The sequence below is a fragment of the Nipponia nippon genome, unplaced genomic scaffold (genome assembly GCF_047370975.1).
Source record: "Nipponia nippon isolate SJK-2023a ecotype South Korea unplaced genomic scaffold, ASM4737097v1 scaffold_4, whole genome shotgun sequence".
In the NCBI taxonomy this organism is placed as follows: domain Eukaryota; kingdom Metazoa; phylum Chordata; class Aves; order Pelecaniformes; family Threskiornithidae; genus Nipponia; species Nipponia nippon.
This window is the reverse complement of record NW_028262358.1, coordinates 101,332,804-101,404,892: the sequence shown is the minus strand read 5'-3', so window position 1 is coordinate 101,404,892 and position 72,089 is coordinate 101,332,804. Positions and strand designations below refer to the sequence as shown.

Sequence of the window (72,089 nt, the reverse complement as noted above, 5' to 3'; positions counted from 1 at the left end):
CCATAATCCATTCTGTTTGAAGGTATCCAGCTGCACCTACCATCAACATGCATATATAGCATGTGTTATGCCTTTCCCAGTATGGTGTATTTGAACTTAGGGAAATACAGATGAATTTTCTGAAATGGGAAAATCTGAATTAATTATTCATCAGACTAAAAACCCCATGTAATGTAATTTAAAACTTAAATGTAGTTTAAAATGTAGTTTAAAATGTAGTTTAAAAACTTAAATAGTGTACCTGAATTTTATTTTTCTTTTGCCAGTTAGGGACAATGTTTTCAAATCACATATGTTTTTTCCCCTAAAAGATTCTCTCTTTTTTTTTTTAATATATGTTATTAAGCTACACCTATATGACCTTTATCATATGTCCTCAGTCATTCGTGTCATAATTGTTCACATCTTTATTGATCAAAGGAGACCAGTGAAATTCTTAAAGAATTAGAAAGACACTATTTCTTCCATAAATAAGACATAAACTCTTAACACAAGAGATAAACTCATCTGGCAGCATTAGCTAGCACTAGAGTTAGTTAAGATCACTGACATAATATTTTTTTATTTTCCTTTTTCATCTGGTAGCTTTGGGTTTTCTTGCATCTATCTGATTTCATCAAGTTCTGAAATGTTGAGAGAAAAAAAGTTCTGAAAAGTTTGTTGTTTTGATTTTTTTTTTTTTAAATGAGTCTGCAAAAATGCTTTTGGCTTTTTAGTTTCATAGAAGGAAGCATCATGTGAACTTTTTTCTATGTTGCATAACTTTCAAGCTGCCACCTTTAAACAGTTTTTCGTAAGATCATGCTTTGCAGAATTTGAAGGTTTTGAAGGCTTCATAATAGACACCCACAGCTTTATTGGTACTTGATTTTGAAACTTCAGTAATTGTATACAATTCTCTTTTTGAAATTTTGAAGCTTTTATTGCCTAGGATATATATAGTGAAACTTTTTTTCTCGAGGAAGGACTGACAAGGTTATCAGAAATAGCTAGAATTTTTTATAGAAGTATTTGCTATGTTATCCTTAGTGCATTACTGTTCTTACAATTTTAAATATGAAATTAAAATAAAATTCATCCCAGATGGTTACCAAGGGACTCCTTAAATTGGACAGCATGTGAATGTCTCTTCTTGTCCCAGTCGTTAGTTGGAATGGCTTATAAAGGTGCAGCATTTGCATACAAAGTCATCATATAGGACAAATCTTAAGCTTGAATATTTCATATAAATTAATTTGCATCAGATAAAAGGGACCAGTATATCTCTGATAACAAAGTTCAGGAAGTTTCCTGACATTTTGAAAGCAGAACATCTCTATTTAAGCTGAAAAAAATGAATGACAAAGGACAATATGAGCACCAAAGGCTGAAAACTGAAGTGAACCTGGCTTCATCACTGTCTCTTCATATTTTGGCAAACTGTTATTTCCATCACACAAATTTCCTAATTAACTTTCTGTATTTTAATGATATATATATATATCATTAATAACTCATTAATAAATCATTAGTAAAGATCTATAACTTCATTTATTACATACATGTACTACTTCTGAAATTGGGCAACACGGGTGAGCATATACTTGAGTGTACAAATGCCACTTGGGCTTTTAAAGTAGGATTTAAGTGAAAGTTAGATGGCTTAGCCTAAGAAATAAATTCAGAAAGCTCATGCTTGATGGACTTCATCACACTGGAGATGATTGGATTCATATAATTCCCGCTCTTTGAACTGAGACTTACTTAGAGGCCTAATTATGGGCAGCTTGGTGCCTGGCTTCTTCCTAACTTCCAGCATCATTCAGAAAGAAGTCCTAAACTCTTGAATGTAACACAGCTGTCAGTCTGACCACACCTAATGCAGGTGGGTACCACTGTGCTCAGCACAAAGAAAGCTGACCAAAGAGGTTTCCATTCCAATAAAGAGGCAAAAGAGGCAGTGTTTTCTGCTAATGGCCTATTGGTGAGAGTACTTTATATGGGGGGGAAACCTGGCTCTATTACCTAAAATCCACAGTGGAGTCAAACCCAAGTCTGTCATTTACTAGGGGAATGTCTTCATCTTGAAGCTGTGCCATAGTGTAGATTAATTTAAAACTGATTGCCTGTGAGATGGTGCTGGAGGAGCCACTCTGTAATTTAATGACTAGGACATTCAGAGGCAGAAAGAAGAAAAGGAGAGGGGGCAGCCCAGGAATCTATTTATTTCCTACGTTCACAAATATTTACGTGCTTTAAACAATCCTTGTTTGTAATGATATACATACCCAGACCTGCAAGTAAGAAGAGCACTAAATTCCCATCTTCAGGTCAGAGTCCAAGGCACTGGCCTATTGAGTCATAGTCTGGTTTATAGTCCCTTGGTTCAATGCAGATTAAGTTTTAATCCACTCTATGGCAAAGCTTTAGTAAAAGCATTCACTATTTTCTTTGTTCAGATTTTCTAGGATAAAGAGAATTATGAATTTAAATCTCTCAGGTAATGGACAGCCTGGAATTCGTGTCTCACTTCTTTGAAAAATGATCTAGTCATTAATGATGCTATAATACAGATGGATACAGGGGGGGAAAAGGTTCTATTTTGGCAGATTTTTTTTTTTTTAAGATTACAAATCCAGAATGAACTGTTGAAATCCAGTTTCCCAGACTCTGTAAAACAGACTGCAGAATTTACTGATTTGATTCCTGCTGGCACAATATGCCGCGACATATCAAAAAGTAGATGTAGAAAGTCTGACTGCGGAAGACCACACCACCAATCTAGGCAAGACTGTTTCAGGTTAATTACCTTCACTGTTTAAACGGTGTGTTTGATAAGTCTGAATTTGTTTAGCTTCAGTTTCCAGCCATATATAATTTTACTGACAAATCAAGAAGCCTTTCAATGTCATTTTGTTCCCCACATGCATGCTTACAAATTGTGGTTGGTAGTCATTACCTTTCTGGTAAGTTAAATAAACTGATCTCCATGAGTCTTTTACTGCATGACATATTTTCAAATCTTCTCATGGTTCTTCACTAAATCCTGACCATTTTTCAACATTCGTCTTGAATTGTGCGTGTTAGAAATTATCAAGGTATGCCCATATTGTCCAAACCAATACAAATTATAAGGTAGTATAATCCCTTTATTCTCATTCACTGTGTGTTCCTTTTTCTTGTTCTGTAGACCAAACATCATGCTGTGAGTTAATATTTACTGAGTATTCACCATTACCACCAAATCTTCCAGGACTTAAAGATATAACTTGTGCTGTGTGTTTTGACTTTAAATGTCTGAATTAGTGATTGTCCAGCTCACTAAATGCACAATTTCAATGGGAATTATGTTTCTAACTTACCTTATTGCTTATTAAAATCTCACTTGGTGCTTATTGGCCCTTTTTTACCAAAACAACTTTGAAAATACAGTATATATTTCCACAGTAGAGTGAATACCATTTAATTTCCTTAGAAGAGATTTGAGGTGCATGTTGTAAGAAAAACAAAAAGGAGAAAATTATATTAAACATTTTAAAACCTGGTTTCTACATCTTCAATAAATTGAGGCTAGCAAGACTAATTCACAAGAGTGTTGTATCCAAATGTAATAGAAAATTCCTGGAACTCAGAAGTAGAAGCCGTTCACTCTTTTGTTTACTGTTCCTTGCAGATACTCACGCACTTTGCTGTCAACAGGTTATTATGACCTTATTGAGTTGTGAATGTCTGATAGAAGAGGACAACCTCATTCAGTGCTAGAAGAAGCATTTTGAAACACAGTGTCCATTAGAATCAATCATTCATAAAAAATTAATTGTACTAAAAATCTAAATACAAATCCAGAAAGCTTTTAATCATTAAGGCAGAGCAAAAACATCTATCCATGTGCTATTGACAAAGTAAACTTTTAAGTGCTTTTGATGGCATTTTGAAATATTGATAGTATTATTATAGATTGAGGTGGTATACTTGAGGAGCCTTACAGGAATAGACCAGTTTAATATCCTCAGGTTCTTTTGTTGCGGATAAGCTAATGGTATGAAAGAAAAAAAAGTTTGCATTCTTTTAATATGGGTAGATATTGTGCATAGAATGAACAAGTTGTACTGTCTCTGAGATAACCATCTAAAGGGACAAACATCTATATTCTGCACTCTTTCAACTTTCCAAGTTGGCTCTCAGTGGCATCCCAAAATACTGTATAGTGTTGTGCCTTTGAGAGTATAAGAACTTTTTGCATTCAGAAGTGCCAAAAGGCAGAAAGTTGTGAAAGGACCATCTCACCTTCTACCACTGAACTCAGAGTTAACAAAAAGCTGCTGCGCTCCGCAAACATTGCTGTCTCTTGTTGAGTATAAGTTGGCAAGAACAGCCACAGACTTGATATGAGGAATGAACTGGTGAAACTTTTATTCAGAAATTCTTTAAGGTTGAGACAGGGAGAGAAGAAAAGGAAGGAGTGGAGAGAGTGACTCATTTAGTGATGCTTTCTGCAGCCAGTTGATTAGAAACCTCCCCTAGGAAATGGGAAACAAGAGGTCAAGTGCCTGCCCTAAACTAAGTAGAGCATAGCTGAGCTTGGTCTTTTCTGCATATGTTATTACTACTAGCAACTGACTGTTTTGGAATGGATTTCTGAATTTTGGGAAAGATTCCCAGTCTTCATAATGTACCAGTCTGGAAAGGCAGCATTTTCTTGAAATTCATGAAGTTTAAGGGATGAAAAAACACTTCCAACTCTGTAACCTGTATTTCTGAGTTAGAAAGAAATCACTGTATTCTTCAGGAATGTATCCTCTGTCTCAGAGAATTCAATCCTTCTGTATCTGTTCAGTCAAATTAGCACCTTATCCAGTAAAAGAAAAGTCTGGTCTATGCTCATTTTAGGGAGAAAAGAAGTACTATTGCTTTTATTGCAATAGCTGACAGGAATAATTTTTATGAGAACCGATCAGAACTCTCGGGTGGGCTAAAGTCAAATGAAAGTAATAAGCATGCTCTTTAGGAATTTAAAATATGGAAATATTGTCTGAATACCTAGTTCTTGTCTAAAACATGTTAAAAACTTTACTGCTTATTATTTTTGTGCAATAATAATATTGAATGTTCTTTGCTATTAAAGTTTAAAAGACAGATTGTCAAAAACAATCAGCAACCCAGCAGCTCCTGGTTTGACACCAATATGAGAAGACAGATTGTCCAGAAAGTTCATTTCCATTTAAACATATAAATGAACCAGAGAGATATTCTTAAGTATTCAACTCTCAACATATCCCACTGAGAAAAATGGATCTGTTGAACGCATGCCCTTGAGAACCAAACTGCTTCATTTAGGTGCCTAAATGGGAACTGCATTCTTTTGACAGTTCTACAGGAATACACCTCACACACCAAAACATTGTCTTATTATAAAGGAAACACATTAATGGTAAGATTCTCATATCACTATGTTAACTTACTTCACTCATAATGACTTGGATCCTGCTTATATAAAACTAGGTGGTAAAATATGTAATAAAGAAAAAAATATGCTTTAGAATTTCCCAAAATGTTTTTTTCCATCTCTCTAGGGTGAATTTCCTCTACAGTGACCCAATCTGCTGGGCTCCGTGGTTGTATTCCTAAGGATATCTGCAATAGATTGAGTTATAAGCTCAGGGATACAAATTTCTTTCTTTCTTCTTAAGAGTGCACCTTTGAGATTACTAAATATGTATACGCAATTCCCTACTGAACCTCTGTGGATTTACTGGAAACTGTTTACCTCCTTGAATATACCTTTGTAGCTTCACAGATTTTTAGAGCAAAATGATCCTAGTGTAATGGGTCTAATATCACCCATAGAAACATTTCTCCATGTCATTACTGCCTTGGACACATTTATTTGGAGTTTGTTCCAGGCACGATCTCAGTAACCCAGAGCTGTGTTACACCTTTGTGACTTTAAAAGTATGAGTGGCCGTTCCTATACAGGAACAGGGGTATTATAGGCATATGATTGACAGCAAAACAGCCATAAAAGTTTTCTTGCTCTTGAGTGGAAGGAGCAGGAGAACCTCGAATAATTTTAAGGGTATGAACAGAAATGCTAGATTTCTGCTGTTTTCCCCATCTTCCATCTTGGAAATACTAGAAAAACTTCGTTGTCTCAGAGAAACCTTTTCATCTTCAATTACTCACTAAAATCTACTTTGAAGAATGGGATGTAGAATTTGTCTTGAGCATCTGCATTTAGATTGCCCCAGCTGGTGAGATAACTTGCACCAAGTGATATAAATGATTTCTACATGTCCATTTGCTTTGATTTTTCACATTACAGCCATCTTCCTATATCAGGAAGGCATTGCTAACTATCACTAATTGGATTTGGCTCTGGACTGAATGGGAAGACAGAGAAGTTGTGTCAGTAATTCTAGTTTATTCTGAGCACTTCTGGACTGAATTTGAAGTTCCCAGTGCAGTGTTCCATTCACCCAGATCACCTCTTGCTTAGCCTTTTCAAGCATAAATCTCTGTGGGTGAAAATACATATTTTAAAATCACAGAGAACTACTCAAACCTTTTTAGAAAATTAGACATGAACCATTATGACAAATAAAATCATTATGAAAGTGAGGTTGAGGATATACATTTTTCAAGGAACAGTAAAAAATTTAAAACGAGAAATAAGGTTGATTGGGAAATTCTCCATTTGTGCATGAATTTAAAATGATTCCATGCAGCCCAACACTTTTCAGAAAATCTTCCCATCTCTTTATCAGGTAAAGGAGAAAAGTAGTGGAGGAAATTTTCAAGATTAGACTGTATGTTTCACAGCTGCATAAGTATGAATGGAATCTTTCTGATATTTTCTTGCACTTACTTTTTTGGTGCTGCTAATATCAGATGTGTATAACATGAACAGTCATGTAAAATATAGACAACTGAATTAAAAATAATGAAATCTTAATGTAAAGTTTTTTGTGTTCCTTTCTTTGAGTTTTTGGGTTTTTTTTGTTTTTTGGGTTTTTTTTTAACATTTTCTATTTTATTGTTGTCACATCATTAAGATTTTACTTGGAACCTGGGGACTAGAAATCTGCAAAAAAGTTAACAAGAGTTATTTGTCTCTGGGAGCTGTCGCATAAGATAATACGTGAGAAGCATGCTGAATCAAAACATTTAGGACCACTCTTAATTGTTTTTAGAAATACCACTAATCCATTTTGCCTATGGAACTGCCTGCCAGTCTCTCTCATTCATACTGTTTGACTAGGTCCCTTCTCACAACCCCAAATGCAGCCCACAGTATTTGGATCCCTTGCCTCTCTTTCATATACTTGTCTACCTACAGAGATGCCTGATTTATTGCATTAAACATGTAGATATGCACATGGGGCTCACCTTTTAGAATAGAGAGTAGGTTTTATTCTTACTTTTTGTTCTCTGAAATTCCTATTTTTTTACAGCCTCATGACAAATTTGTAGCAGGCTCTGCAGAAACAGGGGCATAAAGCATCCAAAAGAAGCAGCTTTTAGAGAACAGTAGTCTGCAAAAAGATGGGTGAGCTAGCCTAGATAAAGCCATACCACTGGACTTTTAAACTGTGTCAAATTTAATTGATAAGAGGGTACAATGTGAAGTCAGTGGAGAGAAACAAGGAATGCCAAGGATGCCACAGGCAGTGGAGCACAGACTGTCCTGAGCTAACACTAACCAAAATGACAAATCGACACAGAGCAGCAGCACAGGCATGAGGATATACCACTCCAGGACACAAGCTGTCTCGCACAGAACCAGCTTGGGCTATCAGCCCATGGAGCAAAATTAAACTACAGCCTGGTTTATCCACCCACAGACAACTGAGAATTGGCTATAGTTTTTTTGGTAAATATAATCATGAAAAAAAAAAAGGGAAAAGCCTCGGGAAATGCATCCCGCAGGTTTCTTTCACAGCTGAGTGAAGCAGAGGCTGCCTTCTCTATGTTCTCCCCATTACAAGTGGAAAGCAAAAAATGGAAACCTGGATAAAGCTCTGAAATATTATAGCTCAGCAAATGACAGTTTCTTCCAGGTGTGAAAAATCAGCCCAAGTTTTCTAAGAGACTATTACAAATACTTATTGCATGATTATTGATAGTACTTCTTATCTACCAAAAGATCATTTTCCAAGTCTCATTGGAGTGACTGGGATTTTTCAGGTTGTCTTCAGTGAACTTTGGATCAGGTCTGTACACAAAGACCAGGAACATAGACTTTCACAGATGTACAAATGTGAAAAATACTTTTCAGTAATCTTCTTAGCCATCGTTTTCAAACCCCTGAAGTTCTTTCATTTTTACCCTGTCATTGGCCTCTGGCTTCTTTATCTCTCAGCTTTTCCTTAGGTTTCCAGAGCTTTGACTCCAATCTTTTGAGGATTTTCTGATGTGAAACACCTTTCTCATGGAACTTGAAATTCAGATTTATGTATGTTTCACAACATGAAACCATTCAGTCAGCATCTGTGTACTTGTTTGCACAAGTAATGACTTCATTTTTTAGTACTTTTCTACTGTCTTGGGGATAGACTACTTAGTTTTATATGCAAAAAATAATTCACTCATGTGTGACTCACATCTAAATATGCATCAGTTTAAAAGTAATCTCTTGCCCTCTTCCAGAAAAGAGAACACTTTTCACAGGTTAAACCTTTCTCAAAATCCTGGGTAGTTGATTTATTCTTAATAACAGCTAAATAAAATCACAGAACTTTTGTCATTCACTTTGGGTGACATTAATCCCTGTGCAAAGTCTCAGGACCAGAATACACTGAAATCGCACTAGTGCCAACCACACATGGACAAGTGTGCAGTCTTTCACTTTCTTAACCACGTATTCCTGTTCCTCAGAGCATATGGTGTTAAAACTACTTTATCTACCCACTTCCCTCCGCTACTCTATTGTCATGTGTCTGATCTCCTACCACACATTCTTAGCTAACACTATTTTGACTTCTTCCCTTTTGCAAACAAGAAAGAGCCGTGTTTGAGGTGGTTAAATGTGGTCTCATTAGTATTCTTCACTTACTACTCAGTGCTACATATTTTTCCTCTGATGCTGCCCCAGTGCCCCTGAAACAGTCCTGCTGAACTAGGAAAAGACAAACCCCAAGAGTACCAGTGTTCTTGAATGATCTTTTTAAAGGAGTAAGCTTTTCATCCCATCTTAACTGTTTTTTTTTGGCAACAGCAACCATTCCCTTTGCTTGTAAGTGGAAGTACTGCTGCGCTCTCTACCAATGTTATGATTTTCTTCTACTGATTTGGGTAGCCTTTATCTGACCTCCCTTCTCTTTTCCCTCTGGTGCCAATTACTTCAGGCATTTTTGGAATGGACTCTGCTGGAAAACATATGCCAACTAGGAAAACAATGATGCTTCCAACTACTTTCCCCACATGCTTCTAATGCAAGCAGGTATTTGTTCTACTCTAGTTCCTGGGCTGATCTGTGCTTGGCACTGTTAGCATTGCCATTAGCACCTGCTTGACCACATGACACATTCTGCTAGGTAATATCTGAGAGAACCTGAGCTAATTTAAATTGAAAACACCAGTTTCTTCTTCACTACTACTAGATTAAACACTGAATCATTGGCAAACCTGTGGCCTAATTCTATGCCATGGAACTCAGTGAAAGCTTTCTCATTGCAAGAAATAGATCAGGTCCAATAGCTATCCCTTACAGAGTTTATTTATATATGTATGTACTACATAAAGCATGTTTCTGTTATGTTTGCTTCCAAGGTCTTGCACAGCCATGATTTTTATTGAGGGATTTTTCTTTTATTGTCTGTTCATTTTCTGTTTCCTTTGTGGAACTATTATATCCACTTTCTGCTTGTTGTCTATTTAATTTTTGTTTGAGATTTATAGAAGTCCTCAAACTGAGATTTTTCCTTTAAATATTGTATTCCAAGTTCCTTCAGTATCTCTCTCAGCCATGGAAATGGACACAGAAAGCCGAAATACTTGCCAGTGTGTGACTGAATCCTTTCAGGAATATGATATTTGCTTAGTGTAATCTTTATTAAAGCAAGAGAGATGGAAACACGTGCATTAGGCAGGTCAAGCCAAGTTACAGCTAAACTGCCTCTGCCTGCTTTACTTCATGAATTAATTTCTCTCTCACATTCATGTGTTCCAAGAAATCCTTAGATTCCAGGCACTCATACTTTTTGTGCAGGGCTATCTAAGTATTTATCTGCAAAGATGAATGCTGAGAACTTTTGGGACAGACTTGAAAAGTATGCTTGCCCTCCCTGTTTGGTAGAGAAATTGATCTCTGCTGCTTGAGGTCTGTCAACTCTTCCCCTTCTCATCTAGTACATCTTTCCAATTTATGCTATATTTTGAAAATATTTCCTGACCTGCTGATCCTTTTCAGAAATAGCTTCAAAGCTTGGAACATTTAAGGGGAAATGTCTATCCTAGGTAGCTTTGGTGCTGACACTGCATTTGCCTTTTTTATACCCTTGTATATTGCTTTAATGTATCTTCTGTTGCACAAAATCTAGCACCTATGTTCAGAATGGGCAGAGTCTAGCTTTCAAATCCAAGCATGACTGAGAAAATGAAAGGTGGTGTTAGACAAGATGTTAGGGTGAATCATATCTTCTTTAATTCACACTTTTCCTTCACCTAGACATTTATCTCTTGGGATCCGTACTTGCGTCCACCCTGGATATCATAGCAAGGGAGAGGTTCTGCTGCTGCTGCCAGGCTTTTCATCACTCCTATGATTGTGCCAGGTCCCCTGCATATGTAGCCATAGGGGAGCTTTCAGCTTAGGCACAATACACTTATTTCATGATAAGAGTTAAAACTACATTGCACTTCAGCTCCTTACAGAATGATTCTTCTTCCATTATATTATCTGGTTAAAACATTGTGTGGAAGAAGGTTTACATATTAGAGTCTGAGGTACCAGAGCATGTAGTATATCTGGGTTCAGGACCTTCCTGCTATGGTTAGGGAGTGGGGTGTAAGGGCAATATCTAAGGACAATACCGTAACTATCCAACAATAAGCTCTGCTGTACACTGAGGCAGAGACTTCCCATCCCTCCTTCTGAAGTCTGAGTCACTGGTGACTGGGAAGGTAGTTTATATCATCTCCAGACTGAAGGTGGCCTTGAATTCTCGGTGAATGCTGTAACTGCAAGACTGTTATGCAGAAGATGGATATAACAATGTGATTCTTATCTTTTTAGGATACTCAGTGGGATTTATGTATATTTTGTTTAGATTATATGACAATGCAATGAAAACAGCATTGCAAAGGAACAGTGGTTGGGACACATATGTTTGTTTTCCCAGAAAAGGCACTTCTGAAAATGTGAGCATAACTATAAATTCTGGTTAGAGAATTTCTGGATTGTGAAAGAAGGTGCCTTGTGAATTTATTGTGTCCAGGTTAGGCAGTGCTGTAAAACAGGTAGACTGGATGATACTCTGGGCCGTATGAGGCTTTAGGTATCAGAATCCCCCTTTTGCTTCCAATTTCATAAACATAGATATAATCTCTGTTTTCTTACCAGCAATTTTTAACTCTAACTTGAATTTATATGTGAAGAGAGTAATATTAGGAAACTCTGGCAAATATAGGACCCCTTTGGTCCTTAATGTTGTCCTCTGGACATTTAAAATATCTTTCAGGGTATCTCAGACAAACTAGAATTGCACAGTGTTCAAGATATAGGAGAGCCATGGATTTATACAGTCATGTGACTATGTTCTTCTATATAATATTATCTGTACCTATTCTCTATAGTCTATGATTCTATCTGAGGGAATGGCAGGAAGATATGCCAGGGGACATTTAGGTTGGACATTAGGAAAATGTTCTTCACCCAAAGGGTAGTGGAGCACTGGAACACGCTCCCCCAGGAAGTAGTCATGGCGCCCAGCCTGACAACATTCGAGAAGCAATTGGACAACACTCTCAGACATATGGTATATTTTTGGCGTTGTCCTATGTAGGGACAGGAGTTGGACTTGATGATCCTTGTGGGTCCCTTCCAACTCAGGATATTCTATGATTCTATGATTCTTGTTTCAGAGCGTTAAATTCCTCTTAGATGCTCTTTGGTTTTGGGTAGTTCAAATTCTAAGTACGAATGCAGTGTGGAGAAGTGAAGAATGGTAGATTCTGGCAAAACCCTTCAAATCTTCTTTTTTGAAAACATTTAGTATTGTTTTAGGAATGTATTTTGAAATTAATTTATTTTTATGACAGTATCTTCTACTTTATTAAATGGTAATAGGGCTTTAACAAAAATGTATTGCCAAGCAACAATATTTATTCTACCATGAAAAAGTTTATCACACAAAACTCAACATGAAATGACAGGACTTAGTATACTGACGGTGTTAAATATTAAAAATATTTTATATTAAAAACATTATTTTTATTTATATTAAAATTGTTAAAAACATAAGAAATTTAATTGAAATAACAGAAGATTTTATTTGGAATCAAGAATATGATGGGATTTTTTTGTTCAGCAGATACCAGAGAATAATTTAGATCTCCAACTGGAGTGAGTGAAAGTTTTGTCACTTACTTCAGTTCCTGATTATTGATTATTATAAAACATGATATGTGGTCACTGTTACTGGAAAAAACACCTCAGAGAGAAACTCAAGTCAGGTAATCCCTTGTACATAACCACTGTCAAACAGGTGAAACCCGCTCATAGGAGAGACAGGACAGCACTTGGCTCAACATGACTTAAATTTTCCTAACACTGAAGTGAAACAGAAGATGTAGCAAGGCTGTTTCTACTCTAAATCTGTTTTGATGTTTGCCCACTGCTTGTCATCTTGCTACCCAGGTCAATGGTTGATCTGGATACTCATCTCTTCTTGACCGATTACTTTACAAAGGTACCCAGGAATGGATACCATTTACTGAATCCATTTATGGTTTCCAGGAATGGTTGCATCTATGCCCAAAAAGCAGATTGTAACAGTAACCTTCTAGGATAGGCTCTGCTACCAAATCCATGGGATTAGACAACTGCAGAGGATTTGAGGCAACCTACATTTCCTTCTCAACAATGTTTATACCTAAATAAAGTAAACTTATATGTGTAGAAGCTTGCTGGATATCCAACAAAGGCATTGGATGGCAGAATGCTACTAGAAAAAGTACGAGGAAAAGCTTTTTAACAAATAAATTATAAATGGAAATTTGAAGTTTGGGCTTAGCCAAAATCAGTTGTAAACTGATGCTGAATTCAGAAAACACTTTTGGCAGGGAAAAAAAGAAGAGAGAAAAAAAATTGTGAAAGTTGAAACATTTAATTTTGACATTTTAACAAGTGTGTTGAAATTAATATACCAACATTTAATTCTAATAAGAGGGTAAAGGACACAAAAATCAAATGGTTCATTTGGAATCTGATTAAAAGTTTTGTTCACCTCAAAGGAACAACAAAGAAGAAAAAAAGGCTTTATTTCTGCAACAAAAACTGAAGAATTAAAAGAGCAGGTTGACCCCAAACAATTTCAATTTTTTCCTTCAGGCACTGAGCTGAAAAACCAGTTATTCAGATCAGTTTATTTGCCAACGTTCTGAGAACTTTCTAGCTGCCTGTTTTCATGTGAGAACTGCAAGGTTGATTTTAACTTATAAAGCACTGAATGAGAGATTTTTCTCTCTTCTCATGCTGTCAGCTTGAGCCACATTCCTGTCATTATAGCAAAAGCTTGATCCCTCTCTTTGCAAAACATATGGGATGTAAAATAAAAGCCCCCCTTTTTTTTTTTTATTTAGGATGCTTTGTTCATCGGTGTCCTAAATCATCCATTTCTTGACCTTCAAGGCATGTTTCAAAGCTTGCCTGTTTGCATGAATGTTGGCATGGACACAAGGCAGATGAGGATTAGATTTGTATGATCAGGAAATATAAAAAGAAGCTTTAAGATTTATTTGACTGTAGTTCTTTTTATCAAATATATGTGCAAAAAAAGAAGCACTGTGTTATTATAATTTTTGACATAAACTACTGCCTTATACTTTCTTTTTAATTCTAACTGAGGTTTGCCTAGACTTTGAATCATTCTTTTCATTGAGGAATTTAGGCAAAAATCCGAGTAGGTAAAAGCAAATTCTAAAAGTATCTGAGAGTACTGTTCAAAAACTAATAATAAAACACGTATATTTTGAGCAGTTCTAAGAAGTGTTTTGCTCACGACACATGAGGTCTTGAACCTGCTCTCTATGGCAGAGAGGTGGACCTTCAAGAAGACCATCAAACTAAGATGACTAAACTTTGAAATAAGTGTTACATGACTCAATTCCAGAAGGACAATCAGAAAAAAAAACCCATCAGTGCAAATGGGACAGCCATTGGTGCAGTCACTGAGGACCAAGCTCTCTCTATCTGAGGACACCTGCCAACTAAAGAAAGACTGTCTGTAAAGATGTTGATCTTTCACCAAATAGAGCAGACCAAAAGGTAGATGGAACATAGGGTTGTTAAGTGGAATAACATATTCCTTTTTTTCATCCTTTATCTGTCTCAGAATCCAATGACAGAACAAACATTGCTCTTCAGTCTGTGGTGTTGTAAATTGCTGTATCTTTCTGTTACATGATCCCAGTCAACATTTTTGGCTGTAGATTTAGATGCACAAAAAAATTAGCCTTATTTCCAACAGTGTTGGGTAACCATAGTTTCTGTTGAGAGCTTGAGGTGACATATTTTGTGGCTGTAAAAAAAGGACAGAAGAGGACAAGGTATAAATGGAATGTATTGCTCACCTTTCACTGCCTAGGTGGGTACTTCAAAGTGTGAGATTATTGATGGTTGTCTTGTCAGGAACTTAAGGGGATCACATAATTTATTTACGTTCCAGTAACCAATTCTTAAACTCCCCTCAAAAATCTCTCTGTGAAACTACTGACTTTTCCTCCTTTCGTTTTTGAGGAAAATGAGTCATAGTTTTGAGAGAGTTTGATCAAGGTCACCTAGGTACTTTAAATAACGACTACAATTTAGATTTTCTTTCTTCCATCCTTATGTCAATATTTTGCTAAATGTATTGTAGACTATGCATTTTAAAGATAGGTGTTGTCTATGCTCTGATCATGTAGGCAAATGAAGTACATCTTAGGACAAATATATGCTCTCAATTAAACCTGGGTGAATTGGACTGATTTGAGTGGAACTGCAAGTTTACACTAATGTAAATGAAAGGCAAATTTGTCAGTTTTGCACAGAATGGAATTCCAAATTGTATATTATCAGTGACTAAGGACTTGGCCTGGTTCATATTTCTCAGTCTTACATCTGTAATGTTGCAGATGATGTCCAGAAAGTCATAATTAACCAAGTGCAATTTTATTAAACTAGTTATGAAAGCTAGGCATATGAACGTTTGTAATAAGGTGGGGCATGAGGAAGAATGTGGCATTGCTGCATTTTCAGTAATTCTATTTCTTTTATTGAGAGGACATAAGTTATGGGAAGAAGAACATTCAGGTCACATAGCAGGTATGCATAATCATAGAATCGAATCATAGAATCATAGAATGGTTTGGGTTGGAAGGGACCTTAAAGATCATCTAGTTCCAAACCCCCAGTTAGGAGCAGGGATACTTCCATTAGATCAGGTTACTCAGAGTCCCATCCAGCCTGGCCTTGAACACTTCCAGGGAGGGGGCATCCACAACTAACGAAATACAAGAAATAGAATACACAACAGATTACAAGCAGTGTTTGGCCAGGTATGTGGAGAGGTAGTTTGTGTAACTACATTCAGGATATTTTATTTGGACTTTTTTCTTTTCTAAATAGATTTAAATTTCCTCTGGAGATAATATTTCTTCTACTGATAACCACAGAAGTACATGCTTCAGACTATTTTGGTCATCATATTGTTTCTGGCTATAATTGTAACTGAGAGGGACAGAAAGAACACAATAAACAATAGACTTCCTTAACATAAAGTGTGTTGTGGTTTAACCCTAGCTGGCAACTAAGCACCACACAGCTGCTCTCTCACTTCCCATCCCCGGTGGGATGGGGGAGAGAATCGGAAGAGTAAAAGTGAGAAAACTCATGGGTTGAGATAAATACTTTAATACGTAAAGCAAAAGCTGCGCATGCAAGCAAAACAAAACAAGTAATTCATTCACTGTTTGCCATCAGCAGGCAGGTGTTCAGCCATCTCCAGGGAAGCAGGGCTCCACCACGCGTAACAGTTACTTGGGAAGACAAAACACCGTAACTCCAAACGTCCCTCCCTTCCTTCTTCTTCCCCCAGCTTTATATGCTAAGCATGACGTCATATGGTGTGGATATTATAGAATCGCTTCGGTTGGAAAAGACCTTTAAGATCATCAAGTCCAACCATTAACCTAGCACTGCCAAGTCCACCACTAAACCATATCCCTAAGGACCACATCTACACATCTTTTAAATATCTCCAGGGATGGGGACTCAACCACTTCCCTGGGCAGCCTGTTCCAATGTCTGACTACCCTTTCGGTGAAGAAGTTTTTGCTAATAGACAAACTAAACTTCCCCTGGTGCAACTTGAGGCCGTTCCCTCTTGTCGTATCACCTGTTACTAGGGAGAAGAGACCGACTCCCACCTCGCTACCACCTCCTTTCAGGTAGTAGAGAGCAATAAGGTCTCCCCTTCAGCCTCCTCTTCTCCAGGCTAAACAACCCCAGCTCCCTCAGCTGCTCCTCATAAGACTTGTGCTCTAGACCCTTCACCAGCTTTGTTGCCCTTCTTTGGACATGCTCCAGCACCTTGATGTCCTTCTTGTAGTGAGGGGCCCAAAACTGAACACAGTATTCAAGGTGCGGCCCCACCAGTGCCGAGTACAGGAGAATGATCACTTCCCTAGTCCTGCTGGCCACACTATTTCTGATACAAGCCAGGATGCTATTGGCCCAGCTGTGTCCCCTCCCAGCTTCTTGTGCACCCCCAGCCTACTCGCTGGTGGCGTGGTGTGAGAAGTAGAAAAGGCCTTGACTCCGTGTAAGCACTGCTCAGCAATAACTAAAACATCCCTGTATTATCAACGCTGTTTCCAGCACAAATCCAAAACATAGCCCCATACTAGCTACTATAAAGAAAATTAACTCTGTCCCAGCCAAAACCAGCACAAAGGGATATTTTTGTAGTGTTGGCATGTAAATAGTATTCTGATTAAGCACAAAATAAAAATAATTGAAACGTAAATAAGAATTTAAGATGTGTTAAAGCTTTTACTCTAGAGTCCTCAATTACACAGTTACTGTTGATTTGAATTTCTTGATTTTATATTTTTTCATCTGGTCTCAGGGAATGAGTGCTTATATTCCTGAACACTTTTAGCCTTTGGATAAATAATCACCATTAAAATATATCTCAACCACATTTACTTTTGAAAGGTAATTAATGATGGAATCTCCAGAGTGAGAAATAAATGGAAAGTAGGGGAAAAAAGAGTAATTACAGATTACATAGTGTTCTGTTTCTATAAATCATACTTTTGCGTGTGTGTGTGTGTAGAGGAATTCACTGAATGTGAAGTGACATTCAATCAATGTATCCTTAGCATACTAATCTCAATTGAGAAACGCCTGAAATGGTTCAAAAGCATGAAGGAAGCCATGGTGAAAATGTCATGCTGAATCCTTTCTGTAGAATTCTGTCTTAAGCAGCAAATGTTGATTGAAGAATATTATTATTTCTTGCATGAATTTATGATAAATCAAGCGAAAGGTTATGCCCAGCTTTAGACATTGTCTAAAGTAAGGATCAGGGGCCGCTTCACAGTCTCTGCCTGTCTTGGTTCGTGGAATGCTGTTACTTCACCTCTCTTCTAGGAGTACTACCTGTGTCCAGCCAGGCAGTCTGACAGGAATCACGGAGAATCACACAGAATTGTTGGGGCTGGAAGGGACCTCTGGAGATCACCTGGTCCAACCTTCCTGTTCAAGCAGGGCGACCTAGAACTGGTCACCCAGGACTGTGTTGAACTGGGTTTTGAGTATCTCCAAGGACGGAGACTCGATAATTTCTCTGAGCAACTTCTGCTAGTGATCAGTCACCTTCACAGTGAAAAAGTGTTTTCTGATGTTCAGACAGACCTCCTGTGTTTTAATTTGTACCCATTGCCTCTTGTCATATCACTGGGCACCACTGAAAAGAGCCTGGCTCTGTCTGCTTTACACCCTTCCCTTCAGGCATTTATATACATCGATGAAATCCCCCCAAGCCTTCTCTTCTCTGGGTTAAACGGTTGCAGCTTTCTCAGCCTTTCTTTATGAGAAATGCTCCAGGAAGATACAAGGAAAACCCCTAAGTTTTCTCCTTTTCTCTCTCTGATCCATCTTGTACCTTGTTGCTTGCGCACAGATTTTTCAGGCATGTTTCTCCTTCTACATCAATTCTTTTAAAATCTAAACAGGTTTTCTCTCAACTGAAATTGTTGCAGAAGTGCTACTGACATCTCTTCCAAATTCTTCATTTCTGTAACCTCTACCCTTTCATCTAAAATCCCATTAAATTTTTCTTTCCTTTAAACATCATCCTGTTTCTGATGGATGACTTACAGGCCTGTGGATCTCTGCAAGGTGTTACTAGTCTCTAGGAAATGTGTTAGGATGATTCAACACTTCCAGGGAGAGATTCTTTGCTTCCCAGTGTCTCTTAACTCTGTCTTCCCAATGCTTTATCAGTCCCTAACATCTGAAATATGTCTTCTGCGTCATTTTCATTTAATCCGGATTCACATGAATTCTATTGTGACCCTTTACTTGAGTGTACTGTTTTAGGTATGCTTCAGACCTTTGGTCACAGTTCTTGCCTGAGTGTTTTCCCCAGAGTTTGCTTCCACAAAATGCAATTATCAGGTACCATGATGTGGGTAGAATTAGTGAAGACAAATGTATCAAGCCAAGAAAACATGAATAGCGTATGGAGTGAATCTTAGAAGCTGAGAGACATTGAAGGTTATATTGAGGGGAGTGTGGGAAAAGAAGAGCTTGACTAGTCAGTTTCTAAGGTTCCTGGGAAACTAAACAGAACCATCTGCTGTTCCTGGGTGGACAATGAAAAAACTATCATCATTTTTTCTTTGACACTTTGGGCTTATTGTCTTTGCAATGCTTGGGAACTGTTAAAAGTGCTAAGAAATTTTTGTTTCACAGCCATGTTTGTTTCTGAAGACTCACCACAATGGATCTAGGTGCTCTGCTTAACTGCTATGTTCTTCAGATCTGGTGTGTTATTTAGTTGTTCAACTTAGTTTGCTGCAAATGTCATGCTGCATTATGCTACGTTAATATTTTAAGGGTTTTGAGACTCCTGATAGCTGTGTACCAAATATGAAGACATCTATTCATACCTTTTGGCCTATATGTTTCAAAATGCTTTGGTTTCTCTGTCTATATTACTATGGTTCCTAAAAGGTAAACATGCATAAACAAGGGATCAGCTCTGATGAACTTCATCTTCTCTGAACTCAACCAAACACGAGGCTTCCAAAGTCTATTTATAATTTTTTGCGGTATAATACCATGGTTCTGGACGTAATTTTTCTTGGAATCTCTATCCTTTAAAACAACAGCAGCATCAGGTACAACTGTGATGGCTGCCAATCCCTCTAGTGTTTGATCCAGTTTGATCCTCCAGTTTGGAGGATCTGTGTGATACTTATGTCTACAAGCATAACCAACTACTGGCCTCTACGGTAATGTGGCAACAGTTGCCAAGAGGGTGGTTAATTTAATTCAAGATGCCAGAAATTATTTTAATACAATATAAAGGAGGATATTTGCACTGGGATAAATTAACTTCACATTTCTCATGCCTATGGACTACCTAGTGGGAGGAAGATGAGGTTACTTTTTAAGTTTTGCATTCATTGTTCTTTTCAGATTGCTGGAAGGAACCATCTCTGCATTTGAGGATGGTCTTGTTTTGTATTCTGACCAGTCAAGTGGTTTGTATTGCTCTGCTTCCCTACAACAAGTGGTACTTCTGTCTGTCAGCTACTCCAAATGGCATTGTCTCTTGTTTTATGGTGTCTTATTGGCAGACAGCCTGCGTTTTCCCACTTGCCTCAGGTAGTTTTAGTGTATATCATTATAACACCATCATATTTCTCTGCTTATCAGTGTTGCTAGCATTACATCGTGGCTGGTTCCACAATCCATCTGGAATCAAATTGGTCATTGATCTAATATTGCAGTTTATCAGTGTTGCTCAGATTACATAGCAGATGACTGTATACCAGCTGGAATTGAATCGCTCGTTAATCTAATAGCATCATTGCAAATGTGGCAGTTGAGTGGTTGCCTCCTCCTGCAGTTTCTGTGCACTGGATGTCTTTACATTTGCTAGTCAAACTGAAGATATCTTCTTCAAAGGAGATCTCTGCTGAATCACTGCTTGTATTTTCCTTTTTTTTTTTCATTTCAGAAGTCACTTTAGGACAAAAGGTGGTTTTGTTTCAAAAAGTTAAGGTCATGACTCAAAGGCAAGACATTGTTCTGTCCCTTCTTTCCATGTTATTCCCCCCTTTATTTCATCTAATATTAATCATTCAAAAGAGATCTGCTAAAATAAAAATTTAAAACTTGTTGTCAGGGGGAATAGATAGGCATTTTTAGAAAGCTGTTAGTCCCACTTGTCTTTGGTTTAGATTGAAATGATTCACCCAAATAGAGGAACCTGTTTTCTCCACTAACTAGAGATGACCAATTTAGAGTAAGCCTAATTTTTAAGTGGCTAAAATTTGATGTGATGAACTCTCTGTTCTGTTTCCTTAGTTCCTTTCATTTAGTGCATATGTTTATTGTAAATCACAAGATGCTTTGGTTTGTTGCTCTTGCTGGGCAGTTCAGTCTGCTTTGCTCCTGCAAAGCATTCTCTGTTTCTCAATGCCTTCCATTAGCTGAAGTCTCTTGTCCCACAAGAGAAAAACTATTTCTTAGAAAAGATTTTTTAGAGAGTTACCTGTGGATGTCTTAGATCTCAGACATGTAATATATCTACTGTCTTGTGCTTCTTGGTTTCAAGTAACATCTTCCAGCTCTGCAGTCTTGCTCTGCCTGGGATCAGTTGTTGTGTAATAACTTCATCAACTGTTTCAGTATTCCCTTCATTATTTCAGGCAACAATTTTTTGCGGTCTTCCACCCCACCCCCACTCCCCCCATAAAGGAGCTTTGCCTTCATTTTCTCATTTTTATTCACTGCACTGAATTGTTTACACATTGCTGCACAGTATTCTGCGTACAAATTTGGCTTTTCTAGAAACTCAGGTTATGGCATTCTCTTTGCTTGCTCTGCTTCTTGATGCTGCCTTGTCTGTGTGTTTGTCTTAATGTCCTGTTGGCGCTATCAGTACAAGTTCTACCATGCTCCTAAAGCTGAACTAGTTCCTTTTTAAGACAAAGTATTGGAGAACTGTTTAAAATGCAACCGCATCCTCACATTGTGTGCTTCCTCTAGACTCTTTCCTCCTGAAAGTCATGCTCCTCCATGAGCTCTCTACAGCCTTTCTTGCCCTTATGGGTAAGCAAAGGCTCTGGCACTCTGCTCTGCACTGGGAGAGAACAGAAAAACAGAAAAACAGGTCTAGTAGTCTGTCGAACCATTCCAGAAAGAGAAAGGAAATGAACTACAGTTTTCTTCTCTGCCTTGGTAAAGCAACTGAAATCATGTAATTTTTGCATATCAAGATAATTTTTTACATCATCTCAGTATTTCAAGCCATCTCTTCCTCCAGCTGACAAAGCAGTGTCTTTTGGGAGTGCTACTGAATCTTTGAAAAATCTGGTGTTGCAATAAATAAAAGTGGCATATATTCATTTAAATTCTTACATTTTAATATTTTTTCTGTAGTTTGTTTAAGTTTGTTGCTGTGCTCAGGGAAAATATTCTAGTTGCTAATAGATCATGCTGGCTTTCCCCTCTTCTTCAAGTGCTTTGCTAACCTTTTCATAAGCATATTATCACCTAGTATAAAGTTTTAATATTAGACAGACAGGGAGAAATATTTATCTTGGTCTCTTATGCCTCATCTATTTTTATTTTTCTATTTATTGTTCACTGTTCATTAGAAAGTGTTATTTATCTCTACTGTGGGAAACCTTCCCAGTACACCAATGGATATGGTAATCATCACTATTGGGAATCCACAGAAAAAAATTAAGACTACAACTATTAACATTTTCCATTAGATTTTTTTGGTTGTTGTTTTTAAACAATATCTTTAATTTATCTTCAATGATAATATACATTTGATACTGGAGGATTCAGACATCCCTTCAAATACAAAAGTTTCAGAAGGGTAATGAGGATAATTCCACCTATATGAATCCAATGTAATCTTCTTATTACTAAAGTGGGTAAACAGGACTTGAATCAATATGAAAAAAATTAGAGTTTGGTTAAATAACTGTTTTCCTTGACTAGAAGACAAGTTAACAGGTGAGCTTGTTAAAAGATGGGTACCACTGTGGCACAGTAAGAATGAAATACTGCTCCAATAATGGTAAAGTTAAAGCTCTCAAAACCCAGAGTAGTTTAAAGATATAAATTTTTAACCAAGCTGATAACTGTTCCAGAAATTAATATAGTCTAGTCTACACTGGGAGTTGGGAAAATTTATATTTTTTGATAGATTTGGTCTTCTGTCATCAAAGACCATACTGACAGTTGAACATCTCTTTCAGTATCCACAAATGACTCAGCACAGAGGTGGAAACTATCATCACCTCCACTAAGTCAACACAAAACAGTAGGATAAATCAGCCTGGGTGTTTTGAAATATATCACTAGTTCATGAAGGCTGCTTCAAAGTACAGGTGGAAACTGAGTCAAAACCCTCCTGAAAAATTAGGTGCATCTCTTTCTAACCATAGTTTTCTCAGTCACTGTTGCAGCAAATCACCCTCTGTCCTGTAAAAGAGGACTGGTGGAGGACAAGGAGAAAGGCAGGGGAGTCAGGTTTGTCCATTTTCTTTTGGAAACCTGAAAGGTAATCAGGACTCCTGGAGAACTGCAATCCCTCCTCATCTGCCACCACCAATGGAGTGGTCAGACATGTGTCCTAATGAGAATCTCATTCCTTTCAGAGGACCCCATCTCATTTGTTTGTTAGCTTCTTTATAGCATGCACCTGAACATAATAATTCACTGTGGAACAATGACACAATCCAGGGTAACTCAAAACCAAGTTGTTCTCCTTAAAAACAGAACTATTTGAAAATAATCTAAAAGTGATACATTGCATACAGTGGTGGAAGGAGCTCTATCTAAATGGTGAAGGAAGGGATTTGTACAGCTGCAACCTCACTGCATGGCAAGGAGGAGAACTTCCATGCCTCTCTTCTATTAAGCCTTTCCTCGGCATATCTTGCTGCAACGTTGTGCCATGCAGATGCTAAGGTAAAATAGGCAAAGCTAAGCATGTTTGGAGATGTCTCTGAAAAGTAACTGGGCATGGGAATCTGCTTTCTTACTCATGTGCTTAATGTTGCATGAAGTTGCCACTTAGATCATGGCCTAATATCTTGGACCACATGTAACTGTTTAACTTAGTAGAAGCAAAGCAGAGTCTGATTAACTCTTCAGTCTTTGCTGAGACTGGGACACTTCTTTATCAGCACAACCTATAGAAAGAAAATGAAAGAAACAATTTATTCCAATGGCAATTCTAGTTCTGGAGAATCTCCCTGAATTTCTTCTTTAAAGGCAGCTATTTTCCTATGAGAGGGTTCCACTCTGTTACTTTAAAATGAAAACCGTTCGAAACTGAAATAAATTAACATTGGCATATGAACAGCTTGGGGAACAACAACAAACCAAATGAAAAAGAACAAGGCAGCCTGCTATGTGAAAAGAGAAAAAAAATCAAGAAATCCACTTGCAGAAGTAAAATCATTGAAGGCAGCAAAATAATCAGGCTAATGGAAAAAAAATCAGATGAATGTAGTATTAGTGGAAGATGAGGATGTAATTCACAAGTAAGATGAAATTGTTAAGAGAGTGGATCAATATACATAAACCCTAGCATCGCAAAGTAGGCTAACCTCAAAATATTGAATATACTGAAAGAAACAGGAAACTGTCCAGAAAAAAAAAAAGGATGGAGGAGTTAACAGAGCCAAAAGAGGATGTTGTTAATGAGAAGACATAGTGAAAAAATTGCTGTTATTGTGAAAAGGACTAAGTTACAAAGGATTTTTTTTTAGCTCATAATGCACAAATTTCAGCCTTTTGTTCTAAGATGAAAGCCTTTGGGATAACAGAAAGGAGATATTTCCATGTCTATGGTGTGATTATTCCATTCAAACCAGTAACCTGGCAGCAACCTGTCAGCTACTCTTAATTCTCTCTAACTTTCTGGGTAAAACACCCACACAGTGAGGCAGGATGTCTGGGGCACTGCTCAGTACCCACAGTGGGGTCCTACACCCTGGCCTCTGCCTTGGGACGTGAGGATTTCACAGGCAGGAAACAACAGTTTGGGATGGTGAGGGAAAGGTCTCCATATCCAGGCCATTTAGACAGACCAGGAAGACAAATATCAGAGGAAAATGTTAATTGTGTGAAAAAAACTCATAATGAGCCAGCTTGCTTGTCACTTCAGTTTGTAAGACAGCATTTGTATTGTTTGTATTGTCTGATTGTTTCAGTGCATGATTAATCATGATGTTTATGCCAGTTGGTCACTTCAGGCCTGGGATAAGTGGGCACAGATCACAGGTTTAGTGTATACTGGGTTCATCTGCCTAGCTATGTACTGAACAGATACGTGATTATATGATATTACATTATATTATAATGTTTATTTCTGTATATTTCACACAAACTGAAGCAACAGAAGAATCAAGGTTTGGCAAAGCCCAGAGTTAACTTATACGAGTAGCCTTGGAAAAACCTGGTAACTGATGCCCTTAAAATAAATCAGTGAAATAAATCTAAATTTCTGTTGTGAAGAATTGCAATAGTCCTATGTTCACAGTAACATTGGCACTGAGTGCTCACAGTTCATTCAGTTGATGTCAGTGAGGGCTGTGAGCGCTCAGTATACTGTCTGGCACCACTGTGAACACAGTCCTCACAACGAATTGATGCTGTGAGGAGTTAATGATTTCTCTTCATGACCAGCGAACTGCACCCCACTGTCACTATAGCAATAATTCACACTCCCCTCACATGTTCAAAACTAGCCCAGCTAGCAAGAGTGCCACCACCATATGTATCTATACAGTACAACCATTTTTTACATGTACTTATTGGTATAGTATTTGAATTTAACAATTGAATGTATTAGATTAGACTGAGGAAAAAAAAAAAAGAAGCCAGAATAATATTCCATAATATTACACTGAATACAGTCTTTTTGGTGACTTTCTTCCATTATTACTGTCTCCCTACCTGATGTTAAAGGACTGTATCCAGCTTTTGCCTGTCTTTTGGTCTCATGAGACAGTATGTCTACTATGTCTATCTCCATTGGATAAACTAATCTTGGGATTTCTGATTGCTGTGTGCATTGAAAAGTATTTGCTTTACTAAATTTCTGTGCAACATATGTATCTCTTCTTAAGGTCCTAATATTACACTTAACACTATACTGTAGCATTTTATAGATGTGTATGATATAATAAAGAAATAGATTATCTGAGGAGTTATGTGATCACTTCAGTGATTTCTCAGGTGGGAAACTCCAGGAAGTATATTCTGTGATGGTAACTGTGCATAGAAAAGAGAAGCTCCTAAAATGCGTTCCTCAGGATTTGAGGGGTAAATAAAGTGAAAACCACAATGTTTTACCATAACAAACTTGTTGAGAAGAACAAATATAAAACTAACACAAATTCAGTGTGGCACCAAAATTCCTTTTCCCTAAAGGAGTTCATAGTTAAGGTTCTGTGTGATTTTTTTCTTCCTCCTTAGAGAGAAAGGGCTTTGGATGAATCTTTCAAAAAACAAATCAGGTTTCTTACCAATTTTAATATAATAATAGAAGTTTACGGGAAGCTAATGATAATATAACTTTTGCTTGGAGCAGTATAGTGAAAAATAAAAAGAAATAAAATGGTCTCAGAGGAATTATTTGTTTTACATGGAAAAAATGGAAGCAGACTTAATGTCAGTTACAGACAGATGAACAAACTTCCTTTACAAGTAAAGATCCCTTTGGGACACCTGTAGTGCTAGCTGACAGCCTGTCAACCTGTTCCCCTGCTTTGCCTTTTTATGTGCTGATGGGTTTCTCCATGTCTTCTTTAAGTAGGTCAGTCTTCCTCCTAGATCAATGATTCTCAGGTACAGTAATTTATGTGTTTCCAAATTATTCTTCATTTCTGGAGATCTGTTGGCTGGCTATACTGTAATCCCCAAATCAAATTAATCCAGTAGCCATTGGTTCTAAAATAAATCATTGAAATCAATTTGAAATGTCCAAGGTTTCAGAGAAAGCCAAGAAGCAATAGCTCAGAAAATGTTTTCTCTGCTGTTTGCATATTACATCTGGCTGACAGTAATTGTTTCCATGTTGTCTCCCAGAATTGGATGAATTTGTATAAGCGGGTTTTTTTCTTTACCTAGTGACTTCATGCTCTTACTTTTTCTACATGGACCCTCAAATAAAAAATATTTTAGAGGATATATATGAGTATATGCTTTTTTTGTTATGTAACGGATACTGACATCAACAACAGTTCAGATGGCATTATTTACTAAGGAGGAGATATTCAAAGCATGATGACTTCAAATGAAAGCTGAGTGCTTAAATAACCTTTGTGCTTAGAAAATCACCCCCCAAATCTGTTCATACTGAATAATTTATTTTCTGTGGCACTCTGACTTTAAAATGGTTATAAAAATGTGATGGAGTTAATGTAATGCCTAATGAAAGACATAAATTGCAGAAACCAAAGTCAATTCATTATTTCATACATGGATATTTCTTTTTTAGCATATTCAGATCTGAAAGAATTAACTCCATCTATTGGGCTTTTTAAATACGCCATAACAGTATGATGTCCTCAAATTTCTTACAATGTACATTAAGTGGGATAAGTGCAAGATGCAAAAATAAAAGTTAACTGAAGAAAGATATTGTAGCTTATTTCAAGCTACCAATTTAATCCATTTTAGGTAGCTGTGGAAAAATTAAATATGTGCCATAAAGATTCTGCTAAGCTAAAAGAGATAAGAATAAGGTTTATCAGTAAAGTTTATCAGAACCATTTTTTTTTTTTTCTGCTTCCACTGTTGTAGAGATGGAAAAGGTGTGAAGAAAATGGCAAAACTTAGCAACATACTTGAATGATGAATACAGAAGCCTACTGGTCCACCTAGCTGAGTATATTGGGCTTATAAGAGTTTAAAGGCAGGTCTGGCTTTGTCCAGTCTATGGATGGATGGCTTCCTGGAAATCTTAATTACATGAGGCAAGACGAAAGGACTGGATCAACTCTACAAAGTACTTCTGTACTTGCTGAGTTAATGGATGAAAGGAAAGGGCAGAACGTGCAGAAAATCGAGGAGTGAAAAACGACTGTGATTCAGGCACCATGAAAAGCACTAGCTAATGGTGAGCTATCAGGTTGAAAAGCTGGATGGTTAGAAAAGAAATCCTTCATTTTTTCACCACTTTGGTCTCACCCTTAATCCTCAGAACATGAAGAGTTGGAAGCTTGCGCCTATTATGCAAAAAACCTTAACAAATTCATGCAACTTCTTCAAAGTCATACAGGAAATCAGAGACAGACAGATAGATCGGATGATGAAAATTAAGTGTTTTGACTATAATCTGTGCTCTATTCCTTGTAGCTATTCTACTGTCCATGTATCAAGGTGATTCTTCTATATACATTTGTCCAAGGTCTCTATTGTTTACTTTTATTGTTTTATTTTTTGTGATTCTCATTTTCAGAAAGGAAACCTAAACAAGCAGTAACGCTTATACAGAAAGTGACCTTGTTCTGTAAGAATTTCAGGATATTTTTACCAAGAGACATAGCATCAACCCTATAGACTACAATACTAAACAGAGAAACTTCTCACTAAGCTCAAAACAGCTGTAACTGTACTGATGGTTGAAAAGAAAAAACCCCAGAAGTTTGCAAAAGACTTTAGAGAGACATTGAAGTGGGAGAGGGGGAGAATGGGATGACTTGAAAGGCGGCATTCTAAGGATTAATTGATCTCAATTTGTCTGAAGACTCAAAAGGAGCCATGTGAGTATTATCTGTTTTCGGTACCCTGGGAAGGCTTTTCTTCTCTGTGTGAGATACAATCAGGCTTTCTAGTTTTATTTATTTATTTATTTATTTTAATAATGGCCAGCAAGCCCTGGTTTTAAATGGACAAGTTGATGAAAACCTGATGTCTGTGTTCAAAATGGTAAACTTTTTTTAGTTTTAGTGAATATTTATGTCATGATTTTTTCTTGTCAAGAAGATTGCAAGACTGACTTGCAAGAATCCTCTCTTAACTAAGTCAACAGGGAATGATGTGATGTCCAGACTGGCTGGAACACACCTGACTAGCTGGTAGTTCATAAGTGCTGTGGAACAGGTTGCTGGAAGAGTGCTGTGCAGAGCCGAAACAATCTGGAGTAAAAGATATGAGAAAAGTGCTGATGGTGATAATTTTGTGGTCTGGATTTGCAAATACTGGCAAAGCAGATTTTCATAATGTCTGGAATCTCATATAAAACATTAGTACAAGTCCCCCTCCTCCTGCAAATCAGAAAAATATTTTAAGCTATGTGTGTAAAGAAGCAAATCTCATGAAGAATCCTGGCAAGATTAAGAGCATACCCCATGTTACAAGGAAACTCTCTCTAATACTATTTACAGCCCAAATTGTCCACTTTTCAATGATTTAAAGAGAAATGTGTTTGGGGCCTTTTTTACTAAACAGTGCTCTGCAAGAATACACATTTTTGTGGGAAACCATGTGTTTGTCTGCACTGATTCAGCAGTCCTTGTGTGGACACCTGCTTCAGTTCCAATTCAAGGACAACTGCACCTGTCACATGATCCTTAAATTTCTCATGTAGCAATTGATTTCACAGTAAAGATTGGAGATTATATTGATCTGAACAAAATTTTTTTATTACTCATATACATTCAAATGAATTGAAAAAGAAGGAAAGCTTCTATTTTGATGTTAAATGCAGAGAATAGAATTGCTAAAAAGTATTTGCATGTTCCCTCAAGACAGATTCTGACACAATAGTTCTCCTGGCTGGTGTCAGCATGATACATGCACAACAATTGGGAAAATGCTGTCAATTCCCTTGCTTCAGAAGATTCAGCTGACACATCTGAAGCATAAGGAAACTCAAACACCTGCTCAAAGATGGGAAAAATCAAAGGGAAATCAATGCAACACTTTGTTTTGTACTTTCAACTCCTGAGAAAGTGTGTATTATTCAGAAAAAAAAGGTAAGCGATTCCCCTGACCCACAAAGCAAATGAGAGCATCTTGAGCAAAATAAATAAAAACGTGGATGCAAATTACTGTTTTTCTGATACTGAGGTAACTGTAAAGGCAGTGGCATTTCAAAACCATAATATAGTAGAAGTGAATAATTTCTTCTCAGCTTTGGAGATGAATCTGATATAACCAGACCTAAAAATACTTCAAGAAAGCTGTTTGGAGATGGGTTTTTGTTTTGAAGTGCGAAGTGCTGGGTGTGAGGGAAAATTCAAATGTCAAAGATTCGAGTCACAGAAACTGCTAATGAAAATATATCAATGTGATGTCAGAAAATTATAAGCAAGTTTAATCTCTACACAACAAAAGGTGTGGAAAGCAAAAGTCGTTTACTATTGAAAATATAAACAGCAACCATTTCCAAAGCCTACTAGCCTGGTGTTTTGTGCCTGATCTATGTCTCCTACACCTATAAGTGCTGCACATTCATTTAGTTCTGTTTAGAAAAATTCTAGGCAAAAGAAAAATTTAAGCTTGAACATGAACACCTGCATTTGTTTTACTTCAGTAAAGACAACTGTGAAAATTACAAAAGTAATGCTTCTGGTCATCGCAGAGACAAGAGCCTGATGAAACTGATTTCAGTAAAGACTTGGTGAATTCCACTTTTTATTTTCATAAATATTTTGTGCTTTTACAAATCCTACAACTTTATTTTGAGGCTGAACTATATAAATTCATAATGTAAATTATGTAAATAGTGGTGGGACTTGATGATCTTAAAGGCCTTTTCCAACCTAAACGATTCTATGATTCTATAAATATGTATGAAAACTGTAATTAAACTTCAATGTTTTTTCTTCACCAGATTTGCAGCTAGACTTATAGATAGAGAACACCAAATGGTGCAAGGAAGTATGAAAACCAATGAAAAATTATCAGTAGCAATAAGTGTTAGCATGAATATCCCCAAATAAATGTCAATTTTAGATGTCAATTTTCATTAAAACTAAAGCTGAACGCTAGATATGATTGACAACTTCTATTATCAGTTCTAAAAATTCCCATAACTTTATTTGATAGTCATCAGTATGAAAAGTAATGCATATTATGTTATTACTTGCATCTGAAATGCCATTCAGGGAGGTTCCAGAAACAAGGGGCAGGTCTGGCTCACTCCCTGTGTGGACACACATGTTAGACTCACAGTCCACTTCTGGTATGAATGCATTGCAAACCAGAATGAAGATATATTCAAAAGTGTGAAATTATTCTGTCTTCCAATTCATATTTGGAGAAATAGCAAGAGGAAAAGGTTGAATGATGAGCTGCTCATAGTCACATATGAAGGCCAAGACAAATTCTCTGGAAAAAAAAGCCCAGAACTGATGCAATGCTGTAATGAAAAGTCCCAGTTTCCTTTTAATTGCTGAGGATCTCTTATGACAGTTTTGTACTCTACTGTCAATGGTATTACCAAAATACTCTGGAGAAGTATTTGAAGCTACTGTATGTAATTCAGAACAGCAAAGGAACAATCGTCCAGCATTCTCTGGCTCTTTCCAACCTACCTTGATCAAGAAATATGCTCTTTTCTGGCCCTGTTATCCCTCAGATTTTATTTTATAATGAGGAAAAATGAATTGTAAATGGTTGAGTAAGTCCCCATAACAATACGGGAGAATTTAATGCAGTTTTAATAGGTTCCAGAGGCCCCTGTCAGACAGCTGTATGAGATTGAGATAGGATGCAGAATGAAGCCCCAGTTGTCAAAGAGGTGGCAGTCACCGACCTGCTGCTCCACCTGGGTGCTCCCAAGCCCATGGGGCCAGACGGAATCTACCCAAGGATAATGAGGGAGCTGGCAGAGGAGCTTGCCAAGCCACTCTCCATCATTTATCAGCAGTCCTGGTCAACCGGGGAGGTCCCAGATGACTGGAAGTTAACAAATGTGACGCCCCTCTACAAGAAGGGTCAGAAGGAGGATCTGGGGAACTACAGGCTTGTCAGCCTGACCTCAATGCCGGGAAAGGTCATGGAACACATCATCTTGAGTGCCATTACTCAGCATGTGTGGGACAACCCGGGGATCAGGCTCAGCCAGCATGGGTTTATAAAAGGGAGGTCCTGCTTCACTAACCTGGTCTCCTTCTATTACAAGGTAACCCGCTTGGTGGATGAGGGGAAGGCTGTGGATGTTGTCTACTTGGACTTTAGTAAGGCCATTGACACTGTCTCCTACAGCATTCTCCTGGAGAAACTGGCTGCTCATGGCTTGGATAAGTGCACTCTGTGCTGGGTTGAAAACTGGCTAGACGGCCGAGCCCAGAGAGTGGTGGTGAATGGAGTCAAATCCAGTTGGCGGCCGGTCATGAGTGGTGTTCCCCAGGGCTCAGTGTTGGGGCCGGTCCTGTTCAATATCTTCACTGATGACCTGGAGGAGGGGATCGAGTGCACCCTCAGTAAGTTTGCAGATGACACCAAGTTGGGTGGAAGTGTCGATCTGCTGGAGGGTAGGAAGGCCCTACAGAGGGACCTGGACAGGCTGGACCATTGGGCTGGAGCCAACTGTATAAGGTTCAACAAGACTAAGTGCCCGGTCCTGCACTTGGGACACAACAACCCCAGGCAATACTACAGGCTGGGGAGGAGTGGCTGGAGAGCTGCCTGGCAGAAAAGGACCTGGAGGTGTTGGTCGACAGCTGGCTGAACATGAGCCAGCAGTGTGCCCAGGTGACCAAGAAGGCCAATGGCATCCTGGCTTGTATCAGGAATAGTATGGCCAGCAGGACTAGGGAGGTGATAGTGCCCCTGGACTCGGCACTGGTGGGGCTGCACCTCGAGTACTGTGTTCAGTTTTGGGCCCCTCACTCCAAGAAGGACATTGAGGTGCTGGAACGTGTCCAAAGAAGGGCAACAAAGCTGGTGAAGGGTCTAGAGCACAAGTCTTATGAGGAGCGGCTGGGGGAGCTGGGGTTGTTTAGTCTGGAGAAGAGGAGGCTGAGGGGTGACCTTATCGCTCTCTACAACTACCTGAAAGGAAGTGGTAGCAAGGTGGGAGTTGGTCTCTTCTCCCTAGTAACAGGTGATACGACAAGAGGGAATGGCCTCAAGTTGCACCAGGGGAAGTTTAGGTTGGCTATTAGCAAAAACTTCTTCATCGAAAGGGCTGTCAAGCATTGGACCAGGCTGCCCAGGGAAGTGGTTGAGTCCCCATCCCTGGAGGTATTTAGAAGAAGGGTAGACCTGGTGCTTGAGGACATGGTTTAGTGGTGGACTTGGCAGTGCTAGGTTAACAGTTGGACTCGATGATCTTAAGAGTCTTTTCTAACCTTAATGATTCTATGATTCTATGACTGACATGTAACTTCACCAAAGAATACTCCATCATGACTTACTGAAAGGGTTAAAAAGTATCTTTGCAATTATGGCTAATATCACTGCAGAGCTGAACAATGGAAGAGCACCATGGAGAACAGGAGAACATGTTAGTCCCAAATGCCAGCTTAGTTTATAGTATTAATGAACAACACTAAGGGAATAGCATCATCCCTTCCTTTCTGCACTTCATTAGAGGAACTCTCAAAAGGCTAGAATCAGAGACAAGAACTTGTGCCTTAGTTATGTTTAAAACAAATGCAAAATTATGGCTGATTCTCTGTTCTGCTTACAGTTTATCCATAATTACATCTGACCTTAAGGCACAGTTGGAGGGTATTAAGAGTAAAAATTACCATTGAATAAATATTTCTAAGAAATTTCTATTAGGAATTCTTCCTTTTTTAAATTAATTTCTGATGTGTTCATGTTCCTTGTGGGTTAGTTTTAAAAGAGAATTCTAGTTGACTAGAAAGCAAGTTCAGAGAATCCTTTAATTTCAAAGGAATCTTGTAAAATACTGATAAAAATTGCGTTTTGAAGTAGACAATGTGATGGTTTGCATAAAAAAAAGTTATTTGTATGAAGTAGGGGACATATTACTGAATACTGTGCTTGTCACAAGCCAAGAATTATCTTTTACTTTATGTTTAATTCCCAATATTGAAAATAACTGAGAAAACTGAAAGCTATTCAAACATAATTCTAGAAGAGGCATGAGATAGGTCATTATATTGCAAATTATTTTTTTTGTATAGAGTATGGAGTGACTCCAGGAGAGATGTAAGGAAGGACATGAATTTTGCAGTTAATTTTGAAGCTCAATGAACTTTTTCCACCCAACACCTAAAAAACTGTAAATGCCCAGCTTTAGCAGGGTCTGTGAGAACCCAAATTAGAGACCTGCCTTCCCTGTGCAATCAATGAAGAGATGAAGGCCGTTGTCAAGGACCTACTGGCAGATGCTATACACAGGGATTTGAACTTTTTATCCTCAAGAGTTAAGACCATCAGTTCACTTGATAACACAAGCTCTTCTCCTAAGGATGACGCTTTTCAAAGAAGAGCTCATTTATTCTGAAAGAACACCAGACACTTGTAATGCACACCTTTTTGTAATATTCCACTGGTTCACATGCCGTCTGGCATCGGTGAGTAGTATTCTCCAGGAAAACTCTTCATTCCTGTATGGAAGAAGTACGAAGATTGTTAGGAATAACCCTTGAAATCTCTCCTCAGAAGGTGCTGATTCAATAAACTGAGAATCCATGTCACAAAAAATCTTGACTGTAAATTATTGAAGTCTTTTCTTCTTAAAAAGATTGGAAAAGTTTGTATACATTTTTATGATTAATAGGACAATAAATAAGGCACCTGTTTTCTATCAAACACAACATTAAACATCTGTTTTCCACATACCTTATGCATCATTGATGTGAAGTGTTAATAATACAAAGCAAACAAACGTGTTTTAATTCAAGGTTTATACAAAACTTTCATCTCTGTGCTACTGTATCAACTTTACAGCTAATTTACCAATTTCCTACTCATTTGAAAACAGTATCCCTTAGTTATTTGAAGAAAAACTACCTACACAGCAGCTACCTAGCTTCTATCTACAGTGTAGGTATTAGGCTTTTATTGCTTTCCAAATCCAACTAAACTTAGTAGCTAATTTCGCATTTGAAGTTTTGGGATTTCCAGAAAAATCTCTAATACTCTGCTCTGCTTAAAGCAGCTCTAACACTCAGCCAAGATTTTCTGAAACTAATGATTTATTCTAAGTTGTGAATGCAGGCTGGGGAAGTTTCTCTACAGGGTTTTTCCCTAAAAATCCCAATTATTTCTCCTCCTGTTATAATTCTGACACCTCTAGCTATGATGAGATTTCTGGTGTTGGCTGACCACTGGTGCTCTAACCTCCAGGATAGCTAACTTTCTAGGGGAGGTCTTAAATAAGAACTATATTAAAAAGTCAAAGTTGTGAGGTCCTGTTATTTCTAGACTCCTATCACTACGTCTTCTCTACAGATAGTATGAAAAGAGATAGACACGAGGCCAGAATGATCTCTCAGATAAATTTGGCATTACATCTCACTTTTAATGCTTGCAAAGTTTCAGCCTTTCACTCTGATTGAACTTTACAGTTCCTTTAACAGTACAATTAAAATTAGATCCCAGTGTTTCTACCCATTCTTTAGCATTTTCCTCTGCACTCTAACTGCTGTACCCTTTTCGCTTTTCCTGTGATCTATTAAGTTTTTATAATTTTTCTCCTCCCACCTTATTCTGGTCTTGCCTTTCTGTGCAATCATTCCAGATTTTCTTCCTGTCTGGAAATAATGTATCCTGAAATTTTCTTCTGCCTTCTTATGCTCCACTTCAATGATAATACCCTGCTAAACCCTTTCTCTCAACTGCAGCACCCACAGAGTCCACTTTCATAAAAAGCCTCAACTCTTCATTCCTTTCCCATAACTTAAAAATTCCTGTTCCACCAATTTTGTAATCTTTCATGACCTTTTTCATTTTCTTCCTTCTACTCACTTGCTTTCCCTGAAATCTTATCCTGTCTACCAACTGTTTGCCAATGATGTACTTAATTTGTGTCACCTCACTCATTTGGTCCTGGTAGAGCCATTGGTGTGACCCATCACATCCAGCCTCTCCTAAACATTAGGTGTTTTTTTTAATGTACAATCTTATCCCTTTTCTTCTGCAGTGTTGATTCTTTCTCACTACTTGGATTTATCCTGTCTGGTTTCATATATCTTTTCAACATATCCTTTTTACATTTGTTTTCTATTGCTTCCTTTTCCTTAGCACTGAACCTGAGATGGATGTAGATGAGATCTTTGCCATTGCCGTGGTCCCTCTCCCCTAGGAGGTGGATTTTCTCAGTTCTATCTCTCTAGCTTTTTCTCCCTTACTCATCACACTCACAGAGCTGCTTACTTTGTCATCCTCCCTCTCTACTCCAAGCTCTCTGGGAGTCCTCTAATGTTCTTCTCTCTTTCTTTTGCTCACAGTTGTGTTGGCAAGAATCAGACAATTCACGATCTTCTCTTCCTTCCCTCAAAAAGTCTGCTATGCTGTGACAGCAGATAAAGGTGGTAGAAAAGCAGCATTAGCCCCCTCAAGAAATGTTTTGAATGCTCTTTCTCTCAGCTACTCAAACCAGCCTGATGAGGCAATGAGAATCAGCTGGTAGCAATGTGAAGTAGGATTTTTTCAGCTGGTAGTTGGAACATTGAGGAGGGTAGAAAACAAGATAGGGGCTACTTTGCTTAATTGACATCCCTTTAAGAAGTTACAGGAATTCAGGAATAACATGAAAAGAAGGTTACATTTATAGTGCTGTGCTGAAGTGACTTTAGTTGTGAGGTGTTCCCTTACTGAGTAATTAGCATCACAAAGACATAAGCAAATTGTGAAGCACAGTTTTGTAACAAAGACCTAAAATATTTACTATGGTAAAGAATTCACTCTTTAATGTCTAAATCTTCCTTCAACTCCTGCTTCAGGTTGCTATTTCTAATGCAAATAATTTCCAGCAATAGAAATGAGAGTTTACTCAGTTCAAATGACAAATATAACTTTAGTATGAAAATGAATGTATCAGTCAGAATGATGGACATTGCAGACTTGTGCTAAGCAACCTCAGTTGCAATAGAGAGAGATCCTGCTACTTTGTGGTGTCAGCTGTTGCTGGACAGAATAGACATTGATCTGATAGCAAGGGCCAAACTCAGAAGAAAGGATTAAAGGTCCCAGCCCTCTGATGTTACCATGCAGATGTCTCAAGGAGCCTTGGGTTATGTAGCACCAATTGCTGATCCTTGAGGAGCAAGACTAAAGTCTTGGCTGGGTGTTATGAGTTTGTATTTAGTCAATAAACCAGCTAACGATGATTTCTCCAGACAGCCCAACAATATATCTTAGCTCTGTTCTGGATGAAACACTTGCCAGATAACTTAGCTTCCACAGCCAGTTGATATTTACTCTTGGCAAACATTGTTAAATAATGCCCAAAATGAAGTGCTAACTGCAACAGCATACTGCCAATATTTTATCAAGCTGTTATCACAAAAGTGTCCCTCCTTACCTGAGCTGGTAGATGTTTGCCTACCCATGTAAATATACGGGTTTATTCCTTCTGAGGATCTGATAAGCATAAGCTGGCAAGACAACTTGCATTGATTGCATTCTGTTGAGACATGTATATTTTCCTCTGATAAATTTAGTGGTTCCACATTGTTCATTAAGCAGAATTTGAAGAAAGCAGGAGAAGCAAGTAGACATAGACGAAAATCCAATGATTTAGTGCTCTCAGAAAGGGCCTTAAAATATTAGGCAACATTTCTTATTCTTAGAGTCCCATACCCACGGTACACTGGAAACGCGTCTTCTCAGTGATTTGTGGCCTTGCACTTTTTCTGTTTCAAAAAGCGTTTTATCAAAAGTAAAGGGAGTCAACTCTGCTATTTTTCACTAAATAGGAGGTAGGAACAGGAAAATGCAGTACCAAAAATGCAGTTTCTGTGCACAGTTCATTCATAAACTACTACGGAAAAATAACAAGCCATTGGTTCCACATTACACTTAGTGAGATTTGACATCTCTTGCAACTCTGATTAACAAAGCACTCCAGTGGGCAAAGGGTATTTTCCTTGTGAGTGTCATAACAGGATAAGCATCTGTTTTCTCATCTTGATTCCACCCACAAACTACTAAAAGAAGAAAGAATATGCAAATTATAGTTATTTTGAATTAGGTTCATCAAACAGATGCCTTCATTTAAAGAATCAAAGAAAAGGCAAAGAACACCTGCATGGCTTTAAAAAATGAAAAAAAAAAAAAAAACAAAAAGAAGATTCTTTTCCCTCTTTCTGCCTCTCTGATATAATAGACAGGTGCTTACCATTTTGCACTGAGTGTTGTTGTGAGATTATTCACTTCTTGATTGTTTCTTGACTTTTAAAGTGTTCCTCCCAGGAGTGAAACATTACGGGAATGAGACAGGAGATATGAATGTTATGGCATCCTACTACCCTGTTTCATGTGCAGAAGTCACATATTTTCCATGCCTTACACAGTTCCAGTCTCTGACTTTACTCTGCATTATTTACAATCAACATCAGGATTTAAAGAGAAAACTGTTTCATTGAGACATCTAGCAATATTTTCCTTTAATTATAATCACAAACTAACTGCCACAAAATATAGCAAGATTGTCTGAGCAAGTACAATATGTATGGAGAAGAGTATTCAAAAGAAATCAGAAAATAGAAAAAATATTATTAAAAATATCATGGCCCTTTAGACTGTTAAAGTGTTGGGTTAGTTTGCTGATGGTGCTTCTGTGCTTTGGGAGTCTCCCACTTATTTAGAAATATCTGGCATGCTAAGCACTGCTTTTTACAACTTGAATTATATTTCTAGTTATCTTAGTAGTGTATGTAATATGTTTTCAGTAAATGAAGTAAGGATATTTTCTCCTTTTCAGAAAAGGTGAAAAAAGCTTATTTCCTTTTCTATTACCTTCCCCAAACTAACTAGAACAGGCAAATCAAATTAAGGAAATGAATGCAAAATTATTGAAGATGTCAAATGATACAGAAAAACAATAGATAACATAGTTACAGCAGATTACCTGCCATCTGTAACTAAAAATAAAAGGGCCTCTTCTCTCTTACCTCTATTACCTGAATGAGAAATAGGCACATCCATTTGGTTTCTAGTTTGTATTGGAAGAATCTTTTAAATAATTAATACTTAAACATTTTGGAATAGAAAGGGTGAAGACCAGTGTCTCCAGAACACCAACAACATGATAATTGGTTTATGGAGACATGTTATCTCTTTAGGAGTCTTTTTAAAATTATTTCTTAATGCAAGGAACGTAGTGCTGCACTAACATTGCAAAATTTTACTAGTTTTTAAGAATATCCCAGCTTCTGGCACCTTCTCACAGAAACCACCCCTGCAGCCCCCGCTACCAAAACCTTGCCATGTAAACCCAATACAACAGCCTACAATATTCAGCTCTCCATTGTCTATTATTAAGCAGAGTGCTGAATGCAGCAGAAGAATATCAAACAAAGCAATGATTCAGCAGAGAAAGTAAGCACATTTGTAAGTTACCAGGACTATTCAAGGACGTAAGACACACGTATACGTAAATGTTATAAAAAGACAGGGCCAGAGGCTCTTAAATTTATATTTCACCTTGGTTGAATGTAACATAATTTAGATAATTATTCCTGTGTGGATAAATTAGGAAAATAAGATTATTAGTAAATTTTAATACCTTAGACTCTTTTTACTGCTTATTGATTGAGTTCCCAAAATATTATAGTCTGATTCTTATATAGAAAAATAAAATGAGAAAATAAAAATCCCACAGTACTTCATTAAGCTGTTGGTAGTATATAATTTTTTAAGAGAATTTTATTTTTAATTTAAATCACAATTACCTTTGCCAGTGCTGCACTGTCAACTTGAAAAAACTCTTTAGCTGAATTTTGGCAGTCATCCAGCTACTAGATCTTGTGACTTAAGTTAGCTGTGCAGTTCATTTATGTTCCAAGGGACTTATTCACAAATCTTTAAAGAAAATTCTATGCCAAAACTGTGCAGAATGTATTTATTTTTCTTGCCATTTGTCAGGGTCAAAGAACAAGTTTCTGCAAAACTTGAGGCTTTCTAAAACATTCAGGATGCCAAGTTCTTTGGCTTCAGAGTTGCACAAGTGAAGCCAGAAAATAGATGAATCTGGCACTTTCAAAATTGCTTAAAAATAGAAATATTGCAAAAGTTGCACACATGTGCGATAATGATACTTGTTCTGACAGCAGGAACAGCACGTACGTTGTACTTTTTTTCCTTCCTTTTTCCCTCCTTTAAAGACATAAGCTCAGTCAGCCCTCCTAATTGTAGGTACCTAACTTAGCCAGCTCTTTCTTGCCTTCAGAACAGCAAACCAGATCAGCTTCTATACAATGAAATCTGACCGTGCTGAAAGTCGCTTATTGAAAGAGCAGTGAACATTAACCTCTTGCTGCCTCTGATGCTTACACATCTATTGCTGCCACAAGAATTTTCCAGGCTTCAAAGTTCCTGTTTCCTTTGTCTTGTCACTGGAGTTGCTTATTCCCCATGACAAAAGCCAGATACTTATCTAAGTAATGTGAACTTGCATTAATAACCTACAAGCTGCAGAAATGTTTGGAATGGTGAAATCTTTTCTGTCACAAAGTAGGAAAAGCATCCTTGTTCTCCATAGAAATTTGTGGTCAGTCACCATTTAATGCCTGGGGTTCACGGGAATAAATTCTGGGCCTTTGACTTGACCAACTGTATTTTTAAGTTAAATAGAAAGATGAATTCAAAAGTGTGTTCTGATCCCCTGTATGAACTCCACAGAGAAGAGAAATGACATTTACACTTCATTACATCATACCTTTATTACTGTCTCAAGGATAAGTGTGCAGTTCTACCCAATGTTTTGTGCTGAAGGAATGATAGGCAAACCTATTTATTAAAATGTGAAAGGCATGGTCAGTACGGCCACATCATTTTCCTCTTTCCTTTTACCATGCTGAAACATCTTTCCTTCAATGTTTGACTTCTGCGTTTTGGGAGAAACACAGCATGAGGAGGAGAACACCGGAGAGATTCTTCTCCATGGCAAAATCTTTCTGGAATTCTTCAGCAAATCCAAATATTCCCATCTGTTTTCCTAATAAAAGGTTGAAAACATTAACATAATTATCTCACCACCTCCAAATTTCAAGGCCCATTAATCATTAAAAAACAGTGGTGTGGTATTCATGTAATACTACAATAAACTGAGGCTGGGCACTATTTCATGACACATTCAGTCCTGATTTCATCTGTGCTTTTTTCACTTGTCCCTTCATAAACCTGTTAAACTACATGCTGCTAACCCTGCTTTTTTGCTATTTACCATTTGTATTATTGAAGCATCTGAATGTTAAAAAAAATTTGGCTCCCTGTTGTGCTTGGTGCAGTATACACAACTAGTAAATAATAGCCTGCTCACAAAGAGATTATTACAAAGTAGTATATTAGCATCCAAGAAGAGCTTTTCTGAAACTATGGAAACAACAGAAGCGATAGGTTTTGGGAAAAGTGAAACAGGTAATACATAGTAATTAATAATGGCTTCTCTCACAGAGTATTTCTGTGGGTATTTTAAGCGGGGATAAAAAAGCAAACTTTGACATGAATATGTGGAAATATCAGGGTTATACTTCATCACATATGACAAAACAGCTGCAATCAGGATGTCTAGTACTAGAATGAGAATAGTCCATGGGTGAAGAAAAATTGGTTGAAGGTGAACAGAAGTAAGGATGATGTCAGACTGAAAAACAGAAGAGGACATTTTGAAGAGTATGTAGAAATGGCACAATTTTCTTTTTTTTTGAATGGTAGGGGTAAAAACTGCTGCACAATAGCAGCTGGGAGAGATGAGTGAGAGTATGTGAGAGAAACAACTCTGCAGACACCAAGGTCAGTGAAGAGGCCGCAGGAGGAGGTACTCCAGGCACCGCAGCAAAGATTCCCCTGCAGCCTGTGGGGAAGATCATGGTGATGCAGGCTGTCCCTCTGCAGCCCATGGAGATCCACAGTGGAGCAGATATCCACCTGCAGCCCATGGAGGACACCATGCTGGAGCAGGTGGATGTGTCCTGAAGGAAGCTGCAGTCCATGGAAAGTCCACACTGGAGCAGGCTCCTGGCAGGACCTGTGGCCCTGTGGAGAGGAGCTTACTCAGGAGCAGGTTATCTGGCAGGACTTGTGACCTTGCAGGGTACCCACGCTGGAGCAGTCTGCTCCTGAAGGACTGCGCCCCATGGAAAGGACCCTGGCTGGAGCAGTTTGTGAAGAACTGCAGCCTGTGGGAAGGACCCTGGCTGGAGAAGTTCATGGAGTACTGTATCCCTTGGAAGGGACCCTATGCTGGAGCAGGGAAAGAGTGTGAAGAGGAATGAGTGGCAGAGACAAAAAGTTACGAACTGACTGCAACCTCCCTTCCCCATCTCCCTGTGCTGCCTGGGGGGGAGGAGGTAGAGAAGTCAGGAGTGAAGTTGAGCCCAGGAAGAAGGGAAAGTGTTTATAGATTTGTTCTTATTTCTCATTATCTTACTCTGCTATTAATTGGCAATAAAATAAATTAATTTCCCCACGTCAAATCTGTTTTGCCCATGGTGGTAACTGATAAGTGATCTCCCTGTCCTCATCTTGACCTACGAGCTTTCCATTGTGTTTTTCTCCCCCTATCCTGTTGAGAAGGGGGAGTGATAGAGCAGCTTGGTGGGTACCTGGTGGCCAGCCAAGGTCGATCTGCTACACCTACAGTTAATCCTAGATTAGGTGACCAAGAACAACTTTCAGCAACTCTAGAATCAGTGATGCAATGTGCTGGTTTTGACTGGGGTAGAGTTAACACAGCATATCCAGTTATGTTGTCCTTCTGGTGCAGTACTGCCCTTAGCTTGATTATTGCAGTCCATCTTGTCAGATAATAACCTGATTTTAGTGATTCATACATGCCACTTTTCATCTGGAATATTGTAACTCCATATAAGTGGTCATAACATCTTAGGAAGTTCCAACTAGTGTAAAATACTCCAGTACCTTTCCTCCACAGCACAGGCAGTCGCAAACATTATCAAGTTTATCCTTTCTGCCCTGTTTTGCCTCCCCACAGATTATCAAATCAATTCAAAGTCTTTGTTCTTATCATAAAAGCTCTCCATGACCTGGGCCAAAGCTATCTAACACTGCAAGCAAAATCACAGAGATAAATGCTGTTTCTGTGGTACAGTGGAAATTTGTACAGTGAAGAGAATTATTTGTGTGGAAAACAGAATCTTACACTGGCTGGCAGGACTGTGGAATAAACTTTCTAGAAACTTCAAACTTCACCAGTCTCACTGCCTTCTAGACAAATTATTGTGTTACTTGTACACCTAAACAATGTTTGTATATTCAAAACATCTGCTTCTATGTGCAAACTGCTGGAGGATTGTCTTTGTGGCTGAAACATTTAAGGGAAAATATCTAGATTTGACATATATTTTTATGGGCAGGTAATGTTTGGGTGAAATTTAAACCTCCAACTTTACAATTTGAATTAGTGTATCTAATATTCCTGAAATATCTACAATATTCTGTCACTGAATAGTGATAGATATATATGTAACTAACCTGGTATTATGCACTATTAATGTTATAGATGCTTTCAAAAAAATCTTCTATTTAGCTTTTAAAAATGTTAACATGAAAGCCATATCAGAAAACCATCATACGATTGTTTCAGCTGGACATTAGAAACCATATACTTAGATTGATTCTAATGCTCTGGTTTTCTGAAGATCAGAGGTCTGTGAGAATCCTAATTAAAAACCAAAAATATATTGTTACATTTTCTGTGCAAACAGTGAAGTAAAGAATTGCATCCCAAGAATGATTCTTTTAAAAGATTTTTTTAAAAATCAAATCATAAACTATTTTATCATTTTTTCAATAAATTTATCTTCCACCACACATCTTCTAGACACCCAGATCCTTTTAGTGGTAGGATAATCAAAATAAAATCAGAGTATATGGCTTGATTGACACATAATTCTTCAGACCAAGTAAAGTTATGAGAGCTGAAGTAGAAATTACTGAATTCTAAAGATGACCACCAAAAAATAGCCAAACAGACTGAAAGACAGCAATCCAACACAGCAGTTAAGCACATGTTTAATGTTTATTTCAATGGATTTACCCACAGACTTGGTTTGTAATGCCCTGTGTATTCTGGTCCTGATCTAGCAAAAACACTTATTTATATGCTTAGAGAATGTATATGCTTGAGATATAAATGTGTTCAACTAAATACCTTGATGCTACATGCTCAGAATTAAGCATGTGCTCAAATGTTTTTGCTGGAGATGAAAGACCTAATCTTTTTTGGCAGAGAGTATTGGAATTTTGCACACAAATGAAAGCAACCAAATTTGTAATACTCTGATAACCACCAATAACATTACAGCACAAATTTGAAATTCAAAATGTTACGTTGATGAATGGGCTTGACTGCCAATGTTTTTTGCCATAGACCAAGATATCGAAGGTTTTTTATACACATGGGTATTATGTAAGCATTGTTGATGGTACTAATAAAAATATAATGTCTATGAAGATTCAGTGACTGTAACAAACAATACAGAGCAGCTTTGTGAAAAACTATTGCTAACGGAAACCATCTACTAACAGTATTGTATACTATGAACCATTTTCAGTGAGTCCCAGCTGGTTTATTTAATCTCACAAAGACAGTGAAGATTGTTCATGAGCTTCTGGGAGGCTTGTTATCAGATAACGTATTTGAAGGATTTTATGGTCTGTTTCAATAATTCTACTGACAAGCCCAGCTTGGGAGGATAAGTGAACAAACTCAGTTGAGCAGTTATTGTTGCTCCTGTGTCTTCTGTTTCTGTAGAAACCACTTCCCCAAATTTACTGCAGTAAATTTCTTATTTATAATTTGATTTATTTTTAAGCAATCTTGATAACATTTTTTCCTAAAAACATTTGTCCATACTTTGCCCTCAAAGTGCCATAACCACTTTCAGCCTAATCATAAGGCTGTGTGCTACAGCAATTACCATCTCCCTTGCTGTATGACAATTCAGCAGACTTTATAAGTCCCTAGAGAACAGTTATATAAAAATATACAAAAACAAATTTAAAAAAAAAATAGTTGGGATGCTTCAGAATGTAAACTGAAATAAAAATTACAATCTACCATAGGTAATAGGGGCCAGCAAATGTACCTTCGGCTAAGCATCTCCAGTTTCTCAACAAAATTATTTTCCACTTTTCATTTTGAACAGAGCCAATTTAGGGATAAGGTGGTGCAAAAAGCCATGAGTCTCAATTTGATTCATGCCTCCTTACAGTTATTTTCTGGGTTCTGGGACACTATGAATTATGTCTAGGAAGGACATAGAGACAGAGAAGTCTTTAGAGACGACAACCACTCTCTATCAGACAAACCTCATTTGGAGTATGAGCTGTAAGACAGTGTAAAGGAGGTCTCTGTCATCTTCTATGGGCTGTTCTTATTCTCTTCTTCTCAGCAGGAGCCACCTAAGGCAAACCAGGAAAGTTCCCAAAAGTGCCATGCTGTGCTTTCACCAAGAGAAGAAACTAAGCCACAGAAATGTGGCATTCACAGAATATTTAATAATTTATTAAACCCTAGACCCCACCCAGTTCATAGATCATTTGAGTTGTTTGACCAAACACTTGGCTTAAAAGCAGATTAATTCAGTCTTAGTATGCCCTTGTTCCTAACACAGAGGCTATAGAGCTTGTTATTTGCATGAAATTTCAGAACTGTTGTTATTTCAACTACCTTTTAATTTCTATAAGGATGAGCCTGTTTCTACTGTTAAGTTTATTTTTCTTTTACGATAAGTAGGCCATAAAGACAGCGTGAGGAAAATTCAACATATATGGTGTAAGAAGAAATAAACTACCTTTCAGTAAAAAAATTTTGACACGCTTGTACCACCACTATTGAAAGATCAGTAGTGAGAAACCTAATAAAAAGTAGTTAAGCAATGCTCCATGGATAAAATGCTGGCAGCAATACTGTACACAGTGGGGAAATCAATACGACTGATTGGGGATTCAAAAGTCATGCTGAAGAAAGTCATCAAGGTAGCTTACAAACAGCCTGCAGAGAGTAAGGAAGTGACTTACACAGCACGTATTTGAAAAGAGTGAAGAAGTCCCACCTGCACATTGTCTTACAAAGAGGAGAGAAAAACCCTGAAGACATTCTCACTTTGGCCTTAAGAGATTTTTTTTTCCTAAATAGAAAAGAATAAAACCAATAGGTCTCTAATCTATCAGGTGATGATATTAGGATACACACCACCCTTAATTCACAGCAAATATTAAATAAAAAATGCAAAGCTTCCTTATGGAACAGAAAACTGAAAAGCAGAGATGCTGCTATGCAGCTCCTGTGCTGTGAAAGACTTTCCTTGCCTTTCATACACCTAAGTGATGAAGGTGGAGGTTTTATCAGGTCTAGATAGGGAAGGAACTGAACGTAAGAGACAGCGTCTGCTTTTATAAGAAAGCTGCAGGCATGTGTAAACCAGACAACAGGAGAAAGATTCTCAGAAATATCCAAGGAAATACTTCACTGCACAATCTGGTAAGAAGCTTGGAAATAAAAAATACTAGACCATTTTCTGGATAGAAAAAAGCCTTGAAATTATGAACAAATAAAGAGCCTCCTTCCATTTAATTCATGTTAACTTCAGGCTCTTCTGATCTTTTTCAAAAGAGTGTGTAAAAGACGTACCGGGTGATGTATTCATCACTTGCTTCCAACAAACACGTAAACAAGCAAAGAGATTAACAAACTGATCAGTGAAAATCCTCCAAACAAGCAGTCATTTTTCCTCCTTAGATGCAGAGGTGCAAAGGAAAATTATTTAATGAACCTTAAGCAGCAGGAGGGCTACTTGCAGTCTCTCCCTGACTAGGTACCCTTTCTCTGCCTTGGCAAGCATGGAACACAGGATTACAGAGGAAGAAGACTCAGAGAAATCTTTCTTCTAGTACTACTCCTCATCAAGAATATCTTAATATGTAATCAGTTTGGGTTTTTTTTATTTTATTTTCCCTTGAGAAAAATATTGGGAGTGAGGAGTGGCAGGGGAAGAGAATGAGGAACTGCTAACCCAGAAAGAACTGGGTTTTTAAGAACTGTCAGAGATACCCAAAGTGAAATCCTCTGCTCCAATTCAGACCAAGAATTTAAATCTTCTCCCAGGTGAATGTCTTGCGTGTAGGCTGTCATCAATTATTGGGCTGAGAAGGAAGATATCACAATGTGTATAAGTAATTGTCAATTTACTGGTCCACAGATGGTAGCAAGTTTTAAATGACAAATTTCAAAAAAATGGCAAGAAATTTCTTTAATTACAGAACATTTTTTTAAAATTTGATAGTGTCTTGCCCTTCTAATACCCATATTTTGTTCATTAAAATCAAGCTTTTCCTACAAAAGAAACCCTTACCACAAAACTCTTTCCAGTTCATTATGTGAGTCTTACTCTGTCTGTGGTCTTGCAGGTGTTTTATCCTTAGTTATCTTTAGTTCTTTACCCTTCTTTATCTTTATTCTCCTCTGTTTCCATTTCACTATATGTGCTTTGTGCAAAACCTTAACATTATTTTGTTAACTGAGTGTATTATTGTTTGTTATTGCTTCGACTTGTGTACTACCCTGATGTGCTATGTGCATTTCTATACATGCTTTTGTAAAGCCAAATCTCATCATTCTTTTCTGTCAAGAAAACTATATAGCCACTGATAGTAAATAGGTAAATACTGTATGATAAGAAAGTAGATAGTGTAGAGACAGCAATGATACTCTACTCTCGTAGACATATCTGCTTTTTTTACAATATTGCAGATGCACTTACAACTTTGGTATTTACTTAGTTCTAAAAGTACTTTCTAAAGGTGACTATTTTAAATATCCATTGAAATAAATCACTACACCACTTCACAAAAAACCCACAAATCCTCTCTGTAGCTTCTCCATTTTCAGAGAAGAGAACAAGTAAGCAGTCAGTAAAGAGACAGCAGAGTTACAAGTACAGATGCAGCACTTTGCTAAAATCAGTCTCACCTGGTTTTCTAATAGAGGTTTGGCTGGAGTCATGTCAGCATACAGAACAGTGCCTGCATTTTCTAAAACAAGACATTACACTCACTTCCCATCCTTGGCTTGGATTTTTTGGCTGAAATCATATTTACTTGGAAGCTGTCAGATGACTAGTCCTGAAAGACTGGGCATGGGAAAGATGAGAGGACACGGGATGGGATGTGGGACCATGGACAGGGTTCTTATACAGATGCTGGTAGTGCTTCCAGATACTTGCAATGCAAGCTTGGAACCATTTTGTTTTGCGAAGTATTCTTTACACCAATTTATGGAGTGTTTAGGAGGAATGAACTGACTATCATCAAACATACTGAATATTAGCAGTGGAAGGGCAGATATATTTTTACCAGAAGGACTGATATTCTCCATGAGCAATCAAGCATGGTCCTCAAATGAGTCACTGAAGCAAGAATAGGTGTTGCTGCCAACTCAAGACTCTCTGAGAATTTTTAATACCTTGGGAACAAAATAATGACCTAGCTACACAGGGTAAAGAAAGTCCACCAGCCATATCCCAACTTATAGAAATGACAGAGTGATAAATAGTTGTCCCTACTGTCTTGCCCCATACCCTTTTCATTGAGACTATTGTGGTAAGAGTAGTTACACACCACTAGGAATTATTAGGACATACCGAAAATTTTGACTACCACATCACAAATATGACAGCTGAGAGAAAATTGCAATATACTGAAAGGCAAAATGCAGTTGAGAGAGTAGAGCTATTATGGTGATGTTTGTTCATCAGAGATCATTTACCTGACTAACTTAAGGATGGATTTAATGACTGATGGCCCAACACAATGTCTGTGGTAAGAGATATCTGTGCTATGTGTGTTATACTAGGAGAAGGATTCAGTGCAGGTGGATGTCCAAGGACTAGTTCCCAGAAGAAAAGGAGCATGTAGACAGATAGACCCTGATCCATAATAAAGTGCTAATCTTATTAGCTCTGGATTGGCAGAGCATGAACCTTGGGGAAAGGGTTTCACAGCCTCAGGATACCTGTAAGTATACCTGGGTTACAAGGACATGAGGTTTGTAACAATATCTGTTTAACTGTTAATCAGCATAAAAGACAAACAAGAAACAGGAAAATAAATGAATCAAACACACATATGCACAAACTCTAATGAGCAGTAGATAACAGAGACAGCGACAAAGATCAGAGCTCTCGGGTCACTGGCTGATGGTCCACTGAAGAAACCAACCACACAGGTGAGTGTCAACCAGACCTTTATACCTCATGAGAAGGAAACAGGGTTATCATGGGCCTGACGGGAAAGAACAAACCTACTGTGGGATATTCGAGGGGGATGTTGTTTTGTGTAAAACTTTTTCTGGGATGTTTTAAAAGTATTGTGGGAATGGGCAAAGCTTATTACAGGCAGTAAAAAAAGAGCCAAAGGCAGGGAAAGAGGAGCCTCACAGTAGATCAGGGAAGAACAAATAGGGGAAATTAGAGGGAAAAGGCAGAATAAAAGAGGCCATTTGTGTGCCCTTGGGCTGATTGGCACTCTTGTCTGACTAAGCCTTGCACCTGATCACCACAGTCTGTCCTATCTTCTATTAAACACTATTTTCTGTATGACTTTGCTTTCTATTCCATGATTGCGTGAGATTTCCTAGTGAACATCAAGCTGTACTAGCCAGTGAAGAGGAGACCAGAGTCTGGGAAGACCTAAGGTCAGAGCTGGAGATGGCACAGGAGAGCTGTGCATGGGTTCTGGACAGACTCAAGGCCTGGGTTAGGGTTTGAAGGATCCATGGATGTGTGTGCTTGCAAATTAAGAAAGTGCAGGGATGCATACATCTTTCACTGAAGTATGAAGTGCCTCACTACTGGCTGGACCTGGGAGTAGAAAACAGTAGCCTCCATTTAACAGACCAAGAAGGATCCTCTGGGTCTTAACAGGAAGACTCTTTCTTATTTACTCATCATGATTTAAGAAAATGGATCAAAGGACTTCAGCATTCCATAAATGAGGTTATATGGTAATGCAATAGATAAAGACAAAAGCATAACTTATGTTAATACATGTTTTTAATATAAATTACAGTTGCAGTCTGACATGCAAGCTGACTTCAATGGCTCTGTTTTACTTTGAGACTGAGGCAATAACAGTTTTGCTTCAGATGAGTAGTCCCTCTGTGTGTCCAGCCACTGGGTTGCATGGCGTGTTATTGTACATTTGTTCTTCCTCTTGTACTCCAGTGTGGCTCCTTGGAAGCTAACATGGCACAGCTGTTTTCTGAACCTGCTTGTATTCCTCACCTCAGAACCTCAGAACTGGGAAAAATTGAAAAATGCAAATCCCATCAAAAGGAAAGGAAGGTAAGCAGTGACAATCACACACTGGGTTTTCTGTTTGCTTTTTTATTTATGGGAAATGTCTGTAATTGGAGGTTGGTAGTGTCTATCCACCAAAAAGTGTTGCACTGCAATGTCTCTAACATTGCCTTGTACTGATTTTTCAAATAACACATCAAACGGTGTTTTTCTAAAGAAAATAGAGTTTTGCCATTTTCTTTAATTATAAAATGGAATAAATGTGTATTAGCATATATTTCCCTACAGTAAGTACGTATTATCAGATCATCAAAGGTGGGCTCACTAAACATGTGATTTGATATGCCTTAAAACATTCATTTAGATAGTGTAAATTGTGTAAATGAACACAATTATCACTGCAGCTAGCTAATGATGACACGGTAAAGGTTATGTTGTTGTATGACAAGTTTCTTTTGACTAATAATAGTTATTGTTCTATTATTTCACTTAGTTGAATTGAAGTGAAGGGATTCACTGATGTGATTTAATATTAGGCTTTTAATTTACATTTGTTTTGCAAAACTGTCATGAAAATTTACTAGTAGAGGAAAAAATCCATTAACACTACTCTTCACAATAGTGACCGGTAAAAATGATAATACTTAGGTATTTTAATCAGCTGTCAAAGGCGGCCCATTTAGTCTGAATGACTAGAATTTGAAAAGGCAGATTTAAACAATGCTTTGTTTAAAGTCAAGGCAGGCTCCATCAGGAAAATTTCATATGCAGATTTCAAGTACAGCAAAGTTATAGGCAGTTTTTGTTATGAATTTAAACTTGAGGGTTTTTTTTAACTACCCAAGACTGAAAGCAAATACTGGAAAATTAAAAAATAAATTAAAATAAGCTATGAAATGCATTGGATGTCAAGGATCCCAAACAAAATTAAACAGTAGTTTGGCACCTAGGATTCTTAGGTACTCCTGCCACTACTGATTTCACTGTTTATGGCACTGTTTGTGCCAAACATATTTGCGAGTTAAAATGGGGGATCCCATGGCTGTAATTGTGTACTTTGTAGTGCAGCTTGGCTTTATGTGTTTTTTTGTTTATTTAGACAGAACACTGTAAGAATGGGGTTCTCTGACAAAACGGACTCTGTTTAGGGTAACAGTCACATGTCCTGGAAGAAACACATGACAGTTATATAATTTTGATAATTTCGAAGTTTCTTCCTAAATACACAACGGCTGGAGATGCAAAAGACCTCTTGAATTGTCAAATCCATCTCTTGCCAAGCAGAGATGTTACCTCAGGGAGACATCCATTCCCTGCTCACACAAAATGAGAACTTATACATACAATGTATGCTGTTAGGCTGCATATATACATATATACATGCCCAGCCACATAGGTTAACCCCAACAGACACACCCAGCACTTGCACAGACACAGGCAACACCAATGGCCTCAGCCTGTTTCCCCTCCCTGGCTGAGCAGGGTGGAGGTCCAGAGGTGGGAATACACATACACAGATGTGCAGTGTGGTTCCCCTCAGCAGCTGGGATCAGACACCCAGTCAGCCCAGTAGCTGCCTTTGGATCCCAGCCTTCCCAGTTGCTGGCACCTGGGTATGTGAACCTCTGAGACCACAGCCCCACTCCACTTGTTGGTGCTCAGACCTACACACACACGCATATGCACATAGAGAGCTGACTGGGACTCCCCTGGTCCCCAATAGACACCCGCCATAGTCTCATCCTTGAAGAAACCTCCCCAGCTCCCTGTATGTGTCACCTGCTCACCACCTCATCTGGCCAGACCTTCGCCAGCTCTCGCACACTCACCCACACACCTGTGTTGGCTCCCAGTGCTGCACTGCAGACACACGGGCTCTGGCCCTGGTCCCACCTGGAGCTGGCACTTGGTGTCTCTCACTGGAGTCTCCCTGGTCACTGGTACCCAGGCACATGCACCCTCTGGCCCATGGTCCAGACCAGTTGCTGGCACCCTTACACGTACTCGCCCCAGGCTGGCACCGCCCACCTGTGGGCACCTACAACCCCCGTGGGGGCATGGTCAGACAGGCCACTATTTACACACAACCAGCTCTGTTTGTTTGTCCTCTCACACCTCTATTTTCCCACAGTTGTTCCACCCCAAATCATCTAAATCCATCCCCTTCCCCACCTCTGGTTTCTTCCCTAAACACACCATAAGTCTTGTGCAATCCCAAAATGCTCTTCCCTGCCATCCCGTAACATTCCTATACCTCAGGCAGTAGCCCCACCAGTCCAGCAGTGGATCTGGAGCTGCTTCTCTTGGACCATTGTGGTAAGTGTCATATCTGGACACCGGGGCTGAGGCTGCCCTGGGCCAGCCTTTAGTTTGGGTTTCTGCCTGACCTGGGGCCTCTGTGTTCCTCTGGGCTTGTGGAGATAGGGTTCTGGGATGGGCCTGGGAGGAGCTGGGGCAAGGTGCTGTTTGAGCTGCCCCATCTGCCATTGTCTCTTTGCTCCTTTGTGTATGTGTAGACAAGTTTTTACACCACATGACATGGCATAGTCAATACAATATTTGATATTTAAAACATCTATTAAAAGCAAATATTATATTTAGAAACTAAACATTTTGCAGAAATGCAACTAGAAAAAGCCTGTTTTGTTCAATACCTTTTTTATTAACACTAGACAAAACACAACTTCAAAGGAAAGTCAGCCTGAAGAAGAAACAAGTCAAGATATTTCTTTTTGATTTAATAGGAAAATTGCAAACTAATTACACAAATACCCTGTAATTCTCTTCAGCCATAAAATGTCCTATATTGAGCCTACTGTGATCCAAAACAGAAAGCCTGTTTTAATCAGTCATCTGCATTCTCAAATATTTTCTGTGCTGCATTAGTACTAATGCCACTTCTTTCAGAAAATATGTGTCCCTGAGTCTCACGCTGACAATTTGTAAAAGATGTTTTGACAGCATGGTTCAAAGATGAGAATTAAGGGAAATTCCTATTAATTTCAAAGATATCAGCTAAAATGGCTGAAGTTAATCCAGAATCTGGCTGCAGACAGTGGGCTATAACATAGTAAGATCCCTTGAAAACACCTGAACTGTAGGAAAACTTGTTTATGCCTGATGCACAGCTGTGGCCACACGTCACCCCAGAAGAAAACTGTTGTGAAAGGCAAAATCCATATAGAGAGCAGTCATAGAGACAAGGAATGGTTTTCAAAGGCATCCATATTTTTTTCAGATGTGATTTTTCACTCACAATGAAAACTCTGAGGGCAACACCATGTGTCCAGCTAGCTGCAGACACAATATTACATTCTCACACAGTAAACCAAGAATCTCTTTGAAAATAATTTTTTCCCTATCAGCCACCAGGAAGCCATGTTACTGAATCCAGTAAATCTACTGAGATTCTCTAGAGAGCTCTTCAGGGAAACCAGCAAAATATAATTTTCAACAGCCTTCTCTGTCTAAGCTTCCTTCTGTCCTTGATGTACTTTCCCTTTGAGGCCAACATCAGGTAGTACATCCCTACTCTCTAGTGCTGAACCCTTTGAATCTTGTTTATTTTCATTGCTATCTTAAAACCTTCTATCATTCTTATGATGACATTTTGAAATCCACTAAAGTAATTTTCTGAACTGTTGTAAGACTTCACACAAAATGAGGGGAGGGGGCATTATTATTTTTATCTCTCCTTTTTGTTGTTTGGTTGCTGGGTTTTTTGGTAGATCTCAGTTTTGTCTCACCTCATTTATTTTTTTTTTTCTTCACATAAATGATTACTGAGGACAGCTAAACTTAGGTATATTTTTTATCTGGAACTGATACTAAAAATGCTCTCAGAACCAATATAACTTTAACTGCTAACAGAAATGCAAAATATCCTCCTGGAGATGTTTCATCTCTGCGTGAAACAGCATGGATGCTGCTAGTAGAAGAATCTCTGTTTTCAGGTTCACCAACAGAGAAATCTGGCAAATATTCTGTCTTCTCTGCCTGCTCTTTTCTAACAAAAGAGTTGTGCACACACTTTCATCCAAGCACACATGAATAAAAGGACTTATAAGTTCATGAATTAATAATGGCACCATAGAGAGGTGTTTGTGAAAAAAGCATAAATACAAGATAGAGGAGAGAATAACAGATGAGTTTCACTCATATGGGACAAGTTTGATTATGCCATAGCCGCATGTACTTATCCCAGAATTTTATGTGGTTTTTTTTTTAAATATCCCAGATTTTACAAGATATTGAATGCCTCCCACCTTAAATGTTTGTTTTCAAATCTTTCTTTCCTAGAAATAGTTTTAAGAGTCTGTAGTCTGGTTCCCTGGTTATGATGGCCCATGACTTCACCTTTATTGCCACTTGAGAGCTGGAGTATTGCTTTCTTCAACAGTACTGTCACTTAATTCACATGAAGACCCATAGAGCTCCTTCAGTGTTATTACACAGAAACAGTTGCCTTGATCAGTAGAGAGGATTTAAGTAGTTGTATTTTATGCTATCAGGACACATCCTCATATTGTTAACACTGATCATATTCAACCTTATGAATAAGCTACTAAAAATGAATTTCTTTTATGTGCATTCAAAATGCAATCTATGTAATCAAAATCAGCTGGCTAATGTATCAGTCTGTGATAGAACAGTATTTGGCAAGTAGAAAGCTTTAGGGAATATCCCACAGTTTCACAAGTGTGAATGGATGAAAGTGAAAATTGAAAATACATTCTGTTAATCAAGTATATGCCTTTAGGATGTAATTTGGCAAACATTTTACTCTAGTCTTTCTTCTTTTTTTGTTTTCATTTGACTCAACCCCAGCCCCAATAAAGTCCAATTAAGTCCATTCAGATCATGTGGAAGGGTGCACTGAGTGTGAGATTTGAAGGAGAAGTAAAAAGATTGCTTAAAATAAAGTAAAACTCAGCTGTGCTGCAAGTGAGAGCCAAAAAATAAATAATCAGCAAAAATGAGTCCTGTTTGTATTTCAGCAAGAAGTCTACATTAAAACAGTTAATATCTTAGGGAAAAAAATGAAGTCAAGAAATCCAGAAATAATTTTCATGAATTTCCCATGAAGAAATATCTGAGCATTCGTATTCCAAACTACTTCTGATATTCCCAATCCTTTTCTGAACTTGCTTGTTCAAAGGCTCCACTTGTTCAATGTTGTCTTACATCAAAGATTATTCTGGAAAGAAGTTGGCAGGTTGCACATTGGTTCATTTTAGAAGTATGAATACCATTCATTAGAATAGCTTTTGAAATTAATTGCTTGCAGCATTTGGGTGAATGGTGCATTTGTGGCTGATGTAAATCACTCATTCTTTGCTTGCTTAGTTTCACATCCTTTTGGAGATGGCTGCAGTCCATGGTTCGAACCCCAAAATATAGTAATGGTGGTACAGTTAATAAAAGTAATGTTGTGTGTTGGAATCCTAGTAATAGAAAACTCAACAGCTCATGCTTCTTATCAATAAACTAGACAGAAAGTGCCTCCACACTGGAAGAGAATTATCTGAAAAATTACATTGCACAAACAATCCTGAGCCAAATGTCTGGCAGTTTATGATTAGTCAACAGCTCATGATCATTAGGCATACCCCAGAAGACAATATTCAGGAATTTGTTAAGGAAAGGGTAAAGCAAAGACTTCACATTTCCTAAAGAATTTTAAAAACTGTATTGTCAGCCTTCCTTTCCTCTTGCCATAAACAAATCATTGGTCCTGCACATTTTATGGCACTTCTATACCGAAAATTAATTAGAGCATTGGTCCAGATAATTTCCCAATTTTTATTCCTAAAATATTATACAGATGCAAGTGTTTGTGCATAGAATTGTAATTCAGTGATGCTGCAAATATGCATGTGAACTTTTCATGGGCCAAATCAAACCTACAAATGTAGCAGACAGAACATGGTCCTACATGTGATAGTTTAAACAAAGCTAGTCTTTTCATTCTCATGAACTTTGAAAATGCCAGTAATTGTGGGTTTGGTCCCTCCTAAATGGCTCATGTATATAGAGTGAAGTCACTGAAAAAAAAATCACTCTTGCAGAAAAGGTGAAGTTAGGACTATGTCTGCATTAGGAAGAAGTGCAGCCCAGTAGCTGCATATTTGTAAAGAGAAGCAGCACTCAGAACTTTACATTCACACTATATGACTTTGAGGGGTTGCTACTTCAGACTAACATGTTTCTGACTCTGTGAACTGACAACCTGTTTGCAGCTTGATCACAGGTTTTGTATTTCTGCAGCACATCTGCCAGTGTACATTTATCCAAAAGGAGCCCGGTTTGTGAGATCCTGGATTACTTCCAGTGTGAACAAATGCACAGGAAGGGGAGGTGACTGGGAAAGTCACTTGAAAAATGCCCTCCTGGTCTAAAGAAAAAATCCTAATGCAAATACACCCTTAATGCTGCAGAAGATAAATCCCACCAGAAGAAGGACATCTTGATTTGCTTCACACCTTTGCCTGATCTGGATTGGTAGCCCCCTTCAAAAAGATAGTCCAAATCACTAGTTCAAAGAGAAGATGCCTTAATTCTTGTTTACCAGGGCAATTTCACTTTGCATACCTAATTAAACATGCACTGGAGCAGGGATTGGATTTAAGACCACTCACTTCTGAGGTGAGGGTGGTAAATTAAATATTCATTATGCAAGAACATTCATTGTTCATATGAATCAAGCAGAAAGTAGGTCTCTCTCTTTTTTTTTTTTTAGATGTCCTAACCAGGCCACTGAATTGCTCTCAATAAATATTTGACTATACTACACAAGGTGAATTGTCTTCAACAGGATAGACTGAAAGCAAGTCACTGCAGAACACCTGAAGGAATGGTGTGTAGGCTCCTCAGGCTTAATCTACAGGAGAGAATGGTATTCCCAAATTCAGGTACAGATTATAATTTAATGGTTCAACCACTTTACTGCCAGAATGGAGGGGGACTCAAATTCTCTTAAGCAGAAAATCATTTGAATCCAAGTCCCTTCTATAGGGAAGGGACTACCTTCCAAGAAAGCAGATGCTTCCTGCTCCTCTGCAGCTGCATGCAACAAGTGCTCCATCTCCTTTGCTTTTTACACAGCCTTCTCAGTATGATAGAAGTAATTTTTTCCACAGTAACTGGAATGTTAAATAAAAAAAAAACACAAAGTGAAAGTGATGTTTGTACCTCTACTGAGTCCTTATGAAACTGCGTTTGTTCGAAAACTTTTTTTTCCAATAATTACCATCAATTTCAAGGCAAGGAAGGCATGAGGAGGAACTGAATATTATAGCATAGAATTTTACCTACCTCACTGGCACAAGGAATGCCAGTGAGGTACCCAACAAACAAATTAAGTCATCATGTCCATATGCGTTATGGATTGTATAACTGGTATTTTCTGAAATTATATTCAGTTCAATTATTATTGTACTTGCATTGCCATTTTAATGAATAATAATTAAAATGTGTTGCAGTTATGTATCATTTTTATCTTAATATTTTAAATTTCACTGTCTTTGTAGAAGCCTCAGAGCATTCTTAACTAAGAAGGTAAGTCTAATTTTGCATTTCTGCATAATAGGATGAATATTAACATAAAACACTAATAGTCTGGGATTGTAGAGCCTTCATACTTTCCCCACCCTGTGCCTTTTTCTCTTCGTAAATATATGAAGAGCCATCTCATTGGTCTGTTTGAAATCTCTTCTTAATACCTCATTCTTCTGAAATGTCTTAAAAAACCCATGGAAATGACTAAGGAATAAGTGTGCTGTGACCTCAGTTTTTCAAGAGACTCTTGTAATTATCCTTACAGTGGGTATTTTACACTGCATCAAATCTTCTCATCTAAGACAGTATTTAAAGAAATAGATTTTGCCTAGAGGGTTTTCAGAGCATAAAACCTCTTCTAGAACAGTGCAGCTATGGCAGACCAGCCCCACTGTGACCAGCAGGCAGGTAGCGCAGCCGTGGCCACACTCATTTCCTCGCATGAAGCCAGAGCTCCTCCCTGCATACCCTTACCTGGTTATGTCCTCTGCTGCTTCCATGAGTGTCAGAAGCTGGAAGGCTACATACAGGATGAGCCAGTAAGAATTTGTGGTGCTTCTCTGACAGTTTAGGAGTACCAACGTTGTGGCAAGGCAGCACAAGGAAGGGTTTAATGGGGAGGTAAAAGCCTCCTGGATTCTTCTACAGGGCTAAAATGCATGCACTTGGTGCCACCCTGTGTGTCTCCCTGTGACAATGATAACTCCCTCCCTCAAATGCAGAGTAACCCTTTCCATTCCTACTGCTCCTTTGCTTCTTTACACATCTTAACACATCTCATACAACTGCTAAAAGCAGTATCCATGTTGTGAATGGTGAATCTTCTTTCCTAGCAGATTAGAGTTCCCATTAAAGGTAGATTGGGCAGATTTGCAATATATTTCATAAAAAGAAAAGAAATCTTGCAAATATAATATGTACACTAAAGTTCATAGTTGCATCTATTGAATGCAGGAACTCTAGCACTGTTATATATGTTAACACATCATTAATTCTTTGTTGAAAGTTCAAAGGAATTAGCTTAACTTATTGTGCTTTTTAACTAAAGAAATGCATTATTATATGTTTAAATATGTGTCATCATCTCTGAGAAAGATTATCTCAGAGAACGGTCAGTACTCAGTTTAAAATACAAAAGGAAGACCTACAGAATGCAAATAGCATGCATACAAGATTACAGTCCAGGTAAATGTAGAAGTATTGACATAAATGTGTGCAAATCACAGTAAACTCCAATTTATGCTGTGAAATAGAAAGCAAACTCTTTTTTGTTTTTTTCAGATTTTTTCTTGTCATTGGTAAAGAATTTTTTTTCATTAATTTTTTCCTTCCAGAAGTGCAAGTTTCTTCATGTCAGAGATTATGCTTGCCTTGCACAGTAGAGGACAGCATGCATTTTTTTCTTTTACTGCTGACTCTATCCACATTTTGCCTGATATGCTTTTCCATCCCCACCTTCACCTTCTGCACCTTGTGAACATAAAAGATAAAAAATAGATTAAATGCAAGGGAGCTGAAGAAACTGAAGTGATCACATAGGTTTGCTTTCCTGTGCTCAAAGTAATATTGTCACTTTCTCCAGTAAAAAGAGTCTCTCATATACATGTAGGATTCAAATGAAAGTGTATCATTACATTACAAAATGCAAGTCCAGATTTTGACTTAGTTCCTTATCATTAAAGTATACTAATTGCAATTAAAGCTAACATTTGACAAAAATAAAGGGAGCAGAATCTGACCAAAAAAAATGTCTGGGACATGCAAACTTTGTGTATTGACCATGATTGTTATTTGAACAAGCTGTCTTAAGATTCTTCTGAAACAATTGTATTCTGTAATTATCATTGTTAGTGCCTATTGCAAAGAAAAACTTTATTTTGCATAAGAGAAAATATTACTCTTTGGATTTCAATCAGTTTGATACCCTAAAGGATTTTTTTTGTCTTCATATTTTAAAGTGCAAACAGAATTACCTCTCCCCCCACCCCCCCAATATACTTACTTTCTCATCATAAAAGAAATAGAGGTATCTATCAATACATATTTTGTCATTGATTTCTACAGGAGTGTTGATTAATGTGCTGCTGTAAAACAGACATTCTCATTGTGTCCATGTATGTATGTGTGTTTGCATGTCTGAGATAGAGACCTTTTCTTTCTCTCTTCTCTCTCTCTTTCTGGCAAGCTGAGCAGAAGGATCTATTTTTTTGACAGGCTGCCACTCTCAAGAGGGCATAAAATCTGCATTCCCTTTCATCTGTCTGGATTAGTGGATTATCCTGCAGTCTGCTTGGTGACTGAGATACTTCATATCCTTCATCACTGAGTTCTTAAAACTAATACAACAACAACAGGTGTGTTTCTAAGATTTGGCATGTGTTGGTGAGTGAGAGGTTTTATCACATGGCTGATTGGTATCTTAAAATCACATTTTTTTTTTTCACAGAGACCTCATTTTGGCAACCAACAGTATCATAACAAGGAAGTCACGCTTTTTATTTTTGCTTCATTTTGTGATAAAAGCACATCAAACAACAAAGTTGGAAGCCTGCCCCTATTATTTGATCCAGTTTCAGAAGGGAGGAGGAATGGGAGACAAGAGAAGAAAAGGGAAATAATTAGAGCAGCAAAAACTGTATGTAAAGAGGAGGGTTTGTATGATGGTCTCAAGTGTAATGCTGGAATATGAAAAAAAATTTAATTTAAAAAAACCCCAAACTTTAGAAGAAAGTGCTGTTCCATTTAACTGCCCCCCAACTTCCAACTTCTGAACTAATTCTAACTGGTCTAAACTAAAGGTATCTACCTTGCCAACACCCCCACCCCACAATTACAAATACCAAAGCAACTGGGAAGAGCAGATGAGGTACCCTACCATTCCCCACTGCCAGGCATGCATCATTCACCCTGATCTTCATCCTCACCGAGATAGCCTCAATGAACCTGGGCCAGGTTTTCTGGGCTAGGTGTGTGGTAGTGCCGTGGGTTTTCCTGCAGGTATTTCAGGGAGGTACCACCAGCAAGTGGCCAGAGATGGTGAGCAAACACACAAAAAAACCCAACCAAAGAGAAAAATGGAGATGAAAAAACATAATTTCACCTACAGAACAGGATTGTACAGTCCTATTATAATATTGGCTCCCAGCAAGGCTGAAATTTAAGTGTTCTGTGCAGTTTTAGGTATGAACTTTCTTTCTCTAGGTCTTTCATTTTTAACTCAAACCCCCTTCCTCTATTTTTATACTCAGTTCATAATCTATTTTATCAGTAATTAATTCTGCCATCTATCACAGAATGTATGAGTCAATGAATTTCTTATCTATGTTTCCTAAATACCTTATTCCTCCAATTTTTTGTTTTCGTATAACCTCTAATGATTCTTAATCTTTTCAAACTGCCCTGACACCTATTTAAATACTTCCGTTATGCGCTTCTTAATAAAGATCTAGATATTCCTCATGCCTCTATCTGGAGCTCAACTGAGATTTACATAACATCTAATGTATGTCCTGGCCCTGTCCGTAAGTGTGAACTTCATTCATAATGGGATAGGCTGAAACTCTGAGACCTTTTATGGATCTTATTATCTGTTTCTGGTAGTGCCAGCAATGTATGAAGAATTTTTAGACAGTCAAGACCATATAGTCACTACCCAAAAGAGATTGTATAGTCTAAAGGGAGGAGAGCTCACAGGAGAAAAAGAACAAAGGGGTGTTTGTACAAATCTTCTAGTTCTTTGCCTGTGTGAGTAGCCAAGCTGTATTCTCAAGCTAGGGATACCATAAATAAGAAAAAAACCATGCTGTCTTGTAATTATGGTCATTGCAATTTCAAGTTTGTTTTTGGTTTCACTTTACATTTTTTATTCCCTAAAACAATTAAATATTCATTTTTATTCTCCTCTTTGTCAAATGGAAAATTATAATAAATTCTTTGGAAATGGATTTAGCTATTGATGCTAAAAGACACTTAATTACATGCTTAAATTTCAGAATGCTCTGAGCATAACTGAAAGACAAATAAAGGTTTCAGTAGCAGCACACTCAAGAAGAAAGAAAATTTCTGAAGATGGTGGTTGTGCAAGCCAAACTAAATAAAAGTGGTTGACAGGGAATGAAAACTCATTTTTTAGGCCTGGCAAGACCAGAAACAAAGACCATGATCTTTAAAGCTGAAAATAAGTTGCTATAGCATGGATACAACATGGCGTGGACAGCAGCCTAGACAAGAAAACAAGATGCAAGACTCAAGCAAGTGAAATGAGGGAGAGCTACCTCTAAGTTCACTAGTCTTTACATTGATATCCCATTCTGAAACCAGCAATAAGACATTTGAAGCAATGAGAACAGAAAAAAAGTAAAGGAAAGGAAAGGAAAGAACTGAAACAGTCTGTAAAAATGAGAAAGAGGAGAGGACACAAAGTCCCCATGAGTACAGCATGAGATGGCAATTCAAATAGGGAAAGGGAAGAGCTAGAAAGTCTGGCCCCTTCCTTGGGACAGTCCAGAAGCATGGACCACTGGCAAGGGAGTGAAAGACACACTGAGGTCAAGTAGGCTAAGATGAAGGAATAGTCATCCACTGCAGCTGTGGGATTTAACACTTGGCAAAGTTCTGTGTCACTCACAAGAAAATGGCTCAAATAGCCTGCAAGTTTGCACCTAGCAAGATGGTTTGTAAAGTGACTATTACATATTTGGACTAAAATAACATAGCTCAAACATTAAAAAGTGCATTCATTTTCTGGCATGCATTTCCTTGACATTGCTGCAATGTAGTCGTCATTCTGTGCCAAGATCAGTGGTGCAACCTTGAGGACACTGCAGTGCTGAGACACAGGTAACAATGAAAAGGTCCATTTTAAAAATACAGAATACTCACTATTTTCCTTTTTTAACTATCAGCTTTATTTAGCCATTGTTATCATAAATTTGCATTATATTACACAGATTTATAATTAATTCCAAATTTAAAATAAGCAGAAGTTATTAAATTGGGAGGTAAGTGCTCCCATGAGGGAACTGCATGGAAGATACAAGAAACCTCATATTGTGAGAAAAAGGTTGGTGCCATTAGGCTAACAAATATCTAGTCCTAGGTACTGCCAACAGCTTTAGTCCAACAGTGGCACCTTCAAGCTGTGCTGCATGGCCTGACTATAGTTACCGACTATTCCTCTTTTAATCTTCCTAGCTTAGCAGACAGAGCATGCTAAGTCAACAAAGGGTAAGAAGGGTATCCTACATTCTTTAGGCTTTTGGAGGGTATCTCCTATAAGGTAAAGAGTTTTTAGAAATAGTAGTTATTTACAAAGCCAGCTGATGTATCTCAGTAAGGGCCTTAACACACAAGGCAGCATGTTTTCATGCACAGGGCATGACTTGAGTTTTAGAGAGACTTAATGATGGTGCTGGAAGATCCTGCAGCAAGGTTTCAAGCATGAGTATGTCCACAGTGTTAGTGTGTCCAGAGCAATTCAGAGAAATTTTCAAAAGGATAATGTCTAAACTTTAGCCCTTGGAGTTTCAAATTTGCAAAATTTAAAACATTTTGATTTTTTAGTTTAAAAAATAATGTTTCATTCTAAATTTCCCTCTGACATGTTTAATACTTTTTATTTCCTTGAAACTAAACATTCTAATCAATTAAAAATCCCTTTTATTTCAAACTTGGGATTGTATTAACAATGAAAATATTTCAAATTAGATAATTGTGTATCAATATACAGGTTAGGTATATAAAAAATTAACAAACTCACAAATCCATTTTCATTCAGTTTTACTCTAAGGCCTTTTCCAAGTCAATGCTTTCCACATAACTATTCCCCACTCTGTATATATGATGTGCATTCCCTTTTTCTTGTAATATGACCTTGTATATGTTCAAATTAACCTTACCATCTCTTTACCAAATGATGCATAGTGATCTTTATTACTAACCTGCCTTTACTATTATTTACTGCTCTACCAATGTTCATGTCACCCACAAATTTATCTGTATTGATTTTACATTTTCTTCTAGAACATTGATAAAGACACTGAACAACATTGGTCCCCGATGGATGCATATAGCAGGAGAGTCTGTAAACTATAAGCAGTCTGTAAGTACTTACAGTAAACTATAAGCACTCAACTAATCAGATTTTAATATATTGAATATGGGTTTTGTGAATTTGGTACAGTGCCATATTTATAGTAGTTTGTTATGGCATCTTAAGACAAATATCTTTATGTTCTATCTCTAGCTATATTATAAAGTCCCAGTCACTATCCTAAGCCAAATGTAATCTCATCAAAAAGACACCATTTGTTTGCTAGGAGGTGTTTATTGTAAAACTATACTAATTGTCATTAATTATGCTACTATCTTTACTGATTTTATCCCATATTGTTCTCTACCAGTGCCTAAGATGAAAGCCAAGCTAGCCTATCAGTGCTTTCTGAGTTCACATTCTTAACCTTTCTTAAATTTTGGTGCAACAAAAAAAATACCAATTGTTCTAATACTTTGAACAAGTAAACAGTAGAGGACTGGAAGGAATACACTTGGCCACTTCCAGCTGTCACAGGCAATCAAACTATGCAGTCTTTCTGTATGCATATTGATTGCCAGCTTAAAACCAATTGGGTTCTTTGCTCTCATTACTTTTATTACAGCGTTGTGCCAAATTTTCCCCATAGCTAGCTTGTGTATGCTCACTTTTAGGTCAACATTATAATTTATTGTCAATGGTCAATCTCCTTCCCAAAGTATTTACCCTACTCTTCTCCTCTGAAGTAATTATACTGTTTTAAATACCAGTCATATGTCCTTCATTTTTTCTTTTGCCAGGCTCAGCAAGGTACCACTTGATAGTTTAATCAAGATAAATTCCCAGTTCTGCCGATCATAGTATTAGCTTTTCTCTCCACCTGTTCCACTTTGAAATATGTTTTCTTTTGTGTGACCAAGCTATACTCAGTATTTAGCAATGTGTGTACTGTATTGTATTTTTCCTATTTTAACTGGAAATACATCAGCTGAAGATTACACTTTTTTTTTTCCACAAGACACACTAGATCACTGGCTCATAAACGTTCTGTGATTGACTAATACATCCAGCTCTCTCTTTTTCTGTGTCATTTCAAATGAATGAGGCCAGTTAGTAGCTCTGATTCAAGATCAGTAGTTCACAGCCAATTCTATTCAATGATCCAGTCTTGCAATTTAAAAATGCTTAACTTATTTAATGGTTACTGTTAATCATCCTCTTGAGCTACTAATAGAAAAGAACATATTTTGTTTTCTCTGGATGGTATGAATACATTACCCCACTTCTTTCCAAAGACAAAAAAGTGTTCAACCAACTGTTTCAGACTCCTCTGTATCATGAGGATGATCATACTTGTCAAGATCTTAAGCAGACTCCTCTCAAAAAGCATGAGGGATCTAATCCTCTTGATGATAAGTATCCATATATACTGGCAAGGAATTTTGTCATCTTTTTATTTGGGTGACAAGAAACACTGTGAAAAAAAGGTGGAAATGGAGGATTCACAGAACTGTAGAGTTAAACAGTCATAATTACCTAACAATTTATCTTTAGACTCATCTTCTGTGTGTCAAGAAAGATGAGGAATGTGAACTTTCGAGCCCTTTTTTAAAAAACAATCCCTGTTTTAGGTGTTTTGGTGGTTTTTTTTCTGAAATAAATGGAATATCCCTGAATCTAATAAACTTGCAACCAATTTAAAAAGCTTTCTTAAGAGACATTTGGGACTTTCACTACAGACCTTGGAAAATGTATGTGGTGGCAGTACCAGGGTGGTGGAAAAATGGAAAGGAGCTGGAAGTGAATCATCATTTCTGTTCCAAAAAAAAAAGATTCAAATTTGATCATGAAAAATGGCAAAGAGATAAGAGATCAACATTTTTTTTTCTTGAAAGTGATTAGTCACCTATTGTAGAAATACACAGAATAATTAATCTGTATTTGTTGGATGGTAGAGCATAAAACTATGATACCACTGGCATGGCAGCTCGTCTCCCTTTTTAATTTGCCACTTAGACACTTTTAATCAGTGATTTTCTTCCCCTATCACACACATATACGAGCTGGGTGACTACTGGTTACCAGAGCTTTTTACTATGGCTTAAATTCTCGTTCCTGACAAAAACAAGAGTCAGAACCAGACTAGCTGCACTGGACCAGCCCATTAATGTTACTGAAAATGTTTAGGCATTCTTGGTGAAATAATCCAGTCCAATAAGAATATCATTGCTTACTGAAAGCTGCTTGAAACCTTAACTGTTGTTGCCTTCATCTGAGAGACTAGTAGGTCTCTAGCATCCTTGAATCTGATCCTGTAGGTGAAAAGCACTCCCATGTTTTACATAGTGAACCTCTCCAGACTTTATACATGATGGAGAGGCTCTTCCACATACAAAAGGGAAGCACTATGACAACTCTGGTAATGAAGGGTTCCCAGACTGGGTAATAAAACACTGCCTGTATTTAGTACTGGGATTAAACAGTGAAACAGCAGCTCAAACACATCATTGTTTACTATGAAGAATATGTTTTGTAACTTTCATGTCTGTGAATAAAGACCATAACATGATATGTTGAGGTAAATTTGTTTCTGGTTCACAGTTGAATCACTTCGTTTTTGAATACAAATCATCCCTACAGAGTAAGCTGTACCTACTTTCATTTAAGGATTTTGTTGTTAACTTTCTCTTACGTGTGTGATACCGTGTGAAATGCTCAGGTAGCTCACCAAGCTAAGCGTGGGCATTAGGAGAGACTCACAGACCAAAAAAGGAGTGATCTTAACTAGGACTAATTAAGACAATAGTTCATTTTCCCTTCTTCTCCTGACTTATTTTGAAGTGTTTTGGAGACAGGCACTTCTTTCTTCACATCGTCCATTTACCTTCCTTTGTTATGGTTTTGGCCGTGGGTGAAGGATGGTGGGAGGAGACATGAGATGCCCAAAACCAATATTTGAGGCTCAAGTGCTGCCTAAGTAAGGTAGTAACCTTTTAGTGTGCTCACAGATCAGTTGGTGTCCTTTCCCTGCCCAGGAAGGGCTCACTGCTACAAATATATTCCTTCTTACAGTTTCATTTTCCAAACTAAAATGAATTAAAATTATCAGATAAAACAGCATTATTCACCCACCCTAGGCTGCTAATACAGAAGGCACTATTATTTTCTCTCTTTATTTTCTGTCTTCTGCACACGTCTCATGATATCTCAAACTTTTATATGAAATGCATGCCCTCTTTCCAATCAGCCATGGATTAGAAACCCTGTTTCTTAACATACAACCCCTGTTCCTTAAAATGGACATACTATTTAACAGAGGTAGTCACTGGTACATATGGAAAATAGCCAGAAAAATCTTGCAGAGTAGTTTGGGTTTCACTACAGTTTGAGAACTACATTACAAACAAGTTTCAGGTTCTTCATTTGAAGTGTTTGGCTATCATGGTTTGTATACACATCTCATTTGGATTTTAGGAAACTTATGCATTATTTAGGGGTACAACAGGAGCTCTTTGTTAAGTTCTGCACTAGCTGGAACAGTCAGCAATAATCCTGTTGTGAACCATATCTTAACTGTGATACATCACTTAGGCATACGAACATTAAAAAACTTTCCAGGATACATTTGTGAAGAGATGTGGACTTGTATTATAAAACATTTCTTTTGGACAACAAACAACTCTGAGATGGCAAACAGTGTTCCTTAAGTAAGGCACAGTTGGAATTCACAACCTTATTGAAGCTGGCAGAGCTTTCTGTAATCTAGACAGTTCAAAATGTCACAAGGAGAGAAGTGAAGGGCACTGAAGTGCTCTAGGCAGCAAGAAAGTACCTACATGGTACTTATAGCCAGGGGTCTCCTAGTGGTAGGTGTCTGATGAGGTCAGTCTTTTCTTGTGCAAGCTGCAGACAAGGGGAAGATAGAAGTCATTCATCTCCCTTAGCCCCACCAAGGCATCCTTTACCCCAGGACCAGATCATTCACCAAGAATGTGAAAGACCTGGCTTCTTCCTTTACCTGGTTTCATCTGAAAGTGGATGTTTTCATGTCTCATAGGAGAGTGACATAATTACTGTCCTTTTGGTGAGGGGTGGATCTTGGACTCCTGAGTGGAAGATGCTCCACTTCCTACAGATAAGTAGTATTTGGAACAACAAGCAATAAAAAGACTGAGTGGTTATAACCAGTGTATTGGATAAGGTAACATCAACTCACTTGGGATGAAGCATCACTGAATTTGGCTGTCTTCTCCAGTTTCTAATCATTTACACAAAAAGGGAATGTCTCAAACATAAGGATGAGTACAGTTTGTCCCAGTGTACTGAGTATTCTGACAGTTAGCAAAACTTTCCCAGCAAACAAAGGACTAAGTTCAAGAAATGAACAGAAAGGTGGATTTGACATCGGTTCTTAACTCTCATTTTATTTTTGACTACAGTGATAGTGTGCAACTATGAATGGGGACTAGGCAAGAAACAAAATGCCAAGGATTTTATCAAAAGATTGGTAAAACTGTTCTCAGTTGCGTGAAAGGCAGATGTTTGGTTGAAGGCTGCACGGACTTTGGTGGCATCACTCAGCAATGACATTTCAGGCACCATGCAGCATTTTACTACTAGAAATCCAGCTGATAAAAGATTGACTTCTGGGCTAGATAGCATCTGATTTAGGGTTCTGGTTTTAAACCTTTAGGAAGACCTTTTCCCATCCTTCCGTCTACTGTTCCCTTATTAACCTAGTTGTCTGCATGCATATGAATAATAGAATACCTGAATATTTAAGGGATATATTATCTTTTTCTTCTTTTTTTTTTTTTTTTTTGGTGTCATTTGATGTTTATCCTATGATAGCTGGATAAACTGTAACTTGAAAAAAAGTGAATCAATACTTCTGGAAGCTTCTCTACCTGGAGATGCTGTTTCAAAAAAGTTTGATTCAGCACTGTGGGGTTTTGAATGTCAGGATGAATATTTTATAAAATCTTTTTGCTCAAATATGGTTCCATCTAGAAAAAAAGAAAATTCAGCACAATGTTAAACAGTTTTTCATTGTATCTTGTGCATTGCTGTTCAAGAATTCAAGGCATAAGCAAAGTCGATGGAACCTGATGTTACTGCTTTGCAGGGCTAAGTGCATAATTAATTGCATAACTTAACATACAACCCTATTATCACACAACCCTGTATCACACAATTCTCAGTATAATTTTATATGTTTCTACGTTGAAGAAGTATAGGAATTACAACTGATATTGACTGGTATAGTTTCAGGGATAATGGATCTTCTCAGAGGATCTCATAATATTTCACAGAAGCATTTGACAGAAGTATCTGCATTATGGTAACAAAATTAGCTCTGAGATACTTGACACAACAACAGAATATTCTGATTTATGCATGTTTAGGACCTCACATATTTTATTTTTTTTGTTCCATTTGTTTTCTGTTTTGTTGTTGGTGGTGTTTTTTTCTGACCAGTTTTTTCTGACCACTTTAACTATTCTGTAATCCAGCTTGTCCTCCTCCCTGGTATTTCCAGAATATTTTTTAAAAAATGTGCGTGCTTTCTGAAGCATTCTCTCTACTAAAAAGAGCTTGGAAACTGAGAACCCATGTGGCCCTCACTCTCATGAAAAATTCATAGTGATTTAGACATAGTGATAATTGGACCACAGAGATATGACAAGTTTTTCTTACTATCGTTCTCTCTAGGACTAGAAAAGCTTGCTGCCACTTTTATACATCTTTGTTTAATTAAATTTCATGGAAGTCATATGAAGTAAAAATGGAAATAAGATGCAGCTTTTTTACAGTAAGGATAATTAACACTGAAACAAATTGTCTGAAGATGCAATAAGTAGCATGACCATTTCAACCACAAATCAGTGCATTTGCTAAAAGAAATAGTAAGTACTAGCCTAAGGTTAAATTTGGGCTGATGGACAAGTTGGTGGTGGGTTACGTATCATCTATTTTGGACAAAGAATCAGAGGCTTTCAGAAAATACACCTTTTGCAGATATTACAGTGGTTGTGGGCATTTGTATAATTTATATTAAAATGATATAAATACAAATAACATTAAAGAAAAATCCCTAGCAATATATGTATCCATAGTCATGTCCTAAAACTTAGTTCTCCTCTTTCTATTTTAAAGCAGTCTGGAGAAATAGGTTGACATCATGGTGTACTAGAAGTCACTTGTGCTATCCGTGCTTTAAGAAAGGTCAGCACTTGACAAGCTTTTTGCACTGATAATGGCCTGCTACTGAATAACTTCCAAACTATGTAAAAGTTGTAAAAATAACTTCACTGGTTAGCTTCAGCTAAAGAAAAAAGCTTTGAAGAGACATATTCACAGGGGGGTTTCTTTTGTTTGTTTGCCTGTTTGTTTTTTTCTTTAAAGGCGTTCTTGAAACACTGAAGCAAATTTCCTATTTCTGAAAATTTTTCCTAGGAATTCAAATGTTCCTGATTTCAGCACTATAAGAAAGGGAAAGCTCTGTTTTTAGGTCTTGTACACGTTAGCAAATGTGTGAATCTAAACCAGTATATCTGTATTTGTAAAACTTCCTATACTAGAATGAAAACTCACTTGTTTCAGAGTAGGAGCCTCCACTCAAGTAAACTAGTACAGTCAGTTCAACAGTGGTAGTATCATTATGTCGCTATAAGAGCTTCCTAGGCATACAAGCAGTTTCCTGATTATATATAAAGTTTCCTTGCAGCAAATGTTTAATCTATGACGTACCTAATCCTGCAGAAACAACAGAAATTTGTGGGAGACTGTCACTGCAGATTCCTTTTGGCTGTGAGTGGCCCTTTCACATTTACCATGGGGCAGGCTTTCTCCCAGATCACTGGGATGTGTGTTCGTTCTCATCAGCTGAGGAATTTACAAAGCCAAGTTAATTCTACATGTTCACTCATAGTCTCCAGAAGGAATTGCGTATTTATCAGCCTGTCTCTGTCATGCACGGAGTATGGCGTATAGATCCCTGAGCTAGCAGAAATGCAACTCAGTAAATCCACATGGTGCAGTTCAGCTCTACGGCTGACCTAACAAGCTCTGCTTCGCAGCTATCTTTATTAGCTTGAATGCACTGCTGCACAAATGTGGCTTAGCCTGCAGTCAGACCCAAGCTGATTCACATCCAGTCAGCTCAGGGAGCTCTGCACCATGCACCCGCTGCTTCTTGTTCTGGTTATCATTATCAGCCCTGGGTCAGATGTGTTTGCGTCCGTGCTGTAGACGGATTTATATGCCTATTCGGAAGCTCACCTGAACAACACACTATTGAAAAGCTTTGTTTTCTAATGCAGATATGGACCAACATTTTAGCTGGGTAAAGATTAATATTTCTTGTAAAATTTTATATTTGAAAGAGTTACCGGTAGTTTGTTTTTAATTAAGTAAGAGTGATCACTTAATGGCAGGGATTATTATGTAGTATTCATTTGTTTGTATCTTAATATCTTTACCACTAACCCACTGGCAGCCATTCCCCTAAAAAGAGAGCTTCTTTTGACACAGAACACAGAAAAGTGCAATAGCAGCTGTTTCTCAGCATCATTTTAAAGCTGATTTTTAATGTGAACTTAAACTTATAATTTCTAGGAATCCTGGACAACAGAAGGTTAAAACTAGAAAGACCTACTCTTTCTGCATAACTAAAGCCACCTATTCCTTTCCAATCTACATAATACCCATAATTACATGCAAATTATGTGATTTTCAACTGTTTGTAGAATCTGTTCCTATAATTAAATGCAGCACAACAATGTTTTTAAGAGCTCAGAGACATCACTATGAATCATAAGTATCCTGCAGAGCTCCAATATCACAGTCAGAACTCAGAGGACAACAATTTTGCAGTAAACACTGTAGTTTGATACAATGGATCAGGCATGAATAATTTAAGGAACCATGGCAAGACCTTGTTGATTGCTTCTCTTAACATTATAAAGAATAATGGTAACACGGGCCTTTGTTAAAGGCCTGTATCCCTGGAGAGATGGCATGTAGCATGATTGGAAAGGAACAAGCTGGCGTCGGTCCAGCCTGTGAGTGTTCCCGCTTAAAACCCCTACAATTAAATTGGTTAATGAGAATCATGTTAAACACAAAGTAGTTCATGCCATAAAGTTGAGGAAGAATCATCATGCTCCAAGTTAATAGGGGGGAAAAGGGACAAATTAATCCAATTACCCCTTTTTTTAGTTATCCCAGGGAAAAGCAAATTTATTCACAATAAGTTTTCGATGCATTTCCCTAATTAATGCAATTTGATAAAATGAAACAAATTCATGATGTCATTAGCTGAGTTGTGCTTAATGAGGTTGGGCTGTATGAAACATTAACTGCAATACTGAATCTATTTCCTCGGACTGGGAAATATGCATTTATCATTTCAGTACATTTACTCTGGAAGTTCCAATCATGAGGCCTTATCACCATAATCATCATGTCCTGATAAATCTACATATATTAACATTTTGATCAATGTCATCGTTAAGCTCAGACTATGAAGAATTCTATCACTTGGCAGCATGGAAGAAGTTAAATAGGCTTCTTGACAACCTGGGCTCTTTAGCAATCAATGGTAAGAAGTTGTCTGATGGACAACTGTCAAACA

The 72,089-nt window shown here is 37.7% G+C and overlaps 1 long non-coding RNA gene across 2 annotated transcripts; it reads right to left on the bottom strand.

The window, feature by feature from the left end:
• Positions 1 to 21,259: 21,259 nt before the first annotated feature.
• Positions 21,260 to 58,050, bottom strand: LOC148053456 (uncharacterized). 2 transcript variants are annotated; one of them, XR_015708644.1, is made up of 3 exons: positions 57,898 to 58,050; positions 33,910 to 33,984; positions 21,260 to 23,631 (listed from the first exon to the last, which is right to left on the bottom strand). It is a non-coding gene; the product is annotated as an uncharacterized LOC148053456 (long non-coding RNA). The 2 variants fall into 2 exon arrangements; XR_015708645.1 differs by lacking the exon at positions 57,898 to 58,050 and adding an exon at positions 40,263 to 40,536.
• Positions 58,051 to 72,089: the final 14,039 nt, after the last annotated feature.